This window comes from Coregonus clupeaformis, unplaced genomic scaffold (genome assembly GCF_020615455.1).
Source record: "Coregonus clupeaformis isolate EN_2021a unplaced genomic scaffold, ASM2061545v1 scaf0111, whole genome shotgun sequence".
NCBI classification, from domain to species: Eukaryota; Metazoa; Chordata; class Actinopteri; order Salmoniformes; family Salmonidae; genus Coregonus; species Coregonus clupeaformis.
In genome coordinates, this window is record NW_025533566.1 from 144,372 (window position 1) to 216,460 (window position 72,089).

General features: G+C 43.6%; 2 protein-coding genes across 2 annotated transcripts; both read right to left on the bottom strand.

Moving 5' to 3' along the window:
• Nucleotides 1-10,504: 10,504 nt before the first annotated feature.
• On the bottom strand, nucleotides 10,505-48,599 carry LOC123483440 (polymeric immunoglobulin receptor-like). Its single transcript, XM_045213424.1, has 9 exons — nucleotides 48,580-48,599; nucleotides 45,797-45,891; nucleotides 45,305-45,604; nucleotides 15,001-15,327; nucleotides 14,656-14,695; nucleotides 14,106-14,200; nucleotides 13,705-13,745; nucleotides 12,450-12,533; nucleotides 10,505-10,603 (listed from the first exon to the last, which is right to left on the bottom strand). The coding sequence occupies exons 1-9, from the start codon at nucleotides 48,597-48,599 to the stop codon at nucleotides 10,505-10,507; spliced, it is 1,101 nt and encodes a 366-aa protein (XP_045069359.1).
• Nucleotides 48,600-51,478: 2,879 nt separating this feature from the next.
• On the bottom strand, nucleotides 51,479-59,929 carry LOC123483441 (polymeric immunoglobulin receptor-like). The gene is made up of 7 exons (XM_045213425.1): nucleotides 59,806-59,929; nucleotides 59,426-59,486; nucleotides 57,161-57,168; nucleotides 56,583-56,915; nucleotides 52,057-52,485; nucleotides 51,778-51,841; nucleotides 51,479-51,581 (listed from the first exon to the last, which is right to left on the bottom strand). Exons 1-7 carry the CDS (start codon nucleotides 59,927-59,929, stop codon nucleotides 51,479-51,481), a joined length of 1,122 nt encoding a protein of 373 aa, XP_045069360.1.
• Between the last annotated feature and the right edge of the window lie 12,160 nt (nucleotides 59,930-72,089).

Below are 72,089 nucleotides of genomic sequence, written 5' to 3' on the forward strand. Positions count from 1 at the left end.
AAAAGCTCAATTTTAGTCTCATCTGACCAGAGTACTTTTGCAAGGCACTGTGGTCCTCTGTAGCTCAGCTGGTAGAGCACGGCGCTTGTTATGCCAAGGTAGTGGGTTTGATCCCCGGGACCACCCATACACAAAAAAAATGTATGCACGCATGACTGTAAGTCGCTTTGGATAAAAGCGTCTGCTAAATGGCATATTATTATTATTATTATTATTATTATTATTATTATTACCTTCTTCCATATGTTTTGGGAGTCTCCCACATGCCTTTTGGCGAACACCAAATGTATTTGCTTATTTTTTTCTTTAAGCAATGGCTTTTTTCTGGCCACTCTTCTGTAAAGCCCAGCTTTGTGGAGTGTACGGTTTAAAGTGGCCCTATGGACAGATATTCCAATCTCCGCTGTGGAGCTTTACAGCTCCTTCAGGGTTATCTTTGGTCTCTTTGTTGCCTCTCTGATTAATGCCCTCCTTGCCTGGTCCGTGAGTTTTGGTGGGCGGCCCTCTCTTGGCAGGTTTGTTGTGGTGCCATATTCTTTCCATTGTTTAATAATGGATTTAATGGTGCTCCGTGGGATGTTCAAAGTTTCTGATATTTTTTTTATAACCCAACCCTGATCTGTACTTCTCCACAACTTTGTCCCTGACCTGTTTGGAGAGCTCCTTTGTCTTCATGGTGCCGCTTGTTTGGTGGTGCCCCATGCTTAGTGGTGTTACAGACTCTGGGGCCTTTCAGAACAGGTGTATATATACTGAGATCGTGTGACACTTAGATTGCACACAGGTTTACTTTATTTAACGAATTATGTGACTTCTGAAGGTAATTGGTTGCACCAGATCTTATTTAGGGACTTCATAGCAAAGGGGGTGAATACATATGAACTCACCACTTTTCCGTTATTTATTTGTTAGAATTTTTTGAAACAAGTAACTTTTTCATTTCACTTCACCAATTTGGACTATTGTGTGTATGCCCATTACATGAAATCCAAATAAAAATCAATTTAAATTACAGGTTGTAATGCAACAAAATTAATATTTTGAATACTTTTGCAAGGCACTGTATTAAACAGTGTTTACAGTGAATTGACACAATGGACTTCAGCCTTTATAGAAACATGTTACACATACCTGCTGAGACTCTGCAGAGGATGAGGATGAGGAAGAGGAGGAGGAGGAGGAGGAGGGAGAGATGAAGAGCCATGTGAAGGTTTCAGTCTGACTGTTATATTATATGGTACCTGAGCACAAGTGTGTGTCAACGACCAAGGCAACAGCAATAATTACTACTTGTTCACAGACCTCACTTTAACTCTCTTCCTGCTTCTGTTTGTGTGTACATTCCCCCCTCAGTGGCAGATAGCAACTATTGCATCATATGGACTAGTTTAACCCCAAAACTCATAGTCACTACGACGTATTTCAGCTTTCTCTAAGGGTTTTGGGACATAGAGTCACTACTGTCCTGCTGCTCTCTACTGGAACATAGTAGAAACAAAGATTCGATAATTGGGCGACATGCACCACATTTCCATTGACAAAAATCAACATTTCAGTATATAAGAAACTATATGGTAAATGTACTGCATATTCTAGAAATGTTTAGATTTGAGGGGTCATGTGCTACAGAGATGTAGTAATGGGTACTAGACCAAGACCTCCACAGACTCTCATTTTAAACCAGGTTCATGGTTCATGTCACGATCGTTCACGGAAGAGACGGACCAAGGCGCAGCGTGATAAGCGTACATTATTTATTAAGTACTTAACACACGAACCAAAACAACAAACAAACGATACGTGAAGTCCTGAGGTTAAAACAAACCTTTATGGAACAAGATCCCACACCGACTAGTGCCAAACAGGCTGCCTAAGTATGGACCCCAATCAGAGACAACGAGCTACAGCTGCCTCTGATTGGGAACCACCCTGGCCAACATAGATCAACACGATCTAGAACAAAAACATAGAAAACTAAACATAGAACCTACACACCCTGGCTCAACATTTAAGAGTCCCCAGAGCCAGGGCGTGACAGTTCAGGGTCCTCCGGACCACAACCCAGTCTGATATTATTTTACGTTCAACAAGAACGCTCTCTGTCTCTCTCCACCTTCGATACAGGAAATGTACAGCTCATAACAACAGATGTCCTCTAAGCAAAAGTGTGAAAGTTAGCTCAGAATGCTGCAAGTTTCAGCTAAAATCATTCCATGATGTCATGTTAAATACTGAGATATACATTCTGTTATTGGCTCCAACACAGCAAACTACTTCTGATACATCAGCATTTCACTCTCAAAATCACAGAGCACGGAGCTCACATCATGTTGTGCAAATGATCTTGAGAATAATAAAATGTCTTAAAAAATATTCATGACATTTGTTTTGATCGCTTTAATACTATTTTCACACGTATATGGTAACATTTCACAACTCTTAGTACAAAACTCAAAACAGATCATCAAGAAGGCTGTTTTTTCAAAACTTTAAGCACATTTTCAATTGACTAAGTAAACACACAAAATCACACCAACTTGTTCACCAAACATGATCAGTGTTTCATCTAAGAATACCTTTCATATGAAGTAATTGCCTTTCACAATGTAATAATCACAACACTTATCATATGATTCTCTTCTCATTTGTTTAAATACATTTGACCATCATGCAATCCAACGGTGCTTAATGGTTAATCACTTAACCGTTTGGTAAACCTATAGATTTTCAACTGGTTTGTCTGCTATATATGGATTTAGAGAATTACAGAAATACAATGTGTGTTTGTATAGTATAAACATTTAAATGACATGTATGATACATGTAACCATACAAAATGACCATTCATTATTACTAATTGATTTCACATAGCGTCAACCACTATTGGTCACCATATAAAAGGGTGTGTGTGAACACTTCCTGGCACCATCCCTACGGTGAAGAATGATGGTGACAGCATCATGCTGTGTTTTCTCTTTTTTTCATTGGCAAGGACTGGGAAACTAGTCATGATCGAGGCAAAGATGAATGGAGCAAAGTACAGAGAGATCCTTGATGAAAACCTGCTCCAGAGCAATCAGGACCTCAGACTGGGGCGAAGGTTCACCTTCCAACAGGACAGTGACCCTAAGCACACAGCCAAGACAACGCAGGAGTTTCTTCAGTACAAGTCTCTGAATGTCCTTGAGTGGCCCAGCCAGAGGCCGGACTTGAACCCGATCTAACATCTCTGGAGAAACCTGAAAATAGCTGTGCAGCAACTCTCCCAATCCAACCTGACAGAGCTTGAGAGGATCTGCAGAGAAGAATGGGAGAAATTCCCCAAATATAGGTGTGCCATGCTTGTAGCGTCATACGCACTGTATATACTTTATTACTTCACTATTTGATGCACATGCTACTTCACAATATCATATTGGAACAATACTGTATAAATAACATTTACATTTACATTTGGATCATTTAGCAGACGCTCTTATCCAGAGCGACTTACAGGTGCAATTAGGGTTAAGTGCCTTGCTCAAGGGCACATCGACAGATTTTTCACCTAGTCGGCTCGGGGATTAGAACCAGCGACCTTTCTGTTACTGGCACAACGCTCTTAACCATTAAGCTACCTAACCAAAATATATTTCAGAGGGTGATGGTGATTGATGCTGCTGTTAACCATCACAAGTATATCTTTGTTGATGAAGCGGGCTTCAACCTGGCCAAAACTCAGCGCCGTGGGTGGAATCTCATCGGCCAACCGGCGACCGTCCAAGTTCCTGGACAACGTGGGGGAAACATCTCCATGTGTGCAGCTACCTCTGAAGATGGTGGTGTAGGACGTAGGCCATTACTTGGATCCTATAAAGCTGCACACCTCATTGTGTTTCTCAATGAAATTGAGCAGGCCTGTCAAGGTGAAGGGGTCACCTATGTCATTGTGTGGGACAATGTCAGGTTCCACCATGCAGATGTGGTTCAGGCATGGTTTAGGGCCCATCCCCGATTCATGACCCTATACCTTCCCCCATACTCTCCTTTCCTCAACCTTATGGAGGATTTTCTTTCAGCATGGAGGTGGAAGGTGTACGATCAACATCCCCATGAGCGTGTCACCCTCCTTCTGGCCAAGGATGAGGCATACCACGACATCAATTCAGACCAATGTCTTCCTTAGATGTCTTCATTGATCACACCTTTGATTATACATTGGATAAATGTTATGGAAGTTATACATTTTCTGTCAATTCTGTTGGGTAATGTAAGTGTATTGCCTAATGTGAAAACAGTGTAATCTACTGTAATTGACAGTACTGTAGCATATTACTTTCAGCACTTCTAAGGGCGATTTTGAAACACATATCCTGCATTGTTTGCTATTGGATTAACTGGTAGTTAAAACTACTAAATTCATTATGTTGTGTTTTGGTGATTAAACCAATGTTCTCATTACATTTCACAATAAACTTATATTTTGAATCAATGGTTGTGTGATGATAGATGTTTATAATCCAAATGAATGCACAACGACAGGTTTGGAATGAAAGACTGGCTGCGTTACAGGTGTGACCAGTTTGGAGTTCTGTACTAAGAGTTGTGAAAATGTACCACATACTTGTGAAAATAGTACCATAGCGATAAAAAAAACTGCAGCAAAGCATTTATATTAAAGTTGGAGAAGGTAAAGACAGAATAGTAGTCCAAGGCTCTGATTCAACAAGGAGATGATTTGTTGCATGTGATTGTGTTTGTGTATGTGTGTGTGTGTGTGTGTGTGTGTGTGTGTGTGTGTGTGTGTGTGTGTGTGTGTGTGTGTGTGTGCGTGTGTGTTTTATTCACCCACCAGTGGAAAACATTTACAAATCTATTTTAAAAAATCAAAATCTTTCTTCTATCGCTCTGATATAGGACAGACACTTCAAAACATAATTCCTTTTAATGCATTTTTTGATTAGCTGATTCACCATTTATGAACACGTTATTCAATGTGTTTCAATGAGATAATAGCAGCAAGGCCAAATTTAATTTTTTATCAAAACATTTTGTTATACTTTTTTTAATACTTACAAATACATATTTTTGTCATGAGCCCTCTCACTCCACCGGGTTACCACCTTAATTGGTTTCCACTATCTTCCACTCTGCTCACCTCCCTCTCTCTACTCAGCCTAACTAGCTCCACCTGTCCCTGCTCTGCTCGGCTCTAATTACTCTGCCAGCTGCGCTGCATTCCCCACTAACCTCTCCCAGTATTTAAGGCCCTGTCTTTCAGCTCTCCGGTGTCAGATCGTCTGCAAAGCTCACACCCGGAACCTGTTTGCTCGCGCTTCTGGCTCACCCTGGTTTTGTGACCCCGGACCTGCCTGTTTATTGGATACTCTTCTGCCTCAGGAGATCCAGACCTGCTTCTGCCATTACGACTCCTGACTACTCTTCAATCCCGGTAACTCTGACCAGCCTTCTGCCTTGCTACTACGTATTTTGGATTTCCCTTGAACTGTACTTCTGCCTGTTTTCATCCGCCCCGTTGTGTCTGTGTTTCCTCCCCCCCCAGGACTTCTGGACCACCAACCACCGGCGTCATCGGACGCATCGCTGCCACTGGGGGGAGGCACAGACCCAGCACATCGGACGGGATAACCCCTGGAGCCTTCACTCACTCCCTACATCCCTTTCCCCTTAAGTTTAAATAAACTTTCTGGTGTGACGCAATTGTGGTCCTCTTGTCGTCTGTCTGAACCGTGACAGTACGATCTGACCATCATGGACCCAGCGCACACTTCCCCCGACATGGAAACCGAAGAACCTGAGCAACCCACCGCCATGCTACGCCTGGAACACACTGAGAGAGAGCTAGGCCGCATGAGCGGCGTCATCTCCTCTCTGCTTCAGGTCGGCCACCAACAGCTTCAGCAGTTCCAGCAGCACCAGCAGCAGTCCCAGCAGCAGCAACAACAACTCGCCATGATCATTCAACTCCTCACCAACCTGACCCCAGCCAGTCTGCCCACCAGCCCTGCCCCCGAGTTACCTGCCCCGGTCATTGCAGCCGCTGCTCCGGAACCCAAGATTGGAAACCCCGAGCGGTTCAACGGCGATTCAACCCAGGTCCGGCCATTCCTGACTAGCTGCCGACTTCAGTTCTCCTTGCAGCCAAGGACCTTCGCCACGGAGGGGGCTAAAGTTGGGTATGCCATCACTCACCTGACGGGCCGAGCTCGACTCTGGGGAACAGCAGAGTTCGAACGTCAAACCCCCGCATGTGCAACCTTCGACCTGTTTGCTGAGGAGATGCTGAAGGTGTTTGACCTGGATTCCCCAACCGCAGAGGCGTCTCGTGAACTGTTCAGTATTCGACAAGGCAGACGTACAGTCGCAGACCATTCCATCGACTTCCGAACCCTGGCTAGACGAAGTTCTTGGAACACACCATCGTTGGTGGACGCGTTCTTCCATAGTTTGGCTGACTATATCAAGGGACGAGTTGGTCTCCCATGAACTGCCTTCCACTCTTGATGAAGCCATCGCACTGACTGTCAGGATCGACAGTAGGATACAGACCCGTCGTGCGTGGAGGGGGCGCCAAGGTCCACCTACTACCGGCATTCGGAGAGATCCGACTGGGCCCCTGTCATCTACTGCCACTCACCCAGGTCAGCTTGATCAGTCTGAGCCTATGGAGATTGGGCGAGCCTCTCTCACTCCTGCAGAGCGCCAGCGACGCTTCACCTCAAACCTCTGCCTCTATTGTGGAGGTGATGGACATCGTGTGGGAACCTGCCCTTTAAAGGGCCGAAGCTCACCGGGCATAGGGGGAGTCCGGTTGAGTTCAATGACCATCCAGTCCTCCGACCGCAAACCCCTGCTGCAAGTTCACCTCCGCCTCCCTGACTCAACTCACACCCTGGCTGCTCTGGTGGATTCTGGCGCCGAAGCCAACATAATGGACATCAAGCTGGCACGCCAACTGGGACTGGAGAACCTCCGTTTGACACCTCCTATTCCTGCCCGGGCACTGGACGGACACTTACTCGGATCGGTCACTCATGTCACGGCCCCGGTCTCGATGGGTCTGTCCGGAAACCATCAAGAAACTATCCAGTTTCACCTGCTCCCCCTCTCCAGGCCAACCCCTCATCCTGGGTTACCCATGGCTCCGCCGGCACAACCCTCAGCTCGACTGGGTGACCGGGGTGATCAGGGGAGTGGGGAGAGGACTGCCACCGAACCTGCCTGCTTGCCGCCGCACTACCCCTCGGCCAGTACCTACTAACTCCGCTCCTGACCCCTCCAAGGACCCGGTGTCGATTCTGCCAAGTCCCTGCATCGTTGCAGCTCTGACCTGGGCTGTTGAGGAACAGGTGCTGGAGGCTCTCCGTAACCAGCCAGGTCCCAGCACTTGCCCAGCTGACCGCCTTTTTGTCCCCGAAGACCTGAGGTCCCAGGTCGTTCAGTGGGGACATGACTCCCGCCTAGCTTGTCACCCTGGCTCCACCCGCACTTACAACCTGCTCGCCCAGAGGTTCTGGTGGCCCTCTCTGAGGAAGGATGTACGGGAATTCGTCCCAAGCCTGCCCCATCTGCAACCAACACAAGTCGTCCTGCCAGCCCCCAGCCGGATTGCTGCAGCCCCTGCCTGTGCCCAGGAGTCCGCTGGTCCCTGCTGCGCCTTGTCCTCCTCCTCCACGGCTCGTCGAAGGTGGTCTGGTTTACACCGTCCGCCGCCTGCTTCGGTCCAGACGGAGGGGTAGGGGTCTCCAGTACCTCATTGACTGGGAGGGCTATGGACCTGAGGAAAGGACCTGGGTGCCAGCTAGTCGGATTGTGGATAGGACTCTCATCACCGCTTTCCACCAACGGCATCCTGATCAACCTGCAATCCGTAGGGGCCGCCCCAGAGGGGTCCCTAACCGTCCGGCCCGCTCGGCTTCCTGTCCTGTGCCTGACCCTGTCTCGGGACCTGTCCCATCTCCCGACCACGGCCCTCCGGCTTCCTCCGAGGATGAGGACGTTCACTCGGACCGTTCGGAGGAGTTCTAGCCCTCCTCCGGCTCCCCTCCTCCCGCCCGGCGTGGTGTTGCTCTTGGGACTTCTGGGGCCGTCCCTTGGGGGGTTCTGTCATGAGCCCTCTCACTCCACCGGGTTACCACCTTAATTGGTTTCCACTATCTTCCACTCTGCTCACCTCCCTCTCTCTACTCAGCCTAACTAGCTCCACCTGTCCCTGCTCTGCTCGGCTCTAATTACTCTGCCAGCTGCGCTGCATTCCCCACTAACCTCTCCCAGTATTTAAGGCCCTGTCTTTCAGCTCTCCGGTGTCAGATCGTCTGCAAAGCTCACACCCGGAACCTGTTTGCTCGCGCTTCTGGCTCACCCTGGTTTTGTGACCCCGGACCTGCCTGTTTATTGGATACTCTTCTGCCTCAGGAGATCCAGACCTGCTTCTGCCATTACGACTCCTGACTACTCTTCAATCCCGGTAACTCTGACCAGCCTTCTGCCTTGCTACTACGTATTTTGGATTTCCCTTGAACTGTACTTCTGCCTGTTTTCATCCGCCCCGTTGTGTCTGTGTTTCCTCCCCCCCCCCAGGACTTCTGGACCACCAACCACCGGCGTCATCGGACGCATCGCTGCCACTGGGGGGAGGCACAGACCCAGCACATCGGACGGGATAACCCCTGGAGCCTTCACTCACTCCCTACATCCCTTTCCCCTTAAGTTTAAATAAACTTTCTGGTGTGACGCAATTGTGGTCCTCTTGTCGTCTGTCTGAACCGTGACAATTTTGTTATGTTACAGCATTATTCTAACAATTATTACATTGTTTTTCCCCCCTCATCAATCTACACACAATACCCAAAACTGACAAAGCAAAACCAGGTTATAAATTGTTGCAAATCTATAAAAAATTTAAAACTGAAATATTACATTTACATAAGTATTCAGACCCTTTTCTCAGTACTTGGTTGAAGCACCTTTGGCAGCGATTACAGCCTCGAGTCTTCTTGGGTATGACGCTACAAGTTTTGGACACCTGTACTTGGGGAGTATCTCACATTCTTCTCTGCAGATCCTCTCAAGCTCTGTCAGGTTGGATGGGAGCGTCACTGCACAGCTATTTTCAGGTGTCTCCAGAGATGTTAGATCGGGTTCAAGTCCGGGCTCTGATTGGGCCACTCAAGACTTGTCCCGAAGCCACTCCTGCATTGTCTTTGCTGTGTGCTTAGGGTCGCTGTCCTGTTGGAAGGTGAACCTTCGCCCCAGTCTGAGGCCTCTGTACTTTGCTCCGTTCATCTTTACCTCAATCCTGACTAGTCTCCCAGTCCCTGCCGCTGAAAAACATCCCCAGAGCATGATGCTGCCACCACCATGCTTCACCATAGCGATGGTGCCAAGTTTCCTCCAGATGTGACACTTGGCATTCAGGCCAAAGAGTTAAATCTTGGTTTCATCAGACCAGATAATCTTGTTTCTCATGGTCTGAGAGTCCATTAGGTGCCTTTTGGCAAACTCCAAGCGGGCTGTCATGTGCCTTTTACTGAGGAGTGGCTTCCGTCTGGCCACTCTACCAAAAAGGCCTGATTGGTGGAGTGCTGCAGAGATGGTTGTCCTTCTGGGAGGTTCTCCCATCTCCACAGAGGAACTCTGGAGCTCTGTCAGAGTGACCATCATGTTCTTGGTCACCTCCTTGACAAAGGCCCTTCTCACCCGATTGCTCAGTTTGGACGTTATAAAAAATAAAAGAGCATAACTCTACGTCCTAATGTTCATAGATCTCACTGTTTTTAACTCTCTTCTTGCTTCTGTTTGAATGTACATAACCCCCTCAGTGGTAGAGAGCAGCTATGGTATTCTATGGTCTAGTTTTAACCTAAAACATATTCATTTCAACACATTTTGTATTCAGCATCATCATCATATTTATTTTGTTACACAGCTTGTACATTTAATTTACACTCTTGATCATGATTAGTTACTGGTGTTGTACATTTGACTAGATACATGAGAGAAATAAGATGAACATGTAAAAAACAAGTGACAAGGGTAAAAGGTGGGTGACACATAACTACTATAACAGATAGTGTATGTGGTGACAATGAAAACTAACACAGCAGACTGTCTTCAGTAGTTTATGGACACAAAAGGATAGAGGGGTCTTTCTGGGGTGGGTTAAGAGGTATGACAGAAGCATATTGGAGGCAGATAGATGTTGAGACCCAGGAGAGGGGAGTGGACTGTCCTTCCAGGATAAGGACTCCACCAAGGTCACTGTCAGTCACTGCTGTGCTGCTGCTGCCCTCTACTGGAGAGGTGTGAAACATTCAGTCACAATCACAACACTGTCATCTCATGGATAGACAATGATAACAATAAGGTAAGTTTCTCAGAAAGTGGTGATACAGGATTAAGTGCAGCAAACTAAAAAGACTAAGAAAGATGTGTGTGGTTAAAGAGTGACGTTTACTACACATAGCAATGTGGTGGTGTCTGTATCTTTGTTGAGAGATCAGCATCATCTGGTACAACAGACAGAGGAGACACCAACACTGACCTGTGTGGTCACCTGTAGAGCTAGTGAGCTGTAGACCACATTATCATCTGGTTCTGCTGCCTACAGAGGAGGAACAGGTAGAGAGGTGAACAGGGACATTTCTATTATAATGGAGAGTACAGTTTAAAACACAGTTCTCTGTGAAAGACAGTTGTAATTGTGATATGTGACATAAAGGTGATATATTATGCCTATAGGTATAATGGTGACATAACCATGACTATATTAACACTGAGGAAACAATCACCTACTGTTGTTTCTGATATATATGACATATATACACATATACACACATATATATATATATATATATATATATATATATATATAAAACATGGGGGATTGGAAGTGATGCAGACAATTACATTGATGGAAGTTACAATCTATCTGTAATATTAAGCTAATCTACCCCCGAAACAAAAAAACTATACCTACCTCGGCCTAAACATCAGCGCCACAGGTAACTTCCACAAAGCTGTGAACGATCTGAGAGACAAGGCAAGAAGGGCCTTCTATGCCATCAAAAGGAACATAAAATTCGACATACCAATTAGGATCTGGCTAAAAATACTTGAATCAGTTATAGAACCCCCATTGCCCTTTATGGTTGTGAGGTCTGGGGTCCGCTCACCAACCAAGAATTCACAAAAGGGGACAGACACCATATTGAGACTCTGCATGAAGAATTCTGCGAAATTATCCTCTGTGTACAACGTAAAACACCAAACAATGCATGCAGAATAGAATTAGGCCGATACCCGCTAATTATCAAAATCCAGAAAACAGCCGTTAAATTCTACAGCCACCTAAAAGGAAGCGATTCCCAAACCTTCCATAACAAAGCCATCACCTTCGGCGGCCTTTCTCAGTAGCAAGGCTATGCTCAATGAGTCTGTACATAGTCAAAGCTTTCCTTACCTCCTGCCAAATGTATGACCATGTTAGAGACACATATTCCCCTCAGATTACACAGACCCACAAAGAATTCGAAAACAAATCCAATTTTGATTAACTCCCATATCTTTTGGGTGAAATACAACATTGTGCCATCACAGCAGCAATATTTGTGACATGTTGCCACAAGAAAATGGCAACCAGTGAAGAACAAACACCATTGTAAATACAACCCATATTTATGTTGATTTATTTTCTATTTTGTACTTTAACTATTTGCACATCATTACAAAACTGTAAATATACATAATATGACCCTTGAAATGTCTTTATTCTTTTGGAACTTTTGTGAGTGTAATGTTTACTGTTAATTTTTTATTGTTTATTTCACTTTTGTTTTTTATGTATTTCACTTGCTTTGGCAATGTTAACATATGTTTCCATTAACAATAAAGCCCTTAAATTGAAATAGATGTTGTGACACAGGAGCGGAAAGTGGGCTGTCCTTCAAAGATTCCACCAAGGTCACTCAGTCAGTCACTGCTGTTCTGCTGTTGCCCTCTGCTGGAGAGGAAGAGAAACATTCAGTCACAATCACAACACTGTCATCTCATGGATAGACAATGATAACGGTATCTGGTAAAACTTACGGATAGACAATGATAACGGTATCTGGTAAAACAGACAGAGGAGACACCAACACTGACCTGTGTGGTCACCTGTAGAGCTAGTGACCTGTAGACCACATTATCATCTGGTTCTGCTGCCTACAGAGGAGGAACAGGTAGAGAGGTGAACAGGGACAGTTCTGTTATAATGGAGAGTACAGTTTGAAACACAGTTCTCTGTGAAAGACAGTTGTAATTGTGATATGTGACATAAAGGTGATATATTATGCCTATAGGTATAATGGTGACATAACCATGACTATATTAACACTGAGGAAACAATCACCTACTGTTGTTTCTGATAACATAATACTAGCTGTGGCTAATCAGCAGAGCAGCTTTACCTTGGCCTGTACTTTTAGTTGGGCCTTGTGCTGGAGGATGACAGTGCTGTATGTGACATCATCATCATCTTCAGGAAATGGGGCCTGCTGGTAGAGAGAGACCCAGATAACAAAAATGTATTGTTATATTGTCATAGTGTACATTTACCTATTGCTTGTTCCAAGACAGAAAATTATACTGTAAATACAATTGTTTTCTAAAACAGAAGCAAACAGCCATAATGTTGTCTAAGACCAACGACGCATGTAGACATATGTTGACCTTCTGTTCTGTCCTGAACTGATCAGGAATCACAGTGCTGTACATCACGTCATGGTGGCTGTCTGGGTTTGGGCTCTGAGAAATGGACAGGACAGAAGGTAAACATATGGCTACATGCATAGGAAGACAGAGTATTGGAACTTCAGATACTCAGCTCAACACTGCAGGGATTGAGGATAGAGAGAGAGAGAGAGAGAGAGAGAGAGAGAGAGAGAGAGAGAGAGAGAGAGAGAGAGAGAGAGAGAGAGAGAGAGAGAGAGAGAGAGAGAGAGAGAGAGAACCCAAGCTCACACTACATAGATAGAGGAGAGAGAAAGAGAGAGAGAACCTTAGCTCCATGCAGAGATGGAGTGATTGGTACTAGTCCAAGATCTCCACAGACCTAAACCAGGTTTATTCAGTTTGTACCTGCTGTGCTGTTTCTCTGGTGTATCTCACTGTGCTGTATGAAATGTCCTGCTCAGGGTCAGCAGACTGCAAAGAAATAAACAGCAAAGAGAAACAGGACTTGTCTATTTAACAACTAAACCACTGTTTGTTTCCATGATAAGCCTGACAAGAGGAGCTAAACTCCTTTACCACATAATAATATAATAATATGCCATTTAGCAGACGCTTTTATCCAAAGCGACTTACAGTCATGTGTGCACATTAAAATGTGGTATCACACATATTTTGCACACTGGGTGAATGTCAAGAATGCACAGAACTGGTTTAGAAATAGACATGAGCTGTAATGCTGTAAATGATAGGATGCAGTCAGAGGTATATTTAGTGAACTGACAATTTCCTGTTCTCTGTCTTTTAAACATCATTTGTCAACGTCTTGAGTGCTATAAGACCTTGGGTTCAGAATATGGGACCTTTTATGTCAACTCATTGATAACCAACTGAAGAGGTAACACTAGAGTCAAATGGTAGATGATCCCAAATCATGAAGAGAAAAGCAGATGGTTGAAAATAATATAATATAATAAATTAAGTGTATCCTACCACTGAGTTGTTAGTTGTCTGGTCCTTGGCCTTATTGTCCTCTGGAATAAATCAAATCAAATGTATTTGTCACATGCGCCGAATAGACCTTACCGTGAAATACTTACTTACAAGCCCTTAACCAACAATGCAGTTCAAGAAATAAGCACAGATGGTTAGGAGCCTGTAAAACGGCAGCCCCTCCAGTGCCATTATTCACAAAGAGAGGAAGATGTCAATTACTTCTGAGATTGTTATAGTACAATAATACCTCTGAATGGATTTCTTATAGACAATTCCTCTAAATACTTTCTGTCATTCAAGATAAATCACAGGCAAGCAATATACTGTTGGTCACAATGTCAATACATATTTTTCTTAACTATTCTCCTTTTTTATATTCACATAAAATGACTACTTACTATGCTTTGTCCATATCTTCCATGTGACTAGGATACCAGCTGTCACCACCACCAACATGCCCCAAGGAATCAGTAGGACTTTCACATCTATGGACCTGATGGATTACATAGAAGAACTTTAATTAAAAATACAATTAAAATAGATCATTATAAATTGATCATTTGTGAAAAGGTAATAACTTTTTGTTTACACTGTTCTGATAAACGGAACAATTATTTAGCTATTCACATGTGTGGAAGTTGACCATGCAATTGAAGAGATGATATTATTATTATTGAGATTATTACTATACAAATAATGTTTTCTTTTTTTAAAAGTGCAACTTGTCCTTGCAAATGAGTGAGAATAACACAAAAATTTCTGCTACTTCTGCAAAGAGATGTTCTACCCAAGAGGAAGTGCTAACAGTCTCTATATGCATTTAGGGAGGGTGTTTGGTTATCTTCAGCTGTTGTAGTGTATGATGGAATTGTAACATTTCTTTGTGTTCATATTATCAAACAATTGCCATAATATGTGGGATATTACAGCTGAATGAGTGATAATAACCTCGGGTGGACTTCCTCCATGTTCCCCTCAGCTTGGGTTGCTGTGAGGTAAAACAACAATGCCATCAATGAAATTACTGGTATACCAGATAGTCAGTTTGTATAGCAACATCACATTCATAGTCAATATTCCAATTTGTTTCAGACGATGAAACAAAGTGAATCTGCTGTCAAGGATTATGAAAACAGTAGCAGATTTTCACTGACTATCATCTATGTCAAGAAGTAAATGATGGAATAAATACATATTGTCATTGTGATACTAATGTAAGAAAATTACATAATTTTGATGTGAAGTAACTATGGATATTAAACTATTTTTGTGACCCAAACAGAAAGTACTTACTGATAGCAGTGATGTTTTGTGTTGCAGTATGTTGACTGACAGTGATGTGAACAGGCATCTCTAGTTCTCCCACTTCACACCAATACCAGTCAGTGTTCTCCATCTTCAGTCCACTCATAGTCACTGTTGAGACTGTTCTGTTGTTGGCCAGACTGATATCCTTTAATGTCACTGATGTTCCATGTAAAGTCCCAGAATACGACACACAATCACCACCCATCCTGCACCACTTCATATCTCCAGAGTTACTATAGTAACAACGGACAGTGACACTCCCTCCTTCAACTCCAGTCACTTCCTGTTGGTCCACATAAAGTTCTGGAGTACCTGAACACAGAGGTACAGACACCAAAGAAAGAACTCAGCAGCATAACTTTATTTCTAGTAAGTATTTTATTATTAATATTATTTTTAAAAATGTTTTAAAACCGACCACTGCAGAGTTTAAACAAAGTTTACACCACAATCTACATACAGAGAACATAAAGTATTCTTCAGGTCAACTTGAACCATAATGGTGATACCAGTTACCAGACAAGGAACCAGTTACCAGGAAATTAAATGAGAACACCAGTCATTTAGTTTGTGGAAGCAGGCTATATCTGATTGTCTCATCATTACTGAGAACTACCTATTCTACTTTACTGAATTGTAAGAGTTGCAGGGATCTTACCTGGAGTGACAGACAGGTAGAACCGTTGTATCATGATATCTGGTCCTTCATTGATCTCCACAACACACCTGTAAGTCTTAGAGTCCTCTGGCTCCAGATCAGTCATGGTCACAGTGAAGACTCTCTGGTTGATGTCATCAGAGATTGAGGCATTACCACTGCTCTTAGGATGGTCACTGCGTACTAGAGATGAGCAACGACTCCAATCATACCCTTTACACCAGTATTTCTCATGATTGATGTAATACTGATCATAGTGACATGGGATGGTGATGGAGCCTCCGGCCTGCACAGACACATACCTCACTGTGAACACATCAACACAAAACACATTTAGGTTGGAATTCAACAGAATCTGCACTGCAGAATAAAAATCCCATTGCTTATACACTATAAAACAGCTTGTTAATGATTGAGATTTATTACACCGTGTTTAGAGTGAATTGACCCACTGGACTTCAGCCCTTTATAGAAACATGTTACACATATCTGCTGATTTTTTTAAAATTATTATTTTTATTTAATTTTATTTTTTCACCTTTATTTAACCAGGTAAGCCAGTTGAGAACAGGTTCTCATTTACAACTGCGACCTGGCCAAGATAAAGCAAAGTAGTGCAATAAAAACAACACAGAGTTACATATGGGGTAAAAAACATAAAAGTCAGAAATACAACAGAAAATATATATACAGTGTGTGCAAATGTAGCAAGTTATGGAGGTAAGGCAATAAATAGGCTATAGTGCAGAATAATTACAATAGTATTAACACTGGAATGCTAGATGTGCAAGAGATTATGTGCAAATAGAGATACTGGGGTGCAAAAGAGCAAAATAAATAACAATATAGGGATGAGGTAGTTGAGTGGGCTAATTTCAGATGGGCTGTGTACAGGTGCAGTGATCGGTAAGGTGCTCTGACAACTGATGCTTAAAGTTATTGAGGGAGATAAGAGTCTCCAGCTTCAGAGATTTTTGCAATTCGTTCCAGTCATTGGCAGCAGAGAACTGGAAGGAATGGCGGACAAAAGAGGTGTTGGCTTTGGGAATGACCAGTGAGATATACCTGCTGGAGCACAGACTACGGGTGGGTGCTGCTATGGTGACCAATGAGCTAAGATAAGGCGGGGATTTGCCTAGCAGTGATTTAGCATGCCTAGCATGTGATACTCTGTAGAGGATGAGGAAGAGGAGGAGGAGGAGGAGGGAGAGATGAAGAGCCATGTGAAGGTTTCAGTCTGCCTGGTAAATTATATGGTACCTGAGCACAAATGTTTGTCAAGTACCAAGGTACCAGCCAGAATGACTCTACTTCCTAATGTTAGTAGACTTCACTGTCTGTAACTCTCTTCCTGCTTCTGTTTGTGTGTACATGGCCCCCTCAGTGGCAGATAGCAACTATTGCATTACGAAGACTAGTTCAACCCCAAAATCATAGTCACTAAAATATATTTCAGCTTTCTCTAAGGGTTTTGGGACCAAAAGTCACTACTATCCTGTTACCCTCTACTGAAAAATAGACTGCTAATGATTACAAGTATTCGATAATTGGGCGACATACACCACATTGGCAAATTCAATATTTCGGTATATAAGAAACAATATGATAAATGTACTCTATGTGCTAGACATTGATAGATTTGAGGGGTCATGTGCTACAGCGATGTAGTGATGGGTACTAGACCAAGACCTCCACAGACTCTCATTTTAAACCAGGTTCATGGTTCAGGGTCCTCCGGACCACAACCCAGTCTGATATTATTTTACGTTCAACAAGAACGCTCTCTGTCTCTCTCCCTTTTCTATACAGGAAATGTACAGCTCACAACCACAGATGTCCTCTAAGCATAAGTGTGAAAGTTAGCTCAGAATGCTGCAAGTTTAAGCTAAACTCATTCCATAATGTCATGTTAAATACTGAGCTATTCATTCTGTTGTTGGCTCCAATACAGCAAACTACTTCAGATACATCAGAATGTCACTCTCAAAATCACAAATGATCTTGAGAAGAATCAAATGTCTTAAAAAATATTCATGACATTTTTTTTGATCGCTTTCATACTAATTTCACATGTATGTGGTAACATTTCACAACTCTTAGTACAAAACTCAAAACAGATCATCAAAAAGGCTGTTTTTTCTAAACTTTAAGCACATTTTCAATTGACTAAGTACAACACACAAAATCACACAAACCTTTTCACCAAACATGATCAGTGTTTCATCTAGAAATACCTTTCATATAAAGTAATTGCCTTTAACAATGTAATAATCACAATACTTTTCATATGATTCTCTTCACATTTGTTTAAATAGATTTGACCATCATGCAATCCAACGGCGCTTAATGGTTAGTCACTTAACCGTTGGTAAACCCATTGATTTTTGACTGGTTTGTCTACTATATATGTATTTAGAGAACTACAGAAATACAATGTGTGTTTGTATAGTATAAACATCTAAATGACATGTATGATACATGATAACCATACATAATGAATATTAATTATTACTAATTGATTTCACATAGTCCCCTGTAGCTCAGTTGGTAGAGCATGGCGCTTGCAACGCCAGGGTTGTGGGTTCGTTTCCCACGGGGGGCCAGTATGAAAATGTATGCAATCACTAACTGTAAGTCGCTCTGGATAAGAGCGTCTGCTAAATGACTAAAATGTAAAACATAGTGCAACCACTATTGGTCACCATATAAAAGGGTGTGTGTGAACACTTGCAATTTCTTTAACAAGGAGCAGGATAGACAGCAAGGGGGAGGGAGAAATCAAAGAGCTGGTGGACAAGGGGCCGTCAGAGAGGTGGGCATGGGCCCCATCAAAGAGGTGGGCATGGGCCCCATCATAGAGGTCAAAGAGGTGGGCATGGGCCCCATCATAGAGGTCAAAGAGGTGGGCATGGGCCCCATCATAGAGGTCAAAGAGGTGGGCATGGGCCCCATCAAAGAGGTCAAAGAGGTGGGCATTAGACCCATCAAAGAGGTCAAAGAGGTGGGCATGGGCCCCATCATAGAGGTGAAAGAGGTGGGCATGGGCCCCATGAAAGAGGTCAAAGAGGTGGGGAGTCGTGAAGGTTTGAGTCTGTGTGTGTGACACAGTATCTGTGTACTAATATGTAGATCAGTCAAGGACAAAGGCACCAGTCGAGAATGACTCTACTTCCCAATGTTCACAGACCTCACTTTAACTCTTCCTGCTTCTGTTTGTGTGTACATGCCCCCCTCAGTGGCAGATACCAACTATTGCATTATATAGACTAGTTTAACCCAAACTCATAGCCACTACAACGTTGTTCAAGCCCCCATGCAGTTTCATTTTATTTTTAAATCACTGTCTGTGTTCATTTCATGAAAACAAATCAAAAATACATTTTTCATGATTTATTTTCCTGAGCCTCCTTTTGACATTGAAATGCTCTGTGTGATCATATGTGCGTGTTGATACAAATTTAAATATATTTAAATACAGAGCCCTGATTGGCGGAGAGGATTGTGTAGACTAGAGCCTACCCAGTTTACCCCTTCAAAGTAGGAGGATAAATATTCAAATAAAACAGAATCAGAATAATCATTTCAGATTGTGATGTCATCCTGTGGGTCAAAACTCCATCCCACTAGAACATCTGAAAATCCTGTCGTTTTTTTCTTCAAAAAGCTCTTACACTAAAAGGGCATTATCCAAATGTGTTACAATTTCACAGTATTATTTCAACCTCATTGTGTGGAAATATAATTTAAAAACAAACAAGAAACTCACATCTTTGACTGCACTGCCCCTTTCAGGAAGGGCTCTTTGGGAGCAATAGTCACGATTATCCTGTTACCTTCTGCTGGAAAATAGGTCACACATTGCCTCCTGGCTAACCACCTGTTCGTCAAGGCTTAGAAGTGCCAATTTCATCAGAAGGCTGTCTCCTTCTTAGGCTACCAAATCAGCCCGCAGGGAGTGAGGATGGACGACAAGAAGGTAGATGCAGTCAGGTTATGGCCAGTCCCGACCACCACAAAGGGGTTACAATGGTTTTTGGGGTTTGCCAACTTCTACCGCAGTTTCATCAGGAACTTCAACTTCGTCGCCGCCCCTCTCACCTCTCTCCTCAAGGGTGGTCCCCGTAGGTTGGTATGGAGCCCAGCAGCCGACGAGGCCTTCCGTCTACTCAAGGGATGTTTCACCTCCGCCCCATTGCTCAAACACTCAGATCCAACGATATCCTTTGTGGTGGAGGTGGACGCTTCAGAGGTGGGCGTGGGGGCAGTTCTGTCTCAACGACAGGGTAATCCACAGAAATTGTGTCCGTGTGCATATATCTCTTAGAAACTGACACCTGCAGAGAGGAATTAGGACGTCGGTGATCGAGAGCTCCTGGTGTTGAAGTTGGCATTAGAGGAGTGGAGACACTGGCTGGAGGGCACCAAGGTACCATTCGTCATCCTCACCAACCATTGGAACCTGGAGTACATACGGACAGCGAGGAGGCTGAATCCTAGCTAAGCAAGGTGGGCCCTTTTCTTCACAAGGTTCGACTTCACGCTGACCTATTGCCCAGGTTCAAAGAACACCAAGGCCAATGCCCTGACCCGTCTCTACGATTCGGGAGAGGGTCCTGTCCTAAGTGCATCCTCCCGAGTCGTAGCTCCTGTGGTCTGGGATGTAGATGTTGCCAGGCTCTGGAGAGGGACCCGCGACCACTAACTGTCCTCCCGAGCGCATCTATGTTCCCACGGGAATAAGGGATTGGCTGCTGACCTTGGCACACACAGCTGTCGTCGCTGGACATCCAGGTATTTCTCGCACTACCCAATCCATCTCTGAGAAGTACTGGTGGCCCACCTTGGCGCAGGGCATCATTCGCTACATCAACTCCTGTTCCGTATGTGCCCAAACCAAATCCCCCCAGAACGCTCCAGCAGGGAAACTCCTTCCCGTGCCTCAGCGTCCCTGGTCCCATCTATCCACTGACTTAGTTACTGGTCTCCCCTCCTCTGAGGGTTTCACCACCATTTTGGTGGTTGTGGATAGATTTTCTAAATCCTGTCATTTAATCCCTCTTTCTGGCCTCCCTACCGCTCTCCAGGTCGCTGAGGCACTATTCCAGCAGGTCTTCCGGCATTATGGCCTTCCAGACGACATTGTCTCCGACAGTGGCCCCCAATTCACATCATGGGTATGGAGAGCCTTTATGACAGTCTGCCTCATTTCCGGGTATAGGCCCCAGTCCAACGGGCAGGTAGCGAGGATGAACCAGGAGCTGGGGAGGTTCCTGAGGAGTCACTGTCAGGACCGGCAGGGAGAGCGGGCTCGACTCCTTCCATGGGCGGAGTACGCCCAGAACTCGCTACGTCACTCCTCCACTGGGTTGACCCCCTTCCAGTGTGTTCTGGGTTTTCAGCCGGCCCTGGCTCCGTGGAACCCGGGCCAGACCGAAACTCCTGCGGTTGAGTGGTTCAGCCGCACAGAAGAAGTGTGGAGCGATGACCACATGAGACTCCAGCTCGCCGTCCACCGTCAAAAGGAGCAGGCAGACCGCCACCGCAGTGCGACCCCTGTGTACCACCCTGGGGATTGTGTCTGGCTCTCTACCAGGAACCTCCCACTCCACCCTGCAAGAAGCTGAGTCCCTGGTTTCTGGGGCCATTCAATGTTCTCTGGAGGGTCAACGAGGTGACATATAGGTTACAGCTTCCCAGTGACTACCGTATCTCACCTTCTTTTCATGTCTCCCTTCTCAGGCCGGTGGTTCCTGGTCCCCTAGCTTATGCTGTCCCCCACGACACTCCTTCGCCCCCCCCCCTCGACATCGAGGGGGGTCCTGCTTATGCTGTCAGATCTCTACTGGACACCCGACGTCGGGGGGTCGGCTCCAGTACCTGGTGGACTGGGAGGGTATGGCCCAGAGGAGCGGTGTTGGGTTCCGGTGGAGGACATTCTGGATCCCAACATCATCCGTGATTTCCACCTTCGCCGCCCGGACCGGCCCGCTCCTCGTCCTCGGGGCTGCCCCGCTGGTCGGCGTTGTCCTGCGGCTGGAGCCGCGCTTCGGTGGGGGGAGTGGTACTGTCACGTCTACTCCCGCTCCACCCCTTCGGCATTCGACGTCGCCAGTATACTAACCCCAGGTTCTGGGATCCATCATTACGCACACCTGCACGTCATCATGGGGCACACCTGGACTCCATTACCTCACTTGTTACCTCCCCTATATCTGGCACTCCCTTAGGTTCTTTCCCCAGTCAGTATTATTCCTGTGGTTATGCGTAGACACTACTGTTATGTTGTCTTGTTCCATATTTTATTAAACGTTTCACCTGCACCTGCTTCTCGACTCACAGCGTCTTCGTTACATTACATTATGAAGCTTACATAATTTAGTTCCCCAGAACAGTTGAGCCTGTCAACTGTTTGTTTGTAAATAGCACAACAGGAGAAAGCGGGAGCAGGTGAGTCCAGCTGTGTATTGACAGGGGTCGCATTTTATACTGAAAGTCAACAGTGTATTTTCACTTCAATAGAGTGATCAGGGACGTGCAACTATAGTTTTCCTTCACAGAAAACACATTAGTGCAACACATTTGGCAGAAAATAGCTTAATTTCCATCAGATGACAACAGAATTGCAACACTATTTGGATGGCAGCCACACAAGTAAATGATCTTACAATGAAAGCACAGCACAAACACTACAGTTAATACTATAGTATACTAGAGTCATGTCCACAAACACTACAGTAAACACTATAGAATACTACATTTATGTCTGCAAAAACACTAAAGTTAATACTACAGTAAAGTCCGCAAAAACACTACAGTGAATACAGGGTTGGGTAGGTTACTTTCTAAATGTAATCTGTTACAGTTACTAGTTACCTATCCAAATTTGTAATCAGTACTGTAATCTAGATTACATTCCTCTTAAGAGGTGCAGGTTAGTAGCTGGCACAGCCACAAAGTCATAACATCTGCTTTTATACCTAACTCTAACCTTAACCACACTGCTAACCCTAATGCCTAACCTTAAATTCAGACCAAAAAGCTAGTTTTTGTTTTTATACATTTTTACAATAAGCTACAGACAATTTTGACTTTGAAGCTGGCCCATCTAGCGGAAATCGCTCAGTTCTGCCTCAAGGACAAGACTAATCACAATAAAGGTCAACCTGCTTAATTAGAAGAAGACACAAATATCTTGAACAACATCTATTGCATAGCTTGCCATAAATGTATGTTGCATTTTACTTTATGGGTTGGTTATATAGGCTTCTTCTAACCCATTGCTTTCTACTACAGATAATAATATGATTAAGGCTATATATTTGCATTTACAAAACAGTCTGTCAGATATTTTGTCATTCCAATTAATTTAATACTCCTTGATCTTCAACAATAGGTCGTGGAAATATAAATTAGTCAAATTGTTTTTCCTGAGCATAACCTAAAAACTAAGGACTATTAGCCTACACTGTTGTTTCTGATGTTGTTGTCATGGAGGACTGAGTGGGCTCATTGCTTCAAGTTGAAAAATAAAAGCTGCTCTCGGAATGGCATGCTTTGAGCACTACCAAAAAGTGATATTTGCATGTGAAAAATGTATTCCATATGCTGCATTTGCTATGGGTCTATTGTTTACGTTTTTGTTGGTGACACTTTGATATCTCGATAAGTCTATCAAAAGTGCGTGAGTTTGAGCATGCCATTTTTTTTCCCAGCACTAATTAAATTGAGCAATAAAAGCCCCACTTTTGAAGCACAATACCATGGGGGGGTTTAACTCAAACTTTTATTCCATACACTATGCAGCTGTTGCAAGAGTGCATATTTCACTTGCTGTCCACTGGGGCGTATTCATTGTGCCGATTATGTTGCAAAATGTTGCAAAAAAAGCCAATGGAACGAAACGGGGAGGGACCTACCTGACTTTGTCTGACAGAAACTCTTGTCACAGAGATTCTAAACCCAGAGGCGCAACATTGCGAGACTACCGGGACTACCTTTAGGGTACCTGTCTGGCATCTGTGCTGGTAAGGGAACAGATGCCAGACAGGTAGGATTCCAGTTGAGGTGGTTTAATAACGCTGAAGATGGACAGGCACGGAACAGCACCGCACAGTGTATGTAGTATGGATGGGCTAAGGCACTTAGTTGTCTGGCAAATTTCAACAAGGACGCACACTGGTCTTGGCTAACACAATGAAAGCTACCTGGTGGGAAAACACAAGGATGGCTGGAACTTTCTCTCACTTGACTTCTCTCGAGCTGATCTTCTCTGAGCTGGAGATCGCCCAGCATGCTCTGCTCCACTTCACCGGTGGGCGAAGCTACAGCTCTGATATGATGGACTAATTACTGATATGATTAACTACAAATACTTCACAGCCTTTAGTAGTCACAACTTTGTCTTACCGCTCGTGGTAACGTTAGCCATTACACGACTCATTAGCTAGTGTCGTATCGGGTGAATGGTGGCCATTATTGCTGTCAACAAAGAGTCCGTCTATGCTGCATCGTGTTAGAGGCTTTTATTAAAATCACGAGGTTACAGCATAAATGACAGGTGACATGACACCCGGGGAACGACGCCTCCGAATGGCTGCTCGTTCTGACGTTCTTCTTCGTTTTCCCCCCTATTTATAAACAATGATGCTCCCTCTTCTGGCCAATCCCCAGTCTCCCCTGTCTACACACACACTTCCGGTCTGTTGGATATGGCGTTACACCTAAAACATTCCCTCTTGATACTAACATAAACACATTCCATTTCTTCATGAAAAACATTTAACAAAGGCATAATCTTCAGATACGATACTAGCAAAGTAAACATTCAGAACGTTCATTTAGCGCCAAGTAGTTAGCTAGCATCACGATACATCAAGATACTGAGATATTAAGTAGCTGAGATAGTCTGATCTCCACACAGCTTGATCCATATACAGAACATTCATAAGGCACTTTATTCAGCTAGACTAGACTTGTATGAGGATTATGACATGGTATATCACAAAAAAGAGCGGAGCTCAACTTTCTACATACCTTCTTCGCCATAATGGAAAGGGAACTCAAATATGGCGGCAACGGTGAACTTGACACCAGACCAATACCATTTTATGCCAGGAGAGGGCATAAGAACGATGCATAAGAGCTTGAATAGAGACAACATCTTGGAATTGATTCCCTTTAGAATGAGAATCTAATATTTTGACGAACTTCATACAAATACATGCAAGTGAAAACTGCTCCTGTTACATACAGTATACACCCCAGGAAGAATATGACACCTTCCAAAAAAATTATAGAGCACTTAAATATTATGGTCATTTTGTCATTTTCATAAATTCATAGAATGTTTGGGAATGAGGTATACTAAAGCATTTGTGATAATTCAATAGCAATAAAGAGTGGGAAAGCGGTCTTGCGTTTGAACAATTAATAGACACTGCAGTAAATAAAACCTAATAAAAACACATGCTCATCTAGGACCGAGTCTACGCAGACCGGTGCGCCATAGTTATTCAGATCTACAGCAGGCCTATATGCAAATAAGCCATTTTTCACATGGGCCTGCCATTATTCAGTTTGAAAGGTGTATTTACAGGCAGTAGCAACAGTGTGACTTTAGATCATTAGAATGCATTGGCCAAAAGGCACAAAATACACCTGAATGGATTTCTGGAAATATGTAAATACCACGGGAGTCCTCTTACATTTGGGAACTTCACAGTCCTATTGATCAAACAACTGTGAAAAGGTAGGGTCTCTCGCTCTCAGTTGCCTATGCACATCATAACTAAAGCTAGCCAGAGCAAGATGAGAAAAAATCTAAGGAGAGAATATTAGATAAACCCTCAAACCTTTTCAGCTAGTTGGCCGTCAAAAACGCACTGATAAACAATGGGGAATAGTAGCCTGCTAGTCCATTCTGCAGCTTGCCTGCCAATGCATGCTTGTCCCAACCCACGTTGACAAAATTGGAACTTGCCTATTTGATCGATGCCAAATAGATTTGTTTGACAACTAAGAGATATGCTAACTGTGGATAACAGTCATTCATGTTCAGCATAGCTAGCTAGCAAAGCAGATTCACATTTCTTGCTAGCTAACCAAATGACACGGGTATGTGTAGCTGTAGCCACTGAAAAGCGATGAAGGGAAAAAGTCTGTCACTCACCCACGCCTCCAATGACATGAAATCCTCCCAGCAGCTAGCTAGCTAACGTTAGGCTCCGTGTTTTTAGATTGCTAAATAAATATCTACATAAATAGATACGCTAGCCTATTAGCCATGTTACGACTGACTTTGATTGTATTGACATTCCCAGCCTTAGTTACAGTCCTCCGTTTTTGTTCAAAATATTGAGTCATTGAAACTGAAAGACTGCATCCTGAATGGGTGGAGGCAGCAAACCATGTTAGGTCAGCTGTGATTTACAACCTGATAGCAATATTTTTTTGGACTACCAATAAATGTATTGGTGAATTATATCATGCATTGAACTGCATCCATCTATTCTGCCAACAATGTCTTACTGTACGTCATGGAATTTTTAGTCAAATAGAATCCATTTTTAAAACCTCTTATGAAGTTGGTTTTGTAGCATAAACTGGGAATTTGATATTTCTGACTGATATTATGATTGTCTGTTTGTTTCATGTCTGCAAAGTAGTTAAAACGCTGTCAGTTCCACTTTAAACTTGGCCTTTTTTCAATGCTGACTTGAATGTCATTGAGAAAACAGAAAGGTATCAACAATAAAAAATTCACAAACATATTTTCTGAATTTAAAAGTAATCCTTGAAGTAATCATTTCTTTGTAGTTTTCCAAAAGTATCTGTAATCTGATTACAATATTTTAGCTGGTAACCTAACGGATTACAGAAAAGAAAAAAAATGGTAATTCGTTACTCCCAAACCCTTAGTGAATAATACTATACTATACGACAGCCATGTCTGCAAAAACACTAGTCCGCAATACTATAGTATATAACTATAGTAATACTACAGTATTTAGACCAGGGGCGGTGTGTTCATTAGGGCGATATGGGCGACGCACTGCCAAACGGGTAAAGGAAGGGATTTTTTTTCTAATCAATTATATCACGGCAACAGTAGTTATCAGTGTTCTAATCTAGACGTCTGATCTGCCACTAAATGTCCAATCAGGCTAAAGTCGTGCTTCAAATGCCCCCCCCCCCCCTTTTGGGGCGATTTCAGTCAGGTTGAAAATCGCCCAGAAGTCTCTCATAGACTCCCATGTAAAATCTATTTTTTCAAATATCAGAGCTTTCAATACAATCTCTATGGGTTTCTGAGGGCTTGCACTTACGCGCTTTCGTCATACGTAACATAACCATGAACGTAACTAAGAAAAGAGCGGGTAGCAGCGTCAATCAATTCACGTACTACTATCAACATGGCTATAGCGTTCAGTGCAACTCGATTGTCTCTTTGAAATAAGTTACTTTTTGTCGGCAAACAAATCAAGATAAATTGGCAATGAAACAATTAGGACCTCCCAGACCAAATTTAATAATTCAACAGGTTTCTACTAAAGGCGGAAAGTCCTACACCCGAGGATTTTCAAAAAATTGGTACGAACGAAAAACCTGGCTAGCAGGCTGCGATGTAGCTAATGCAGTCTTCTGCTACCCCCTGCTTACTCTTTCACCCTGAAGGCGGCACGGCAGACAGCACCGCTAGGACAGCGACTGGTGTGTAACGGACATGCACCATCTTTCAGGAAAGATTAAGAAACATGAGCTGTCAAAAACCCACATGGATAGCTGTTTGAGATTGTCTGCTTTGGGGAGAGTGAACATTGCCACAACTGGATGAGGGATACAGGCTAGCTGTCCGCCGCCACAACGATGAGGTTAGTGTTGATAATCACAAGTTTACTGGAGAACTGAAACTGACAAGGCTGACAAGATAGGACCCTTTTGTCCATTGTTATTGGATAGGAACAGAACTTATAACCAGCTCCTGACCTAAATAGATCTTAGCACAACATTTTACTCAACATATCATATTCCATATTCACTATAACAAATATATTTACTACGACATTAGCAAGAACCGCCACATCCTCAGCCGGCTAATCCAGTGTGTGAAGTTTTGCGGAGTGTTTGAGTTAGCTTTGCGAGGCAAAGATGAAACTGAGGGCTCCACCAACCCTGGTAAGCCAACACTTTTGAGATCAGTCAATAAATGCTTCTGGTATTGACTTATACGCTGCCCCTGTCTTCATGTTGTTGCTGGACATATCTTTTTTAAAATGTGTGTAGGTCACCTAAATCATCAGAAAAATTGCCCCCCCTGAGAATTTTTTCAGGAGCCGCCACTGATTTAGACCATAGTATACTTTAGTATTTATTAATGTGGGTAAGCTGTAAATGTGTAATATATTTGAAGTTTGAACTAGGATCACAATGGAAATAAATGTCAAAGGTTTTTTGTGTTATTCTCGACAAATTTCTAAATGCATTGTATCCACATTTGTGGTTGTATTGTTTTTTTAAGTAGTCAGATAAAATCTTTCAATCAAGGGATACTACAGTGTGGAGTATAGTATTCTACAGTATATTGCAACATTCTATAGTAAGCGCTACATGATCGAGGGGGAACCTCAGTGGAAATCCCCGGCATCAGCTCCCCAAGGACAGCTCGTTCAAATCAAAAGAGCATCGACAAAGCTAGCAGCTAGCAATAAAGCTAGCTAGCAGTCCAATCCATCTACAAATTCTAAAGTAAGTACTACATGATTGAGGAATACTACAGTGTGTAGAATATAATTATCCAGTATACTACAAAATTCTATTGTAAGCACTACACAATCGAGGTACACTACATTGTGGAGTATAGAATTCTACAGTATACTACAGCTTACTATAGTATTCTATAGTAAACTGTAATATTGTTTTATGTAGGAGGTTACACATACCTGCTGAGAGTCTGGGGAAGATGAGGAAGAGGAGGATGAGGCGGGCGAGATTGGGAGCCATGTACTGATGTGTGTGTCAAGGACAAAGTCAACAGCGAGAAATACTCTACTTCCTTATGTTCACAGACCTCACTTTCTTTAACTCTCTTCCTGTGTCTGTGTACATTCCCCCCACAGTGGCAGATAGCAACTATTGCGTTAAATTGGCTAGTTTAACCCAAAAGTCATAGTCACTACAATGTACATGTATTTCAGCTTTCTCTAAGGCCTTTTATGCACCAAGAGACACTACTATCCTGTTACCCTCTGATGGAAAACAGGCCACTAATGATACAAAGACTGGATGCAGGAGCATCATGCACCACATTTTCAATGGCCAAATTCAATATTTCTGAAGAAGGCCATTAAAGGCTGAAACGTCAGTCTTTTAAACTTGCTTAATAAAACAAATACTTTTTATGGTGAGCGAGCGTTGCACCTTTTCTTTTCTAAATTCAATATTTCTGAATTAATTCTGTATAAAATAAACTATATCATACATTTATGTCAAAGAAATTGATAGAATTCAGGTGTGCTGCATAGATGAAGTGATGGGAACTAGACCTCCACAGACTCTCACTTTAAGCCAGGTCAGGGTTCAGGGTCCTTCAGGGGCCAACTCAAAACCACAGATAATATCTTCATAGTGTCAAAATTAGCTCAGGTCAGGAAGTTGCAGTAACACAAGGCTGCAAGTCTTGGGTAAACTCATTCCACGACGTCATGTTAAATACTGAGCTACAGTGCATTTGGAAAGTAATCAGACCCCTTGACTTTTTCCACATTTTGTTAAATTACAGCCTTATTCTAAAATGGATTCAATTGTTTTTCCCCCTCATCAATCTACACACAATACCACATAATGACAAAGCAAAAACAGTTATTTAGACATTTTAGCAACAACCCCCCCCCTGAAATATCACATTTATGTAAGTATTTTTTCCCTTTCCTCAGTACTTTGTTGAAGCACCTTTGGCAGTGATCACAGCCTTGAGTCTCGGGGGGGGGGGGGTTTGTTGCTAAAATTTCTAAATAACTTTTTACTTTGTCATTATGTGGTATTGTGTGTAGATTGATGAGGGGGGAAAAACAATTGAATCATCAAGCTCTGTCAGGTTGGATGGGAACCATTGCTGCACAGCTATTTTCAGGTCTCTTCAGAGATGTTCGATCGGGTTCAAGTCCGGGCTCTGGCTGGGCCACTCAATGACATTCAGAGACTTGTCCCAAAGCCACTCCTACGGTGTCTTGGCTGTGTGCTTAGGGTCGTTGTCCTGTTGAAACGTAAACCTTTGCCCCAGTCTGAGGTCCTGAGCGCTCTGGACAGGTTTTCATCAAGGATCTCTCTGTACTTTGCTCCGTTCATCTTTACCACGATCCTGACTAGTCTCCCAGTCCCTGCTGCTGAAAAACATCCCCACAGCATGATGCTGCCACCACCATGCTTCACCGTAGAGATGGTGCCAGGTTTCCTCCAGACGTGACGCTTGGCATTCCAGCCAAAGAGTTCAATCTTGGTTTCATCAGACCAGAGAATCTTGTTTCTCATGGTCTGAGAATCTTTAGGTGCCTTTTGGCAAACTCCAAGCGGGCTGTCATGTGCCTTTTACTGAGGAGTGGCTTCCGTCTGGCCATTCTACCATAAAGGCCTGATTGGTGGAGTGATGCAGAGATGGTTGTCCTTCTGGAAAGTTATTCCATCTCCACAGAGGAACTCTAGAGCTCTGTCAGAGTGACCATTGGGTTCTTGGGCTCCTCCTTGACCAAGGCCCTTCTCCCCGATTTTTCAGTTTGGCCGGGAGGCCAGCTCTAGGAAGAGTCTTGGTGGTTCCAAACTTCTTCCATTTAAGAATGATGGATGCCACTGTGTTCTTGGGGACCTTCAATGCTGCAGAAATGTTTTGGTACCCTTCCCCAGATCTGTGCCTCGACACAATCCTGTCTCTGAGCTCTACGGACAATTCTTTCGACCTCATGGCTTGGTTTTTGCTCTGACATGCACTGTCAACTGTGGGACCTTATATAGACAGGTGTGTGAATTTACAAATCATGTCCAATCAATTGAATTTACCACAGGTGGACTCCAATCAAGTTGGAGTCCCCTGATTAAATAAAAGTGAATAAATGATAATAACATATGATGTGGTTTGCTGATATGTAAAATACCAGGAGATCTGGTATGCATCAGCAACGTCTGAGCAGAGGAACACAACTCATATGTTATAGCAAGGACCGCACAGTCAATGACATGGAAGGCAACCATTGGTTGATGCATGCAACATCTGAGCAGGGGAACGATCCTTTATGTTGCGTTAGCCCCACCTACGGAGACAAACCAAAACAGTTAATCAATCAAAAAACAACACATTCAAAAGGACAAATAATATTGTCTATAAGATAAGGTAAGCTACCATAAATTAATCAACGTAAATGTTGACAGCGAACAACAGTTACAAAATGACCATTTAATAAAGTGCATGGATTATGTGAATAGCGCTCGACCACACGGTTAACAAACATGTAATCTGATGTGTGCCGCTATGATGTTACTGAGATATACATGAATGAAATGATTCTGGTGTGTGTAGGTGCTTCGGTAGCCTACTCTATAGGGCACAGCTTAGCCCCGTGACACAGCCTTCAGGCTTTGGCTAGCGACGCCTCCAACTTTGAGTTCTCCCCCCGGATCAGAAGGGTAAAACAACACTGGAAATAAAGGATTTGAGTCTTTGTCTGTGCAGCTGTTTAATGTAATAAAAAGTACATCTTTATAAGAGGCCACACAACTCTGGTCTCTCTTTTGGTACCAGCCACAGCATTACATAACAACCTCTCCCTCAACGTGATCAAGACAAAGGAGATGATTGTGGACTACAACAAAAGGAGGACCGAGCACGCCCCCATTCTCATCGACGGGGCTGTAGTGGAGCAGGTTGAGAGCTTCAAGTTCCTTGGTGTCCACATCACCAACAAACTATCATGGTCCTAACACAACAAGACAGTCTTGAAGAGGGCACGACAAAGCCTATTCCCCCTCAGGAGACTGAAAAGATTTAGCATGGGTCCTCAGATTCTCAAAAGGTTCTACAGCTGCACCGAGAGCATCCTGACTGGTTGCATCACCGCCTGGTATGGCAACTGCTCGGCCTCCGACCACGAGGCACTACAGAGGGTAGTGCGTACGGCCCAGTACATCGCTGGGGCCAAGCTTCCTCCCATCCAGGACCTCTATACCAGGCGGTGTCAGAGGAAGGCCCTAAAAATTGCCAAAGACTCCAGCCACCCTAGTCATAGACTGTTCTCTCTGCTACCGCACGGCAAGCGGTACCAGAGCGCTAAGTCAGTCCAAAAAGCTTCTACCCCCAAGCCATAAGACTCCTGAACAGCTAATCAAATGGCTACCCGGACTACTTGCACCCCCCCCCCCATCTATGCATAGTCACTTTACCTCTACCTACATGTACATATTACCTCAATTACCTCAACTAACATTTTTTTGACATTTTAGTCATTTAGCAGACACTCTTATCCAGAGCGACTTACAGGAGCAATTAGGGTTAAGTGCCTTGCTCAAGGGCACAGACAGATTTTTCACCTAGTCGGCACAATGCTCTTAACCACTAAGCTACCTGCCGCCCTGTGCCCCCGCACATTGTCTCTGTACCGGTACCCCCTGTATATAGCCTTGCTACTGTTATTTTACTGCTGCTCTTTAATTATTTGTTATTTTCTATTTATATTATTTTATTTCTTACTTATCTATTTTTTTACTTAACACTTTCTTAAAACTGCATTGTTGTTTAAGGGCTTGTAAATAAGCATTTCACTGTAAGGTAGGTTGTATTCGGCGCATGTGACAAATCAAATTTAATTTGATTTGATATAGAACTATTTAGCCTAATAGGATCTCTGTGGTCCCAGCAAACTCATTGTGTTCTGACTGCCATTTTATTCAGATTAGGCCTATCTTCATTCATAACTGTCCCAATAGGGTGTTTGACCCACTGAATACTAATGATTTCTATCTTCATCCAGCAGGTGTCAGTAGAGTTCCACCTGCGATGTGAAGCGATGAACCTACAGTAAGTGCAAAGTACAGCTACATTTAGGAAGGAGTCAAGGACATACAGCTGTTATTATTAATTTACACACATTTTTCAGAATGATTATTGATACAATTTACCCATTGATCTCGTCATAATACCGTTGTCAACTTCCATGAAACTGTAATAGACAAAATAAAAAAATCCAGAAAACATTCAACTACTACATGTTCACATTTAGGGAACCTTATAGAATTAATTTGCTTATTTATGATTGTGTACAACTAAAGTTTTGGCATATTGATCGTTTATTTCCTAACTTGGCATAGGCTAAAGTATTTATGAATATTCACGAAGAGGCGTGGTCACTTGTGACGGAGCGTCTACACACCTCTTGTCTGTCAGGTTATCACAGTTTGCTGCGGGCGAAAGTCCACTATAAATTACGGAATTGTTACACCAAACACCACATTCCGTCTCTTCAAGGAATCCCCGCATGGTTCAGGTAAAACCGAATTACTTTATCTCCGTGTAGGCTTACTACTGCTCTTTGTGACTGTATCATTTCTCTGCGTTTTGGATAGGCTACCTGTAGCCCAATAATGGACTGGAACCTAACCTTAGTCCTTAGTCCAAGGACCTTACATGTTCGGTTTAACCCCCTAGAGTTTAAGGGCCCGGGGCTGGGTTTCTAGTAAGCTAACATATTGATTTGTTTTATGATGTGCATACCAATGATCATTTAGCCACTAGATTTAGAATTTTAGGACCCTGTAGGTATAAAAAAAATATATATAAACATTATTTGATGAAATGTACTACTATTATCCCATAGAAGCACATTGAATAACAGATTAATGCATGGAAAAACAGATAGTCCCCCCCCAAAAATCCTATCTATATCGTAGATCTATATCTCTCGTGTTTGTGAGTCTCATCTTTCCATAGAGGGGTCATACTAGTTTGTAGCCCAAACCGTTCGGATGCTACAGATGTTTTCTGGAGAAGACCGAATTTCGTAATGTCTCCTGGTCTGACTAACACCTGCGTAGCTCTGCCACCTTCCTCCACAGATGTGGAAGGCCGCCATAGGCGGATGCGGTGGATTGAGACTTAGCCCATGCAAAAAAAACCATATATCTAGCTTAAACAGACATATTTTAATGGTGATTTTATTATTATTAGATTTCCGCATGGGCGCAGACATCGGCTCTATCTTTTCAATGCAAGGGTTGTTTTCCCTTTGTTAGCGCAGGATAACACTGCAACTGTTAACTCCTATGTTTGCCATGAGTCTAATAACTATGATCATGTTATTCCCCATTATTATGTATTTTTGTGATAATTGCCAACTGCTGTACCTTTGTAACCCCTCCCAACTGACGTAACGCAATGTATGACTGATAAACACTATTCAACTGGAAATCTGTCTCATGGTCCTTTCAGTCTATAGTTCAAGTCAGTGGTTAACCAGAGCAAACATCTAGCTCCACCAATATCTAGTCTAGACATATTTCACTAAATATTATGTTACATATGGATAGGCACGAAATACAATATGGATAGGTACGAACTACAATTTGGATAGGTACAAAATACAATTTGGATAGGGGTAAAGTGACTAGGCAACAGAATAGATAATAGACAGTAGCAACAGCATATGTGATGAGTGTGTGTGTGGCGAATGTGTGTACGTGTTATGTGAGTGTGTCTGTGTGTGTATGTAGAGTCCATTGTGTGTGTGTATAGAGTCAGAAATAGTAAAAGGGTCAATGCAGATAGTCCGGCTAGCTAGTTGGTTAACTATTTAGCAGTCTTATGGCTTGGGGGTAGAAGCTGTTCAGGAGCCTTTTGGTCCGCGCTCCGGTACCACGTGCTGTATGGTAGCAGAGAGAACAGTCTATGACTTGGGTGGCTGGGATGCTGGAGACGGTTGTAGACACAACATGGACCATAGCTGCAGCCACCTCTTCCAGTCAGCCACCTCTTCCAGTTCAGCTTGAGTTAGTGGTTTATTGAAAATATTGAAAAATACATTTTGAGAAACTGCCCTGTCAGTGGCTTATAAGTGTTGACATTCAACATTCATTAATTGGAGAGGGGTGAAATTTCCCCAGCCCCATCCCTCAGCTGTATAGCTGAACTAATGTTGTGAACTGTGATGCACATTGTCAAACGCCACACTGGTGTCCACTTCCTTTTCCACAAAGCTTAGAAAATTAGCTAAGCGAGATTTAATGCAGCCTATTGTTTGAGCAATTGCGATTCAGTAGACACTAAAACTAAGTTAGAATGTTGACGTTTTCTAGGAAGGAGACAATGTTTTTCTATATAATAAGAGGGTGAAGCCTTGACGATAGGATTAATCATGAAATGTGAATTGAATATTCTCAACATTCTGTTGTTCTCTTCTTTATGTCAGTCCTTCCTGTTTCTCCAATTAAAGTATCTGTTTCTTCTTTGAGTGTCTTTCCCGGATGTTTTTAGAATATTTTTGCACTTGTTCTGATGTTTCTATGACAATCAATGAAAAAAATTATTGCGAACAAGAGATGTAAATGCATTTTTATATGATTTGATTATTTCTATCAAATCGTAATTTTTATGAAAATCAAAGGTTGTAAAAGTAGGCCAGATGGTTTTAGAAATTGTTTCACTTGTTTGATGTTTCTATGGCAATCAATGAAAAGGTTGTTGTAAAAAAGAGATTTAAATGCATGTATATATGATTTGATTATTTCTATCAAATCAATACTTGATGTTTTATACAAATCAAAGGTTGTAAAAGTAGGCCAGACCTTTTTAGAATAATGTTCACTTGTTTTGATGTTTCTATCACAATCAATGAAAAGGTTGTTGTAAAAAAGAGATTTAAATGCATTTTTATATGATTTGATTATTTCTATCAAATCAACATTTGACTTTATCTGTCCACCCCTAACAAAAACATTAGCTCGTGAAAGATCCTTTCAAGTAATCAGAGAGAAATGGAAATGTATGTCAAACTTTAATTAGGCTAACGGTGAATGTCTGTTTAATGTCTGATATAAAACCTACTTTACCTCAGTCAGAGACCACTGGTTTTCTGTTCTACCTGATAGTTAAATGCACCACCCTGGTGTACCAGGTCTAAATCAGTCCCTGATCAGATGGGAACGATACAAAAATGCAGTGGAACTGGCTTCGAGGTCCAGAGTTGAGTTTGAGGGGCGTAAAAAATATGCTTTCCTATTATTGACGTCAGCGTAGCTTACTTTATATTGAACACCAGTGTATCATCATTTGTCCATTGTCTTGATTTTCTGTTCTAGTCCCTATCTTTTTCAGTATCTTCCATGGCTACTGTACATCAGCAGGTAACCTAGCCCCTGATCATGACTCTCAGTTCCAATACATTACACATGAGTCATTGGACCAGGGCATCTTCCATTGGGGGAAGTTTTGTTAAGTGCCGCGATGCTCGGTCTGAACACTAAATGAGTGGCCAGTAGCTGCAAATCAGGTTGTTATGGACGTGTACACATCTGCAGAATAGCTCTTCTGCAGATGTGTACATGTCCATAACAACCTGATTTTCAGCTACGTTAGGCCTATATCTGATAACAGCAAATTGTTATATTAATTAATTGCCTATGTAGCTAGCTAACCATGTAATGGAGATGGAGAACACAGTTTCTACTGCCGTGTCTTCTCATGTGTGTAAAGTAGCCTAAACGCACTTCATCCCATGTGAAGAGGTCTGGATCTTTATAGCACAAAGGGTAGTGACTTGCCCTCATATATAAATCATTGCTTGCCACCTACTACTGTATGTCACAACTGTACAATTGTTTTACCCATGTGGGAAGAGACACAATTGGGACTATGAATTTAAATGACCTTTGACTCATCAGACACGATGCCAGGTAGCATGTTAATGAGACCAGATTAACATAGATTTGTGTTTTATTCATCAGTGTTTAGGCTATGGATTACAATGACTTATGAGCATGGCTGTGACTACATATGAGGACACAGAGGTCAGGACCTCGTAATTTATTCTAATAAAGCTAATAATAAAACAAATATATACTTTGTACACAATAAACAAAATCAAATACGGGTCAACCTCTAGATATTGATCCCAGCGTTGATCAAAGCTCAGAACGCTTATAGACTTGATCTGACTGAGTTATTCGCGCCTGCCTCTTTGCAAAGTTAGGAACAAAAAAAAATTATACGTTAGGAACTTTAAAAAAGAATATGTTAGGAACGTAAAAAAAGAATAAGTTAGGAACATAAAAAAAGAATACGTTAGGAAATTTAAAAAAAATAATACGATAGGAACTTAAAACAATATGAACATCTCCACATGGCCTATCTTCCCTGTAGGCCGACATTAAAATGCAATCAACATGCAAACAATAGTTCTAAAAATGTCATAGGTTTCCATTTCGTCGCTGATGCTACGTGTCAGTGTGAATAATTTCTCATATTTCCCCCGTTTCAGGGGTATAACATTACAATTGTATACAGTGGGGAAAAAAAGTATTTAGTCAGCCACCAAATGTGCAAGTTCTCCGACTTAAAAAGATGAGAGAGGCCTGCAATTTTCATCATAGGTACACGTCAACTATGACAGATAAAATGAGGAGAAAAAATCCAGAAAATCACATTGTAGGATTTTTTATGAATGTATTTGCAAATTATGGTGGAAAATAAGTATTTGGTCAATAACAAAACTTTCTCAATACTTTGTTATATACCCGTTGTTGGCAATGACACAGGTCAAACGTTTTCTGTAAGTCTTCACAAGGTTTTCACACACTGTTGCTGGTATTTTGGCCCATTCCTCCATGCAGATCTCCTCTAGAGCAGTGATGTTTTGGGGCTGTCGCTGGGCAACACGGACTTTCAACTCCCTCCAAAGATTTTCTATGGGGTTGAGATCTGGAGACTGGCTAGGCGACTCCAGGACCTTGAAATGCTTCTTACGAAGCCACTCCTTCGTTGCCCGGGCGGTGTGTTTGGGATCATTGTCATGCTGAAAGACCCAGCCACGTTTCATCTTCAATGCCCTTGCTGATGGAAGGAGGTTTTCACTCAAAATCTCACGATACATGGCCCCATTCATTCTTTCCTTTACACGGATCAGTCGTCCTGGTCCCTTTGCAGAAAAACAGCCCCAAAGCATGATGTTTCCACCCCCAAGCTTCACAGTAGGTTGGTGTTCTTTGGATGCAACTCAGCATTCTTTGTCTTCCAAACACGACGAGTTGAGTTTTTACCAAAAAGTTATATTTTGGTTTCATCTGACATTCTCCCAATCCTCTTCTGGATCATCCAAATGCACTCTAGCAAACTTCAGACGGGCCTGGACATGTACTGGCTTAAGCAGGGGGACACGTCTGGCACTGCAGGATTTGAGTCCCTGACGGCGTAGTGTGTTACTGATGGTAGGCTTTGTTACTTTGGTCCCAGCTCTCTGCAGGTCATTCACTAGGTCCCCCCGTGTGGTTCTGGGATATTTGCTCACCGTTCTTGTGATCATTTTGACCCCACTGGGTGAGATCTTGCATGGAGCCCCAGATCGAGGGAGATTATCAGTGGTCTTGTATGTCTTCCATTTCCTAATAATTGCTCCCACAGTTGATTTCTTCAAACCAAGCTGCTTACCTATTGCAGATGCAGTCTTCCCAGCCTGGTGCAGGTCTACAATTTTGTTTCTGGTGTCCTTTGACAGCTCTTTGGTCTTGGCCATAGTGGAGTTTGGAGTGTGACTGTTTGAGGTTGTGGACAGGTGTCTTTTATACTGATAACAAGTTCAAACAGGTGCCATTAATACAGGTAACGAGTGGAGGACAGAGGAGCCTCTTAAAGAAGAAGTTACAGGTCTGTGAGAGCCAGAAATCTTGCCTGTTTGTACGTGACCAAATACTTATTTTCCACCATAATTTGCAAATAAATTCATAAAAAAATCCTACAATGTGATTTTCTGGAAAACATTTTCTCAATTTGTCTGTCATAGTTGACGTGTACCTATGATGAAAATTACAGGCCTCTCTCATCTTTTTAAGTGGGAGAACTTGCACAATTGGTGGCTGACTAAATATTTTTTTCCCCCACTGTATGTGTCTGTAGATGGACTGAGGTGAATGAACCTACAGTAGCCAAGGTGATAATGACTGGGATAATTTTGGCTTGTTTTGCTGTTCTCCAAACAGCATTTTAAAGTTGCATTGTATAGAAATGCAGAAAAATGAGCTTCAACATTCACAAAAATGTCCCCCCCCCTTCAGGACCTCTCTGAAACTCACTGATTACGGCCCTGCTTGTGAGTCATCACCAGCATAATGGGTATGGCTGTATCATAGATACCTGGTAGCATGGCAATCACATGAGAGCACCTGGGGCCATAAGTACGTATCGTAGTAAGAGTGCTGATTTAAGATACTTTTTGCCTTTTTAGATCACATTGAATCAGATTAAATGGACACGGAGGACCTGTTCCTAGATCAGCGCTGCTATTCTGAGACGCTTGATGCATTGGGCCACATACGGCCATCTAACATTAATGGACAGGCCCCAGATCTAACATTAAAGGACAGGCCCCAGATCTAACATTAAAGGACAGGCCCCAGATCTAACAATAAAGGATAGGTGACAACAAGGGACCACTTCAAATGCTTTCCCACCATCAAAGTCATAGCAGATCAATGATTACCTCAATGAAGGGAGGAGGAAAGGGTTCATGTTAGTATTGGAACATGTGCCACCATATCATCTAAAGACCCAGTGATGAGATTAGTAATGATCAGAGATTACTACCCTCTTCCATACTGAAGGGATGATTACTACCCCTTTCCATATTGAAGGGATGATTACTACCCTCTTCCATACTGAAGGGATGATTACTACCCCTTTCCATATTGAAGGGATGATTACTACCCCTTTCCATACTGAAGGGATGATTACTACCCCTTTCCATATTGAAGGGATGATTACTACCCCTTTCCATATTGAAGGGATGATTACTACCCTCTTCCATACTGAAGGGATGATTACTACCCCTTTCCATATTGAAGGGATGATTACTACCCTCTTCCATACTGAAGGGATGATTACTACCCTCTTCCATACTGAAGGGATGATTACTACCCTCTTCCATATTGAAGGGATGATTACTACCCTCTTCCATACTGAAGGGATGATTACTACCCTCTTCCATAATAAAGGGATGATTACTACCCTCTTCCATACTAAAGGGATGATTACTACCCTCTTCCATACTAAAGGGATGATTACTACCCTCTTCCATACTGAAGGGATGATTACTTCCATACCGAAGAGAGGACTACTTCCATACTGAAGGGATGATTACTACCCTCTTCCATACTGAAGGGATGATTACTTCCATACCGAAGAGAGGATTACTTCCATATTCCATACTGAAGGGATGATTACTACCCTCTTACATACTGAAGGGATGATTACTTCCATACTGAAGAGAGGATTACTTCCATATTCCATACTGAAGGGATGATTACTACCCTCTTCCATACTAAAGAGAGGATTACTACCCTCTTCCATACTGAAGGGATCAATGTCATCAAGAGGAATCAATGCTACAGTTTCCAACCTGATTGGAGAATGTGAAGATAATGATGTTGTGTCATGCGTCAATAAAGGGTTAAATCATGTATTGATTATAAGCAGTTCATATGTGGCCTTACGGTTATTATTGATCCATTCTAATGGAATAATACGTATTTCTCTCTCCTCCGCTGCGTTTCAATCACTTCCATTGATCATTCATCCTTCCTATCACTTCCATTGATCATTCATCCTTCCTATCACTTCCATTGATCATTCATCCTTCCCATCACTTCCATTGATCATTCATCCTTCCTATCACTTCCATTGATCATTCATCCTTCCTATCACTTCCATTGATCATTCATCCTTCCTATCACTCCAATTGATCATTCATCCTTCCTATCACTCCAATTGATCATTCATCCTTCCTATCACTTCCATTGATCATTCATCCTTCCTATCACTTCCATTGATCATTCATCCTTCCTATCACTTTCATTGATCATTCATCCTTCCTTTCACTTCCATTGATCATTCATCCTTCCTATCACTTCCATTGATCATTCAATCCTTCCTATCACTTCCATTGATCATTCATCCTTTCTTTCACTTCCATTGATCATTCATCCTTCCTATCACTTCCATTGATCATTCATCATTCCCATCACTTCCATTGATCATTCATCCTTCCTATAATTTCCACTGATCATTTGTCCTTCAAATCACTTCCATTGATCATTCATCCTTCCTATCACTTCCATTGATCATTCATCCTTCCTATCACTTCCATTGATCATTCATCCTTCCTATCACTTCCATTGATCATTCATCCTTCCCATCACTTCCATTGATCATTCATCCTTCCTATCACTTCCATTGATCATTCATCCTTCCTATCACTTCCATTGATCATTCATCCTTCCTATCACTTCCATTCATCATTCATCCTTCCTATCACTTCCATTGATCATTCATCCTTCCTATCACTTCCATTGATCATTCATCATTCCCATCACTTCCATTGATCATTCATCCTTCCTATAATTTCCACTGATCATTTGTCCTTCAAATCACTTCCATTGATCATTCATCCTTCCAAGTGCTTCCATTGATCATTCATCCTTCCAATCACTTCCATTGATCATTCATCCCTCCAAGCACTTCCATTGATAATTTGTCCTTTCAATCAATCCATTGATCATTCATTCTTCTTTATGTTGTCCTGTAGAGGTCAGAGTCACACACATTTGTTCTTACTCTATTTAATAAAGGGAAAGTATTGTTAGTCAATGATGTTATAGACTTGCACATTCCAGCTGGGGATTGTACTGTGTGAGAGAGAACATTTCACATTCATTAAATTGTTCCCATTTGTTTTCCTGTTAACAAAAACAGAAAAACACTGTCTCTCTCTATGGATGTTCAATGGCATCAACTGTCATATTTTTCACTAAGTGCAAACACACATGTGCGTGCACACACACACAAAGACTCATGATTGATGCCAAGCTGTGACAGGGCTCTGGAGATATCTGTAATTATGAGTTATCTTTCCATCGTTGGTCTCTATAAAGAGTTCATACATTCATAGAAAAAAAAGCTTTATATTGTGATGTGAATGGGGGAATCTTGGCTGTCTACCATTTCTTTATTAGACAGAGCTCATTGACACACAGTAATTGCCTAATACTGTAAATCAATTTTAGTGGATGTGTTCTAAGGAAACTCACAGTGGGTCGGAGTCGGGACCTAGATGATGTGTCCCGGAAACTTGGATTAGGACTGGGTGCTAGTAGCTATTATCCTCTGGATTAGGACTGGTTGCTAGTAGCTAATATCCTCTGGATTAGAACCGGGTGAGGACAGAGGACCCACTCTGACAACCACTGGATTAGAGAGAGGGCAAGAGGCCAATGTTTTGGATTGCCTCTGGATGGTGGGATTATCTTCTGTAGAAAATAGTCTCTCTCTCTCTCTCTCTCTCTCTCTCTCTCTCTCTCTCCCCTCTCTCTCTCTCTCTCTCTCTCTCTCTCTCTCTCTCTCTCTCTCTCTGATATTGTCTGAGGTTGCATCAATAAGGTTTATCACTTTCTTATGAAGTAGTTTACAGGTAGCTCAACATTATCATCCTGCTGTGTATGTGTGTGGGGGGGTATAACGTTTTTTCTTAAACTGGACGTTCAGTGGTCCATGTGTTGTCAAAACTAAGACAGTGTGTACTGTGTGAACACTTCTTTACACTACCCTGTCTGTCCGTCTGATGATCCTGGCACTGACAGCTCCCTCTACAGTGAGGAACTGATAAAGAGCTTTTCTCCTCCTCTGTCACGTCTTTAAGAGGGTCTTTAAGCAGCACTTTGTGATTGACTCAGACCTCCCTCTCTTAGGATGAGAGCTCCTCATCTCTGACAAGCTCTGATAGGATGCGAGCTCCTCACCTCTAAAAAACTGACGGATGGGAAACTTTAGAGAAATTATCATAATCAGACTCTCCCCGTGGCATTTAATGATGATCCTTGAGCACTGTTTAAGAACTGTAGCATATAGCTCTCCCTATGGAACTATGTGTCTGTTGTATTTGTATTCCATGTGCTCCTGCCTAACTGATCTATGTTGTCCCACTTCTACGTTCTGCACCTGTGTGATCCTGCTCATTTCATCTGTGTTATACAATTTGTATGTGATGCACCTGTGTGCTGCCGTTGCGTTCCAGAGGTAGCTAGCTATGGCAAACGCAATCTGTTGTCATGGCAACACTGGGGAGCGTTGTGATGTTTTCAGAGACACTACAGGCGTCTACAGTGAGATTGCGCAGAGCCCCTCTCTGACGTGTGTGTTTCTTTAATGGAATGAGAGTGTGAACATTTCCACCAAAAAGATAGAGAGAACACTAAAAAGGCAGAGACTAAGGGTATTTATAATAGTGTGCTTGTGTGCTCGTGTGTGTGCGTTTTTCGTGCACCTATTTGTGAGAAAGTTTATAGTAGTGTGTGTGATGGTATGAGACACAGAATTAGAGATCAGAACCTTTCTAAATCAGATGAGACAGGGTGAGCCTTGCTCTACACAATGCATCCAACAGTGTTTTTACAGCATGTGAATCCTTATGACGTAAAACCATAGAACTGAAGAGAGCTCAAGGGGAACTAAAGGAAGCTAGAGACATGCAATATGTCATGCTACAAAAGAGAGGGAACTGAGGGGAAGCTAGAGACACTATGTCATGCTACAACAGAGAGGGAACTGAAGGGAAGCTAGAGACACTATGTCATGCTGCAACAGAGAGGGAACTGAGGGGAAGCTAGAGACACTATGTCATGCTGCAACAGAGAGGGAACTGAAGGGAAGCTAGAGACACTATGTCATGTTGCAACAGAGAGGGAACTGAAGGGAAGCTAGAGACACTATGACATGCTGCAACAGAGAGGGAACTGAAGGGAAGCTAGAGACACTGACATGCTACAACAGAGAGGGAACTGAAGGGAAGCTAGAGACACTGACATGCTACAACAGAGAGGGAACTGAAGGGAAGCTAGAGACACTATATCATGCTGCAACAGAGAGGGAACTGAAGGGAAGCTAGATACACTATGTCATGCTGCAACAGAGAGGGAACTGAAGGGAAGCTAGAGACACTATGTCATGCTGCAACAGAGAGGGAAATGAGGGGAAGCTGGAGACACTATGTCATGCTGCAACAGAGAGGGAACTGAAGGGAAGCTAGAGACACTGTGTCATGCTGCAACAGAGAGGGAACTGAAGAGAAGCTAGAGACACTATGTCATGCTGCAACAAAGAGGGAAGTGAGGGGAAGCTAGAGACCCTGTGTCATGCTGCAACAGAGAGGGAACTGAAGGGAAACTAGAGACACTATGTCATGCTGCAACAGAGAGGGAACTGAGGGGTAGCTAGAGACACTATGTCAAGCTGCAACAGAGAGGGAACTGAAGGGAAGCTAGAGACACTATGTCATGCTGCAACAGAGAGGGAACTGAGGGGAAGCTAGAGACACTATGTCATGCTGCAACATAGAGGGAACTGAGGGGAAGCTAGAGACACTATGTCATGCTGCAACAGAGAGGGAACTGAAGGGAAGCTAGAGACACTGACATGCTACAACAGAGAGGGAACTGAAGGGAAGCTAGAGACACTAGATCATGCTGCAACAGAGAGGGAACTGAAGGTAAGCTAGAGACACTATGTCATGCTGCAACAGAGAGGGAACTGAAGGGAAGCTAGAGACACTATGTCATGCTGCAACAGAGAGGGAAATGAGGGGAAGCTGGAGACACTATGTCATGCTGCAATAGAGAGGGAACTGAAGGGAAGCTAGAGACACTGTGTCATGCTGCAACAGAGAGGGAACTGAAGAGAAGCTAGAGACACTATGTCATGCTGCAACAAAGAGGGAAGTGAGGGGAAGCTAGAGACCCTGTGTCATGCTGCAACAGAGAGGGAACTGAGGGGAAGCTAGAGACACTATGTCATGCTGCAACAGAGAGGGAACTGAAGGGAAGCTGGAGACACTATGTCATGCTGCAACAGAGAGGGAACTGAAGGGAAGCTAGAGACACTATGTCATGTAATTGTAAACAAACGCTGTCCAGCTTCCAAACACGGTCAGTTCTTGCACCTACGTATACAGTATAGCTCTGTCTATGAATTTCAGACTGGTTACACATTTATCATTTCATTTGTTGTAAAAGGATATTTATAATTGGGTCATTATTTTGTATTTGACATTGCAGGTTTTATTATTAATATTATTTTGTTATATTAAATGTTTTAAAACCGACCACTGCAGAGTTTAAACAAAGTTTACACCACAATCTACATACAGAGAACATAAAGTATTCTTCAGGTCAACTTGAACCATAATGGTGATACCAGTTACCAGACAAGGAACCAGTTACCAGGAAATTAAATGAGAACACCAGTCATTTAGTTTGTGGAAGCAGGCTATATCTGATTGTCTCATCATTACTGAGAACTACCTATTCTACTTTACTGAATTGTAAGAGTTGCAGGGATCTTACCTGGAGTGACAATCAGGTAGAACCATTGTATCCTGATATCTGGTCCTCCATTGATCTCCACAACACACCTGTAATTCTCAGAGTCCTGTGACTTAGTCATGGTCATAGTGAAGATTCTCTTGTTGATGTCATCAGAGATTGAGGCATTACTACTGCTCTTAGGATGGTCAGTGCGTACCACATAAGAACACACTTCCCAACCTAATCCTTTACACCAGTATTTCACATGGTTGATGTGATTCAGATCATAGTGACATGGGATGGTGATGGAGCCTCCTGTATGCACAGACACATACCTCACTGTGGACACATCAACACAAAACACATTTAAATTAGAATTAACATTTAACAGAATCTGTGCAAAGGAAAAATACAAAATGAATCACATTGCTCCAACACACAGCTCGTTCATGATTGAGATTGATTATACAGTGTTTTAAGTGAATAGACCCAGGGGACTTCGCCCTTAATTCGTAGAAATAGTACCCTTACCTGCTGAGAGTACAAAGAGGATGAGGGTGAGGATGAGGAAGAGGAGGAGGAGGAAGAGGGAGAGATGAAGAGCCGTGTTTATGGTTTCAGTCTGCCTGGTGTATTATATGGTACCTGAGCACAAATGTTTGTCAAGGACCAAGGTACCAGCCAGAATGACTCTATTTCCTAATGTTAATAGACTTCACTGTCTGTAATTCTCTTCCTGCTTCTGTTTGTGTGTACATGGCCCCCTCAGTGGCAGATAGCAACTATTGCATCATATGGACTAGTTTAACCCAAACTCATAGTCACTAAAATATATTTCAGCTTTCTCTAAGGGTTTTGGGACCAAAAGTCACTACTATCCTGTTACCCTCTACTGGAACATAGGCCACTAATGATACAAATATTTGATAATTGGGTGACATGCACAATATTTCCATTGTCAAAAATCTATATTTCAGTATATAAGAAACGATATGATAAATGTACTCTATGTGCTAGACATTGATAGATTTGAGGGGTCATGTGCTACAGCGATGTAGTGATGGGTACTAGACCAAGACCTCCACAGACTCTCATTTTAAACCAGGTTCATGGTTCAGGGTCCTCCGGACCACAACCTAGTCTGATATTATTTTACGTTCAACAAGAACGCTCTCTGTCTCTCTCCCTTTTCTATACAGGAAATGTACAGCTCACAACCACAGATGTCCTCTAAGCATAAGTGTGAAAGTTAGCTCAGAATGCTGCAAGTTTAAGCTAAACTCATTCCATAATGTCATGTTAAATACTGAGCTATTCATTCTGTTGTTGGCTCCAATACAGCAAACTACTTCAGATACATCAGAATGTCACTCTCAAAATCACAAACGATCTTGAGAAGAATAAAATGTCTTTAAAAATATTCATGAATTTTTTTTTGATCGCTTTCATACTATTTTCACATGTATGTGGTAACATTTCACAACTCTTAGTACACAACTCAAAACAGATCATCAAAAGGCAGTTTTTTCAAAACTTTAAGCACATTTTCAATTGACTAAGTACAACACACAAAATCACACAAACCTTTTCACCAAACATGATCAGTGTTTCATCTAGAAATACCTTTCATATAAAGTAATTGCCTTTAACAATGTAATAATCACAATACTTTTCATATGATTCTCTTCACATTTGTTTAAATACATTTGACCATCATGCAATCGAACGGCACTTAATGGTTAGTCACTTAACCGTTGGTAAACCTATTGATTTTTGACTGGTTTGTCTACTATATATGTATTTAGAGAACTACATAAATACAATGTGTGTTTGTATTGTATAAACATCTAAATGACATGTATGATACATGATAACCATACATAATGAATATTCATTATTACTAATTGATTTCACATAGTCCCCTGTAGCTCAGTTGGTAGAGCATGGCGCTTGCAACGCCAGGGTTGTGGGTTCGTTTCCCACGGGGGGCCAGTATGAAAATGTATGCAATCACTAACTGTAAGTCGCTCTGGATAAGAGCGTCTGCTAAATGACTAAAATGTAAAACATAGTGCAACCACTATTGGTCACCATATAAAAGGGTGTGTGTGAACACTTGCAATTTCTTTAACAAGGAGCAGGATAGACAGCAAGGGGGAGGGAGAAATCAAAGAGCTGGTGGACAAGGGGCCGTCAGAGAGGTGGGCATGGGCCCCATCAAAGAGGTCAAAGAGGTGGGCATGGGCCCCATCAAAGAGGTCAAAGAGGTGGGCATTAGACCCATCAAAGAGGTCAAAGAGGTGGGCATGGGCCCCGTGAAAGAGGTGGGCATGGGCCCCATGAAAGAGGTCAAAGAGGTGGGGAGTCGTGAAGGTTTGAGTCTGTGTGTGTGACACAGTATCTGTGTACTAATGTGTAGATTAGTCAAGGACAAAGGCACCAGTCGAGAATTACTCTACTTCCCAATGTTCACAGACCTCACTTTAACTCTTCCTGCTTCTGTTTGTGTGTACATGCCCCCCTCAGTGGAAGATAGCAACTATTGCATTACAAAGACTAGTTTAACCCAAACTCATAGTCACTACAACATTGTTCAAGCCCCCATGCAGTTTCATTTTATTTTTAAATCACTGTCTGTGTTCATTTCATGAAAACAAATCAAAAATACATTTGTCATGATTTATTTTCCTGAGCCTCCTTTTGACATTGAAATGCTCTGTGTGATCATGTGTGCGTGTTGATACAAATTTAAATATATTTAAATACAGAGCCCTGATTGGCGGAGAGGATTGTATAGACTAGAGCCTACCCAGCTTACCCCTTCAAAGTAGGAGGATACATATGCAAATAAAACAGAATCAGAATAATCATTTCAGATTGTGATGTCATTCTGTGGGTCAAAACTCCATCCCACTTGAACAGTCTGAAAATCCTGTTGTTTATTTCTTCAAAAAGCTCTTACACTAAAAGGGCATTACCCAAATGTGTTACAATTTTACAGTATTATTTCAACCTCATAGTGTGGAAATATAATTTAAAAACAAACAAGAAACTCACATTTTTGATTGCACTGCCCCTTTCAGCAAGGGCTCTTTGGGAGCAATAGTCACAATTATCCTGTTACCTTCTGCTGGAAAATAGGTCACTAATGATTACACAAAGAAATGTATAGAATTGAGAGGGCAGGTGCTGCAGAGATGGAGTGATGGCTGCCTAAGGTACAGGAAATGAACCCTGGTCACAGTAGACACAACGCAAAACCTCAGATGTCCTCCAACCTAAAGTGTTAAAGTTATGTCAGGAAGTTGCAGTACCAGAAGGCTGCAGGTTCCATGACATGATGTTAACTACTGAGTTATAAATTCTATTGTTGGCTCCAACACAGCCAACTATTTCTGATACAACAATTTCACACCTAAACTCATGAGAGCACATAATATTGTAACAAATGATTTTGAGAACAGTATAATGTCTTTAAAAATGTTTATTAGCAAAGCATTTATATTTTCCATTAAAGCTGGAGAAGGTAAAGACAGAATAGTAGTCCAAGGCTCTGATTCAACAAGGAGAGGATTTGTTACAGTAAACCAGACGACCAAAAATCAACTACGAAACAACTCAAGAACTCAGGATTCATAAATCATGCTAAAAACAATAAATAATAATAATAATAAAATGTAACCTTGTTTTGTGTGTGTGTGTGTGTGTGTGTGTGTGTGTGTGTGTGTGTGTGTGTGTGTGTGTGTGTGTGTGTGTGTGGTTTAGTTCTACTATCCTTGTGGGGACCAGATGTCCTTACAATGACAGTAAAACAAGGACAAGTTGGGACAAGTGGGGACATTTCACTGGTCCCTACAAGGTAAAAGGCTATTTTAGGTTTAGGGGTTAGGTTTAGGGTTACGGTTAGGGTTTAGGTTAGAATTAGCATTAGGGTTAGGGAAAATAGGATTTTGAATGGGCATACTTTTTTGATCCTCACAAATACAGTAAAACAAACGTGTGTGTGTTTTATACTGAAGAAAGCTCAAAATATTTGTGTACATGCCCCCCTCAGTGAAAGATAGCAACTATTGCATTATATATACTAGTTTAACCCAAAACTCATAGTCACTACAATGTTTTCAGCTTCCAACATTCTCTAAGGGCTCTTTGGGACCAAGAGTCACTATTATCCTGTTACCCTCTGCTGGAAAATAGGTCACTAATGATTACACAAAGACATTTATAGAATTGAGAGGGCAGGTGCTGCAGAGATGGAGTGATGACTGCCTTCTACTTAGAGATGAAAGCTGGTCATAGACGCAGCTCAAAACCACAGATGTCCTCCAACCTAAAGTGTTAAAGTTAGCTAAAGAAGCTGCTGTACCACACGGCAGGTTTCTGGTAAACTAACTCATTCCATGACATCATGTTAAACACTGAGCTAAACGTTCTATTTTTGCCTCCAACACAGCAAATTACCTCCTACACAGTTCATTCGGAAAGTATTCAGACCCCTTGACTTTTTCCACATTTTGTTACGTTACAGCCTTATTCTAAAATGGATTAAATTGTTTTTAAACCTCATCAAACTACACACACTACCCCATAATGACAAAGCAAAAACTATTTTTTTGAAATTTGAGCAAATGTAAATTTATAAACAAATAAAAAAATGAAAGCTCAGTATTTTGTTGAAGCACCTTTGGCAGCGATTACAGCCTCAAGTCTTCTTGGGTATGACGCTAAAAGCTTGGCACACCTGTATTTGGGGAGTTTCTCCCATTCTTCTCTGCAGATCCTCCCAAGCTCTGTCAGGTTGGATGGGGAGCATTGCTGCAAAGCTATTTTCAGATCGCTCCAGAGATGTTCGATCAGGTTCAAGTCCTGGCCAAGGCAGGGCCACTCAAGGAAATTCAGAGACTTGTCCCGAAGCCACTCCTGCGTTGTCTTGGCTGTGTGCTTAGGGCCGTTGTCCTGTTGGAAGGTGAACCTTCGCCCCAGTCTGAGATCCTAAACACTCTGGAGCAGGTTTTCATCAAGGATTTCTCTGTACTTTGCTCTGTTCATCTTTACCTCAATCCTGACTAGTCTCCCAGTCCCTGCCATTGAAAAACATCCCCACAGCATGGCGCTGCCACTACCGTGCTTCACCGTAGGGATGGTGCCAGGTTTCCTCCTGATGTGACGCTTGGCATTCAGGCCAAAGAATTCAATCTTGGTTTCATCAGACCAGAGAATCTTGTTTCTCATGGTCTGAGAGTCTTTAGGTGCCTTTTGGCAAACTCCAAGAGGGTTGTCATGTGCCTTTTACTGAGGAGTAGCTTCCGTCTGGCCACTCTACCATAAAGGCCTGATTGGTGGAGTGCTGGAGAGATGCTTGTCCTTCTGGAAGGTTCTCCCATCTCCACAGAGAAACTCAAGAGCTCTGTCAGAGTGACCTTTGGGTTATTGGTCACCTCCCTGACCAAGACCCTTCTCCCCCATTTGCTTGGCCGAGCGGCCAGCTCTAGGAAGAGTCTTGGTGGTTCCAAACTTCATCCACTTAAGAATGATAGAGGCCACTGTATTCTTGGGGACCTTCAATGCTGCAGAAATATTTTGGTACCCTTCCCCAGATCTGTGCCTCGTCACAATCCTCTCTCCGAGCTCTATGGACCTCCATGCACTGTCAACTGTGGGACCTTATATAGACAGGTGTGTGACTTTCCAAATCATGTCCAATCAATTGAATTGACCATATTATTCTTTATTTGATTTACCACAGGTGGACTCCAATGAAGTTGTAGAACCATCTCAAGGATGATCAATGGAAACAGGATGCACATGAGCTCAATTTCGAGTCTCATATCAAAGGGTCAGAATACGTATGTAAATTAGGTATTTCTGGTTTTTATTTTTTATAAATTAGCAAACATTTCTAAAAAACATTATGGGGTATTGTGTGTAGATTGTTGAGGATTTTTATTTATTTAATCAATTTTAGAATAAGGCTGTAACGTAACAAAATGTGGAAAAAGTAAAGGGGTCTGAATACTTTCCGAAGGCACTGTAATTTCACAGAATTTCGTAACAGATGATCTTGAGAAGAGTAAAAAATGTTTATTATCAAAGAATTTAAATATACCAATAAAGCTAGAGAAGGAGAAGAAGGTGAAGAAGGTAAAGACATGTCCCTCAATGAAAAATGTGCAAATGCTAAATAAATCTAGTTTCTACTCAACCTGTTTGACCTCAGAGTCGGTTTGCCGTGAACTTCACCACAGCAATGATGGTGCACAGGAGGAAGAGCACTGCATTAACAGTTTTCGGAAGGTAGAAGAGTGTTCTTTCCCATCTGTAGAAGAACAACATTGCTTTGAGGACATGACACTATGCAAATTGCAACCAGACAGTGTTAGTTGAAGACTGAGGCATACAGAAGGCATTTATTTTTTTATTTTAAAACAACACAATTTATTCATCCAATAATTAAAATAAATGACCTTTTTGCTTATTGAGTACCGACTAAAGAGGTGGTAGTGTTCACCTACCCCTGGGCTCCATCGTGTGTGTTGTTGACTGGGGCCTGAGAGGTGGAAGAGGACACAGCAGGAACTACAGTTGTGGGTGAGGTCAGAGAGATGTCTTGAGGGGTCAACTTTTCTGTCAAGGTTCAACAGTTTCTGTATTTCATTTATTAGTGTTTAAGTGACACAATTTCAGCGTGATATATCAATGTATCATGTATGCAAAATGACTTAAGTTGAATTCTGTGAATTTGAAAGACTCATTTCACTATATTTGGTTAAAACTGGTCTCTCATTACTTACTGATGATGGTGTCAGTCTGCGTTGTGGTCAGTTGATCGACAGTGGAGATGGTGATGGTGGAAGTGGGGGTAGGGGTGGTGGTGGAGGCAGGTGTGATACTCTGCGTTGTGGTCAGTTGATTGACAGTGATGTGAACAGGCATCTGTAGGTCACCTGTGGAACACCAGTACCAGCCAGTATCCCCCATATTCAATCCATTCAGAGTCACTGTTAAAATGTGTCTGTTGTTGTTATCAATGGTCTGCTGTAATGTCACTGATGTTCCATCTAAAAGACCTGAATATCTACCCACCAAGGGGACATAGTAGAAACCCATCTTACACCACAACCACTTCTTAGCCACAGTGTTACTATAGTGACAACAGACAGTGACACTCCCTCCTTCAACTCCAGTCACCTCCTGTTGGTCCACATAGAGTCCTGGAGTACCTGAACACAGAGGTACAGACACAAATTCACCAAGGGAGAAGCAACGCATGTCATTTCATAGACAATGATGTACACTGAGTGTACAAAACATTAAGAACACCTGCTCTCTCCATGACATAGACTGACCAGGTGAATCCAGGTGAAAGCTAGTATCCTTTATTAATGTCACTTGTTAAATCCGCTTCAATCAGTGTAGATGAAGGAAAAGAGACAGGTTAAAGAAGGATTTTTAAGCCTTGAGCAAATTGAGACATGGATTGTGTATGTATGCCATGAAGAGGGTGAATGGGCAATAACAAATATTTAAGTGCCTTTGAACGGGGTATGGTAGTACGTGCAAGGCGCACCGGTTTGAGTGTGTCAAGAACTGCAACGCTGCTGGGTTTTTCACGCTCAACCGTTTCCCATGTGTATCAAGAATGGTCCACCACCCAAAGGATATCCAGCCAACTTCACACAACTGTGGGAAGCATTGGAGTCAACTGTCAGCGTCTGGGTGCAGTGGAGAAACGGAATCAGGCGCAGGACACAGAACTGAGAATAAATGGCTTTACTCGACTCCAAGTAAATATAGCAAACCCTCCACGCAGGGAAAGCAAAAACAACAGCTCTACAGACGACGTAACAAAGAACAATCACGCACACACTCAGGAGGGAAAACAGAGGTAATATAGGGAAACTAATAAGCCTAATGAGTAACAGGTGTGAACAATACAGACAGAACTAGTGAGACACAGAAACATCGATCGGTGGCAGCTAGTACTCCGGTGACGACGACCGCCGAAGCCTGCCCGAACGAGGAGGAGGGGCAGCCTCGGCCGTATCCGTGACATCAACATGGGCCAGCATCTCTGTGGAACACATTTGACACCTTGTAGAGTCCATGCCCTGACGAATTGAGGCTGTTCTGAGGTCAAAAGGGGGTGCAACTCAATATTAGGAAAGTGTTGCTAATGTTTTGTACACTCAGTGTATACAAACACTAGATTGCTGATGCTATGTATTGGCCAATGAGAGGCTTTGAAGCCACCGTCCACCATATTGGTACTCCTCAGAAGGAGCGGTCTTCAATAGGAAGAATGGAATTCTACAGTATTTCAATTTAATGTCTCAAAGATAATTAATAAATCTGCATTTGGTTGTGATTCTGATTTCATTATGCATGGCTTATGAATGTGTTATACGTTTACGTCATTTAGCAGACGCTCTTATCCAGAGCGACTTACAAATTGGTGCATTCACCTTATAGCCAGTGTGATAACCACTTTACAATGTTTTTTATTTTTTTATTTTTTTATTTTTTGGTGTTGGGGTGGGTTTGGGTAAGGGGGGGGTAGAAGGATTACTTTATCCTATCCCAGGTATTCCTTAAAGAGGTGGGGTTTCAAATGTCTCCGGAAGGTGGTGAGTGACTCCGCTGTCCTGGCGTCGTGAGGGAGCTTGTTCCACCATTGGGGTGCCAGAGCAGCGAACAGTTTCAGCAGGGAGGAGAAGGTGGCAAAGAGCTTCCTAGGGTTAGAGGCAGATGCTTGGAATGTAGAGTGGTAGAAAGTGGCCTTAGCAGCAGAAACAGATGAAGAAAATGTAGAGAGGAGGGAGTGAAAAGATGCCAGGTCCGCAGGGAGTCTAGTTTTCTTCCATTTCCGCTCAGCTGCCCGGAGCTCTATTCTGTGAGCTCGCAATGAGTAATCAAGCCACGGAGCTGGAGGGGAGGACCGAGCCGGCCGGGAGGATAGGGGACATAGAGAATCAAAGGATGCAGACATGGAGGAGAGGAGGGTTGAGGAGGCAGAATCAGGAGATTGGAGGGAGAAGGATTGAGCAGAGGGAAGAGATGATAGGATGGAAGAGGAGAGAGTAGCGGGAGAGAGAGAGCGAAGGTTGCGATGGCGCATTACCATCTGTGTAGGGGCAGAGTGAGTAGTGTTGGAGGAGAGCGAGAGAGAAAAGGATACAAAGTAGATGTCGGAAACATGGAGGGGAGTTGCAGTGAGATTAGTAGAAGAACAGCATCTAGTAAAGATGAGGTCAAGCGTATTGCCTGCCTTGTGAGTAGGGGGGGACGGTGAGAGGGTGAGGTCAAAAGAGGAGAGGAGTGGAAAGAAGGAGGCAGAGAGAAATGAGTCAAATGTAGACGTAGGGAGGTTGAAATCCCCCCGAACTGTGAGGGGTGAGCCATCCTCCGGAAAGGAACTTATCAAGGCGTCAAGCTCATTGATGAACTCTCCAAGGGAACCTGGAGGGCGATAGATGACAAGGATATTAAGCTTAAATGGGCTAGTGACTGTGACAGCATGGAATTCAAATGAGGAGATAGACAGATGGGTTAGGGGAAAAATTGAGAATGTCCACTTGGGAGAGATGAGGATTCCTGTGCCACCACCCCGCTGACCAGATGCTCTCGGGTATGTGAGAACACATGGTCAGACGAGGAGAGAGCAGTAGGAGTAGCAGTGTTTTCAGTGGTAATCCATGTTTCCGTCAGCGCCAAGAAGTCGAGGGACTGGAGGGTAGCATAGGCTGGGATGAACTCTGTCTTGTTGGCAGCAGAGAGGCAGTTCCAGAGGCTGCCTGAGACCTGGAACTCCAGGTGGGTGGTGCGTGCAGGGACCACCAGGTTAGAGAGGCAGCAGCCACGCGGTGTGAGGCGTTTGTGTAGCCTGTGCGGAGAGGAGAGAACAGGGATAGGCAGAGGCATAGTTGACAGGCTGCAGCAAATGGCTACAATAATGCAGAGGAGATCGGAATGAAATGAACTAAACATCTGGGAAAGGAGAGAGCGGGGCCTCCCTCAGCACAACTCCAAAATATAACTCTCCCAACTTCCACCTCAGAAACTATAATTGTTGTAAACTACAGCGGTTCAATGTTTCTAGGAATAGACTAACTCAGTTTATTCAGCTAGCTAACTAGGTGCAGTATTATTCCGTGAAAATCGTCCGGGCATCAAGTCATACGATGCCACAGCCAGCTAGCATGCCGGACTCCAGCAACATGGTTTAGCGCCCATACTCGGCCACAACAAACCACCAGTGTATCAACACGGAAGCAGATCGTTCGTGTCCAAGTCTAACGTTGTGGGTTAGTCCCGACAACTTGACCGCGTCCGTCGTCAACTTATTCAGCCAGTTAGTTAGCTAGAATAGTTAGCAAACCAGCTAGCCATTGCTTTCAGACAAAGAAGAACCCCTCCTTTCACGGCACGAACACACAGAGAGAGCCAAACTAACGTTAACTAGTCACCCATGTCCCAAATTCCTTGAACGACTCGGGCTATCAATATGTAAAAAACAAAACACAAATGTAGGTTATGACTTACCCCTAGCAGCTACTGTTAGCTAGCCAAGTGCAAAGCTAGCCACTGAATTGACTCAGCCAGTTTGCGTCTGTTTGCTCGGTCGTTCCAGCTATTGTTTACTAGTAGCTATCCAGGTAGCAACAAGCTAGCTAATATTTCAAGCACAGTAGCCACTTGCTACCTAACGTTAACGGTTCAGACAATGAGGTTAGAAAACAGCTGAATGGTAGGCAATTATTGTATGTAATTATTGTAGGCAGCCAGCTGGCGTAATTACAGGCACTCTCAGGCGTGAAATAACTATTCCGTTGCTAATAGCTACTCGCCAGCTAGTCCAGGTGGTGGGTTAGCTAGCTAGCTTTGTGCTACGCTGGGCACAGTCGAATGCAATACTAACCTACAATAATTACATACAACAACCCACAATAACTACCTACAATACCTAACTACAATCTAAATACATAGTTTAAGCCTTACTCGACAAAGCCCAAGCTATGTATAAAGCCAAGCTTACCCGACGCCAAGCTTACCCGACGACCTCCTCCTTCGACGCTACCTCGAATATGAAGTCCTTATGTATGTTCATAATAAAGTGTTTCTGTTCTCCACAGTATAACAATGTATACCCACAATGAAAACACACTCCATACATACATTGTATCTGCCTATATGTATAGCCATGTAAATACATTGTATTTAGAGCCTTAAAACATTCTTCCCCAAATCAATAGCTACATAGCTGTGTCATACTGAACAAATAAAAAAACTGTGTGATTGAGGAGAGGTATGGCGAGCTTACCTGTGGTAACTGACAGGTGCAAGTATGTATGTTGATCTCTTCCTGTAGTCTCCACAGCACACCAGTAATACCCAGAGTCCTCTGGCTGCAGATCAGTCATGGTAACAGAGAAGATTCTTCGGGTGACATCATCAGAGATTGACACCGTCCCAGATATCTTTGGTTGGTCTGTGCGTACTAGAGCAGAACAAGAATTCCAGTAATCTCCTTGACACCAGTATTTGACATATTCTATGTATCTCAGATTATAGCGACATGGGATGGTGATGGAGTTTCCTGTCTTCACAGACACCTTACTCACTGTGGACACACTGTACTCCCCTGCCTGGGTACCTGTAGACACAGCAACAGAAAACACATTTAGACTCAGTCCTTTCGGTCAACTGATAAGGTGGTCTACCAATTACCCATTCAGGTGGACAAGGACAACAGTCGGAGTGAGTAGTGCACAAAATGGCTGGCATGGCAGGGATGAGTGTGGGCTGAATATGTAGGCTAGCTAATATTTTGTCTGACTTCAAGCAGCAGCGCACTGAACCATGAGACTTTTTCACTTCATAAAAACATTTTACCCTTACCTGAGAGTCTGGAGAAGAGGAGGAGGAGGAGGAGGGAGAGATGAAGAGCCATGGGTGGTTTGTGTTTCTGTGTTATAGTACCTGTACACAAATGTATGTGTCAAGGACAGAGGCACCAAAGACAATGACTCCTATACACATCACTGTCTGTACCCCTCATTCTGCTTCTGTTAAAGTGAACATTCCCCTGATTGGCTGGTAACAATACATTCTGTGGAACAGTCATTACAATTGATATGATTTGATTTGTTCAAATTAATTGATTTCAATTCTTTATTTATGTACTTACTTGATGTATTTGTTCCCAATAAAGTTAGACCAATATCTCCACAGACCAGACCAAAAATCAGCTTCAAAGTAAACCCATGATTAGACTTCCAGTCTATGTGATTTTAAGGTGTTTTGCCAAAATCCAGATATGAACCCTCTCTGTCTTAAAAAGAATTAGACTAGAAAGGAATAGAAATAGAAACAATAAACGTTGTCCAGGAAATGAACCCTGGTCATAGACACAGCTCCAAATCACATTGTCCTGTAAGGTAGCGGATCAGCAGTAGCTCAGGAAGCTGCTGTACCACAAGACTACAGGTTTCAGGTTAACTCAATGCATTACATGTTGATAAAAGACTGCTTAGCTAAACTGTAGGGTTGGTTGGCAGTGGCTGGTATGGTGTCACCATTGGTTTATTTGACAAAAAGATTGTTGGAGTTCCAGAATCCAGTGAGGAATATTTGCAGTGCGGGACAAAAACAGGAAAACCACACCAAAAAATTACAAACTTGAAAAACACGAGACTAGACTTCAACTTGGTTTTCAGTCAATTCCCAAATGTCTTGGGCTCTAAACGCTACATGCTTCTGCATCAAAGGTTCATTGCCGCGTTCACGTGCTGTCGGATTTCTTTGAAATTCCTAGTCCTGACTGGGAATTTTCACATGAAAAACCCTCCAAGTCGGAATTACAAGGGGATTTGAGAAAATGTTGCCGCCTGAGTTGTTGAGTTGTCAAGTTTCACCACTGACCTTTTAAGCTTTTCAACCAAAGGATGACAACAAATACGTTTTTGACCACTACAGCCTCATCAATATGTATAATGTAGCTAGTTTGACCATATTGTCAATGTTAAGTAAGCTAGCTAAACTCATATTAGTTGAAGAATTGTTCTGACCAAATCACTAAAAAGCACATGAATGAAACAAAGTTGTATTTCCGACACCACAACTAGGAAATAGGAAGTTCTGATGAGCACGTGAATGCAGCATTTCATGGTCGTCACTAGCTTCCATAGCCACAAAGTCATAAACCCCGCCCATTTCTACAATTGATGTTCTTAAAATTCTATTTTAAACCTAACCTTAACCCTAACCTAACCACACTGCTAACCTTATGCCTAACCTTAAATAAAATGTTGACTTTGTGGCTGTGGAAACTGACTCGGTGGCTATGGAAGCTAGTGGAATCTGCTTATCATGGTCTGCCCGCGACTCCAGGTCCGGGACGAGCTCTACCCCAGCCTTTAAATTGCCATAGCCCCTCCTACGGAAACAAATAAATTCAATAAAGAAACTATACATTCAAAATTGCTAAAAATATTCTAAAAAACATAATAAAAGGTGCCATAAATTAATCAAAGTAAATGTTTACAGAAACCAACTTAAGGTACTTAAACAGTAACATTTGATAAATGCCCCACTGTTCATAAATTCCCCTGCCCTGTACTTTAACAGATTTGGTTTGAACCCCGGGAACTCCTCCACAATTGTCCTTTCACTCTCCACTCGGGTTAATAATTTATTTTGGGCAGACGGAGACCAGGACACGTGAATGTTCAATGGCGACCACAAACAGTTCTGATTTTGTATATAGGTTCAGAACCTTTATGAAACAGCAGAGTTGAAAAATATATAGCAAATATAAATCAAAACTGGAGGGTCTTCAGAGATAGATAGGATGGGTTGAGGGTAGCTGAAGGATGGGACTAAAAACAAACAAAAGAGAGCTATTGTAAAATATACTGTGTCCGTAAAATGTATATAGTTTGTATAAGCTGGAAGTAGAAGCTTAAGTGTTGTTGTCCATTAGTTTACTGGAAAGAGGAGACAGAGGGCTGTGAGACAGATGTTTAATCCTTGATACATGAAAAGAGGGATGTATACGGAGGGTGCGGGGCTAAGAATCTTAGAGATGGGGAAAGGGCCGATATAACGGGGGGATAGTTTGCGGAACTCCACCCGGAGGGGCAGATCCCGAGTGGTCCGCCATACCCTCTGCCCGACACGACAATGGGGAGCCGGAGTCCGATGGCGGTCCTCCTGTCGTCCATACCTGGAGGTGGTCTTGAGAAGAGCATACCGGGCTCTCTTCCAGGTACGGCGACAGTGGCGGACGGACATCTGGGCCGAGGGTATGCTGACCTTGTCCTCTTGCTCAGGGAAGAGCGGGGGCTGATATCCCATCGAACACCCGAAAGGCGAGAGACCAGTGACTGAGGAGGGAAGGGTGTTGCGGGCATATTCCACCCACACGAGTTGCTGGCTCCAGGAGGTGGGGTTGGCAGAGACGAGGCAACGAAAAGTCGTCTCCAGGTCCTGATTGGCTCCCTCCGACTGGCCGTTAGATTGGGGGTGAAAACCGGAGGACAGACTGGCCGATGCCCCAATGAGGGTGCAGAACGCCTTCCAGAACCAGAACGAAAACAGAGGACCGCGATCGGAGACCACCGGAGGTCCATGGATCCGGAAGACGTGCTGCACCATGAGCTGGGCCATTTCCTTGGCTAAGGGTGACTTGGGAAGGGGAATGAAGTTGGTGGCTTTGGAAAACCTATCCACCAACGTGAGGATAGTGGTATTGCCATCTGATGGAGGGAGACCCTTGACGAAGTCCAGGGATATATGGGACCTGGTGCGGTGAGGAACGGGAAGAGGTTGAAGGTGGCCAGCCGGAGCTTGCCTTAGAATTTTATTCTGAGTACACACAGTGCAGGCGGTGATGAACATGGAGACGTCATGAACCAAGGTGGGCCACCAAAAAAGTAGTCGTACAAAGGTCAGGGTCCGACGGGAGCCAGGATGGCTGGCCAGTCGGGAGGAATGAGCCCATTCCAGAACTGGGGAACAGGCAGAGTCCGGGACAAACATCTGGGTAACCAGGCCCCCTCCCCGGGTTCCGTCTGGGAACACTGCGCCTCACGGACCTGGTTCTCTATACCCCAGACGAATGCAGCCGCGAGACAAGAGTTAGGGTAGGGCGGTCTCAGGGTCCGTTGGTGTAGCAGAGGGGCTATAGAGGCGTGAAAGCTCATCCGGCTTCACATTCTTGGATCCCGGGCTGAAGGAGATGGTGAAGTTGAACCGAGTGAATAGCAGGGCCTGTCGAGATTGGCTGGAGTTGAGGCGCTTGGCGGTGTGGAGATATTCCAGGTTCTTGTGATCCATCCACACTATGAAAGGGTGTTCCTTCCTCTCTAACCAGTGCCTCCACTCCTCTAACGACATCTTAACCGTGAAGAGTTCTCGGTTACCCGCGTCATAATTCCTTTCAGTGGTGTTGAGACGATGGGAGAGGAAAGTGCAGGGATGCAACATTTGGTCTTGGGCCGAACGCTGGAACAGGACAGACCCCAATCTGATGTCCAAGGCGTCGACCTCCAACACGAACTGCCAGGACTGATCCGGATGGATTAGGATGGGGGCGGTTGTGAATCGGTGCTTGAGGTCCAAGAACGCCCGGTCTGCAGCTGGAGACCACGTGAACGGGACCTTTGGAGAGGTGAGTGCTGAAAAACATGGAGGACATGTTCTTGAGCCAAGCGGGAAAAAACAAGAATGTCATTGAGGTAGACGAACACGAACCGTTTCAACATGTCACGGAGAACATTGTTAACCAGGGCCTGGAACACTGCAGGAGCGTTGGTCAGTCCGAATGGCATAACAAGGTATTCGTAGTGCCTGCTAGCCGTGTTAAAGGATGTCTTCTACTTGTCCCCTTCCCGTATCCGTACCAGATGGTAGGCGTTCAGGAGGTCCAACTTGGAGAAGATGGTAGCCCCCTGGAGAGACTCAAAAGCAGAGGCGATGAGGTGAAGTGGGTAACGGTTTTTAACCGTGATGTCATTCAGGCCCCGGTAGTCGGGCCTTGCTGAAAACCTCCCGGACGTCCTGGTATTCCACGGGAATGGCGAAGAGGTCCGAGACTTTACCCAAGCCTGCAGGAAGACAGGCATTGAGCATGGCAGAATGCGCTCCAAACCTTGATCGAACCCACAGTCCAGTCCACAAGGGGATTGTGTCTTTGGAACCATGAAAACCCCAACACAACGGGTACCTGAGGGGATTTGATAAGTAAAAACTGGATCGTCTCACTGTGGTGGCCTGACACTCGCAGGTTGATAGGAACCATGTTGTGGGTGACTCTGCCAATAGAACGCTCATCCAGCGCTCCGACTTCCATGGGAATGGAGAGGGTTTGAGTGGGGATTCCCAACTCTGACACCAGGGTAGCGTCCATAAAACTCTTGTCGGCCCCAGAGTCAATGAGTACCGGGAGAGAGTTGGACCGGTCACCGCACAGCAGGATGGCATGGAGAGGGGTATGAGTAATGGGAGACTGGACATTCTCCGTAATGGCCACCAGTGTACTCATACCTCCTGATGAGCCGGGTCTTTTTACAGGACAGGTAGAAATATAATGACAGCCCTATGTGTTCAGTCTGTGTAACCATTCGGCAGGAGACAATCTAGCTCTGCCAAGTTGCATAGGCTCCGGAGGAGGCGAGTCGGCAACCCTCTGTGATTTCTGAGAGAACTCGGGTGACATCGGATTCACTCGGAAGTGAAGACTTCGGGGATTTCCGGGATTCCTTGGAGGCGAGGTGGAAATTGAGGACGTGCGAGGGCAACCGGAACAGAAGATGAGGGAGTACTGGGAGAGAAAAGCCTGGCAGGTTCCAGAATCTCCAGCATAGCGCTCCGGAGGTAAGCAAGGTTCTCGGGACACCGTGGTAGGCTGGGAAGAAGTGCCGCTGGTGGCGGGGTTGCTGATAGTCTGGGGGATTAAAGTAGTGGCTGCTGCCTAATAGACAATCCGCTGACTTTCTCCGGCAATGTATGGAAAGCACAGCCGTGGCGTTCAGCCAAGGTCTGGAATCCTTCCATAAGGTTGTGAAGTAACTCCTCGTGTCTTGCAATGGTGGCTCAGTGGGAGGAGACGGCGTCGCAGAGCTTGTCCGAGTCTGCTGGGTCAGCCAGTTTGTACAATCAGGAATCAGGATAAGACCCATATGCAAACAGTTCAAATCATAGATGTTTATTACAAAACAGTGGGCAGGCAAACGACAGGTCAAGGGCAGGCAGAGGTCAGTATTCCAGGGCAGAGTCAATAAGGTAGAGAACGGCAGGCAGGCTCAGGGTCAGGTCAGGCAGAGGTTTGTAAACCAGGTCAGAGTCAGATATGTCACGGACAGCAGGCACGCTCGGAGTCAGGACAGGTAGAATAGGTCAGAACCGGGAGAACTAGAAAACAGGGACTAGAGAGAATAGAAGTACGGGAAAAACACGCTGGTAGACTTGACGAAACAAGACAAACTGGCAACAGACAAACAGAAAACACAGGTAGAAATGCACAGGGGATACTGGGAAATGACTTTATTAAAGTTTTCAACAAAGCCGATACCAGTCTGCAGGGGGGCACACATCCTTAAGGTCTCCCTCCATCTTATATAGTCCTCTTCAGTTGTCCCGCTCTTTTATTGCTCCGCCCACTTCCTTTGTCCCTGAGGACGGCTGAACTATTACTCCAACCAATCAACCGCTCCCCTGTCTTGCACACACACTCATGTTTAGTTTAAACATGACAAGGCCCTAAATTACACAAACCTCACCCCCTCATGCTGTAATCAATCAAGAAGATACCAAGGAGACAAAGGTCTAGCCCAAACTTTATTTAACCCTGGTGCTGCTCCCTTCACTGTGTTTGAAGAGAGAGAAAAAAACAAACGGCCCAATTCAGTTAGCCACAAAGAATGTTAACTATATGTTCATGATTAACTAAATTTTATCGGATAATCCATTAAAAATACACATCAGGTGTGACAGATGTCCATTGTGCAATATAGACAGTATAGTACATTTTATTATCGCAGTACAGTATTTATTATACAAAGTAGCTACTATACTATACTATCTATACTTTTGATCATGATTAGTTACAGGCATAGAACAATTAATTAGGTGAGAGATATAAGATGATGATGTAAAAAACAAGTGACAAGGGGAAAGGTGGATGGAAAATAACTAATAACAGATATGTGGTAACAATGAAAACTAACACAGCAGACTGTCTTCAGTAGTTTATGGACACAAAAGGATAGAGGGGTGTTTCTGGCGTGGGTTAAGAGGTATGACAGAAGCATATTGGAGGCAGATAGATGTTGAGACCCAGGAGAGGGGAGTGGGCTGTCCTTCCAGGATAAGGACTCCACCAAGGTCACTCAGTCAGTCACTGCTGTGCTGCTGCTGCCCTCTGCTGGAGAGAACGTGTAACATTCAGTCACATTCACTGTGGTGACATTTCCAAATACAAATTCCATCTAGACACCGTTGCCCTAGAGCACACAAAAAACTATACATACCTTGGCCTAAACATCAGCGCCACAGGTAACTTCCACATAGCTGTGAACGATCTGAGAGACAAGGCAAGAAGGGCCTTCTATGCCTTTAAAAGGAACATACAATTTGACATACCAATTAGGATCTGGCTAAAAATACTTGAATCAGTTATAGAACCCATTGCCCTTTATGGTTGTGAGGTCTGGGGTCCGCTTACCAACCAAGAATTCACAAAATGGGACAAACACCAAATTGAGACTCTGCATGCAGAATTCTGCAAAAACATCCTCTGTGTACAACGTAAAACACCAAATAATGCATACAGAGCAGAATTAGGCCAATACCCGCTATTTATCAAAATCCAGAAAAGAGCCGTTAAATTCTATAACCACTTAAAAGGAAGCGATTCCCAAAACTTCCTTACAAAGCCATCACCTACAGAGAGATGAACTTGGAGAAGAGTCCCCTAAGTAAGCTGGCCCTGGGGCTCTGTTCACAAACACAAACAGACCCCACAGAGCCCCAGGACAACAACAACAACAACACAATTAGACCCAACCAAATCATGAGAAAACAAAAAGAGAATTACTTGACACATTGGAAATAACAAACAAAAAAACAGAGCAAACTAGAATGCTATTTGGCCCTAAACAGAGAGTACACAGTGGCAGAATACCTGACCACTGTGACTGACCCAAACTTAAGGAAAGCTTTGACTATGTACAGACTCAGTGAGCATAGCCTTGCTATTGAGAAAGGCCACCGTAGGCAGACCTGGCTCTCAAGAGAAGACAGGCTATGTGCACACTGCCCACAAAATGAGGTGGAAACTGAGCTGCACTTCCAAACCTCCTGCCAAATGTATGACCATATTATAGACACATATTTCCCTCAGATTACAGCGATCCACAAAGAATTTGAAAACAAACCCAATTTTGATAAACTACCATATCTACTGGGTGAAAAACCACAGTGTGCCATCACAGATGCAAGATTTGTGACCTGTTGCCACATGAAAAGGGCAACCAGTGAAGAACAAACACCATTGTAAATACAACCCATATTTATGTTTATTTATTTTCCCATTTGTACTTTAACTATTTGCACATTGTTACAACACTGTATATATACATAATATGACATTTGAAATGTCTTTATTCTTTTGAAACTTCTGAGTGTAATGTTTACTGTTAATATTTATTGTTTATTTCACTTTGATTACTATCTACTTCACTTGCTTTGGCCATATTAACATACGTTTCCCATGCCAATAAAGCCCTTAAATTGAAAAATTGAATTGAATTGAATTAGAGAGAGAGAGAGAGAGAGAGAGAGAGAGAGAGAGAGAGAGAGAGAGAGAGAGAGAGAGAGAGAGAGAGAGAGTGAGAACCCAAGCTCACATTGCAGAAATGGAGGAGAGAGAAAGAGAGAGAGAGAACCTTAGCTCCATGCAGAGATGGAGTGATTGGTACTAGTCCAAGATCTCCACAGACCAAAACCAGGTTTATTCAGTTTGTACCTGCTGTGCTGTTTCTCTGGTGTGGCTCACTGTGCTGTATGTAATGTCCTGCTCAGGGTCGGCAGACTGCAAATAAATAAATAGCAAAGAGATACAGGACTTGTCTATTTACCAAGTAAACCACAGTTTGTTTCCATAATAGGATGCAGTCAGAGGTATATTTAGTGAACTGACAACTTCATGTTCTCTGTCTTTTAAACATCATTTGTCAACGTCTTGAGTGTTATAAGACCTTGGGTTCAGAATATGGGACCTTTTATGTCAACTCATTGATAACAAACTGAAGAGGTAACACTAGAGTCAAATGGTAGATGATCCCAAATCAAGAACAGAAAAGTAGATGGTTGAAAATAATAGAATATAATAAAATAAGTGTATTCTACCACTGAGTTGTTAGTTGTCTGGTCCTTGGCCTTATTGTCCTCTGGAATAAAGAGAGGGAGATGTCAATTACTTCTGAGTTTGTTATAGTACAATAATACCTCTGAATAGATTTCTTATAGACATTTCCTCTAAATACTTTTTGCCATTCAAGATCAATAACAGTTAAGCAATATACTGTTGTTCACAATGTCAACACATTTGGTATTTTTCTTAACTATTCTCCTTTTTTATATTCACATAAAATGACTACTTACTATGCTTTGTCCACATCTTCCATGTGACTAGGATACCAGCTGTCACCACCACCAACATGCCCCAAGGAATCAGTAGGACTTTCACATATATGGACCTGATGGATTACATAGAATTACATACATAGAATTACAATTAAAATAGATCATTATAAATTGATCATTTGTGAAAAAGTAATAACTTGTTGTTTACACTGTTGTGATAAATGGAACAATTATTTAGCTATTCACATGTGTGGAAGTTTACATTATTATTATTGAGATTATTACTATACAAATAACGTTGTTTTTTTAAAGTGTGCAACTTGTCCTTGCAAATGAGTGAGAATAACACAAAAATTGCTGCTACTTCTCCAAAGAAATGTTCCAACCAAGAGGAAGTGCTAACAGTCTCTATATGCTTTTAGGAAGGGAGTTTGGTTAGCTTTAACTGTTGTAGTGTATGATGGAATTGTAATGTTTCTTTTTGTTCATATTATCAAACAATTGCCATAATATGTGGGATAATACAGCTGAATGAGTGATAATAACCTCTGGTGGACTTCCTCCATGTTCCCCTCAGCTTGGGTTGCTGTGATGTGAAACAACAATGCCATTAATGAAATTACTGGTATACCAGATAGTCAGGTTGTATAGCAACATCACATTCATAGTCAATATTCCAATTTGTTTCAGACGATGAAACAAAGTGAATCTGCTGTCAAGGATTATGAAAACAGTAGCAGATTTTCACTGAATATCATCTATGTCAAGAAGTAAATCATGGAATAAATACATATTTTCATTGTGATACTAATGTAAGAAAATTACATAATTTTGATGTGAAGTAACTATGGATATTAAACTATTTTTGTGACCCAAACAGAATGTACTTACTGATAGCAGTGATGATTTGTGTTGCAGTATGTTGACTGACAGTGATGTGAACAGGCATCTCTAGTTCTCCCACTTCACACCAATACCAGTCAGTGTTCTCCATCTTCAGTCCACTCATAGTCACTGTTAAGACTGTTCTGTTGTTGGCCAGACTGATATCCTTTAATGTCACTGTTCCATGTAAAATCCCAGAATACGACACACAATCACCACCCATCCTGCACCACTTTATATCTCCAGAGTTACTATAGTAACAACGGACAGTGACACTCCCTCCTTCAACTGCAGTCACTTCCTGTTGGTCCACATAGAGTTCTTGTCATGAGCCCTCTCACTCCACCGGGTTACCACCTTAATGTGTTTCCACTATCTTCCACTCTGCTCATCTCTCTCTCTCTACTCAGCCTAACTAGCTCCACCTGTCCCTGCTCTGCTCGGCTCTAATTACTCTGCCAGCTGCGCTGCATTACCCACTAACCTCTCCCAGTATTTAAAGTCCTGTCTTTCAGCTCTCCTTTGTCAGATCGTCTGCAAAGCTCACACCCGGAACCTGTGTGCTCGCGCTTCTGGCTCACCCTTGTTTTGTGACCCCGGACCTGCCTGATTCTTGGATACTCTTCTGCCCCAGGAATACCAGACCGGCTTTCTGCCATTACGACTCCTGACTACTCTTCGACCCCCGGTAACTCTGACCAGCCTTCTGCCTTGCTACAACGTATTTGGATTTCCCTTGAACTGTACTTCTGCCTTGTTTCATCCGCCCCGTTGTGTCTGTGTTTCCTCCCCCCAGGACTTCTGGACCACCAACCACCGGCGTCATCGGACGCATCGCTGCCACTGGGGGGGCACAGACCCAGCACATTGGACGGGATAACCCCTGGAGCCTTCACTCACTCCCTACTTCCCTTTTCCCTTAAGTTTTAATAAACTTTCTGGTGTGACGCAATTGTGGTCCTCTTGTCGTCTGTCTGAACCGTGACAGTACGATCTGACCATCATGGACTCAGCGCACACTTCCCCCGACATGGAAACCGAAGAACCTGAGCAACCCACCGCCATGCTACGCCTGGAACACACTGAGAGAGAGCTAGGCCGCATGAGCGGCGACATCACCTCTCTGCTTCAGGTCGGCCACCAACAGCATCAGCAGTTCCAGCAGCACCAGCAGCAGTCCCAGCAGCAGCAACAACAACTCGCCAGGATCATCCAACTCCTCACCAACCTTACCCCAGCCAGTCTGCCCACCAGCCCTGCCTCCGAGTTACCTGCCCGGTCATTGCAGCCGCTGCCCCCGGAACCCAAGATTGGAAACCCCGAGCGGTTCAACGGCGATTCTACCCAGGTCCGGCCATTCCTGACTAGCTGCCGACTTCAGTTCTCCTTGCAGCCAAGGACCTTCGCCACGGAGGGGGCTAGGGTCGGGTATGCCATCACTCACCTGACGGGCCGAGCTCGACTCTGGGGAACAGCAGAGTTCGAACGTCAAACCCCCGCATGTGCAACCTTCGACCTGTTTGCTGAGGAGATGCTGAAGGTGTTTGACCTGGATTCACCAACCGCAGAGGCGTCTCGTGAACTGTTCAGTATTCGACAAGGCAGACGTACAGTCGCAGACCATTCCATTTCTCGTTTGGACCGATCATAAGAACTTGGAGTACATCCGCACGGCCAAACGGTTGAACTCCAGGCAGTCCCGCTGGGCCCTGTTCTTCACCAGGTTTAATTTCACTCTGTCATACCGGCCTGGATCACGCAACACCAAGCCAGACGCCCTCTCCCGTCAATTCCAGAAGGATGACAACCCCTCCAAGGATCCTGTGTCGATTCTGCCAAGTCCCTGCATCGTAGCAGCTCTGACCTGGGCTGTTGAGGAACAGGTGCTGGAAGCTCTCCGTAACCAGCCCGGTCCCAGCACTTGCCCAGCTGACCGCCTTTTGTCCCCGAAAACCTAAGGTCCCAGGTCGTTCAGTGGGGACATGACTCCCGCCTAGCTTGTCACCCTGGCTCCACCCGCACTTACAACCTGCTCGCCCAGAGGTTCTGGTGGCCCGCTCTGAGAAGGGATGTACGGGAATTCGTCCAAGCCTGCCCCATCTGCAACCAACACAAGTCGTCCTGCCAGCCCCCAGCCGGATTGCTGCAGCCCCTGCCTGTGCCCAGACGTCCCTGGTCTCACATCGCCCTTGACTTTGTCACGGGGCTGCCCCCTTCAAGGGGCAAGACCGTCATTCTCACCATAGTTGACCGATTCAGCAAGATGGCACACTTCATTCCCCTCCCCAAGCTCCCAACCGCCAAGGAGACCGCCCAGGTGGTCCTGGAACACGTCTTCCGGATCCACGGACTGCCAAAGGATGTAGTTTCTGACCGTGGTCCACAATTCTCCTCCGCTTTTGGAAGGAGTTCTGTCACCTGCTGGGAGCCACAGTCAGTCTGACTTCCGGATTCCATCCCCAATCCAATGGGCAGTCAGAGCGGGCAAATCAGGAGCTCGAGAAGGCACTGCGATGCATGACTTCACGCAACCCCCCACTCCTGGTCGCAGCAATTGACATGGGTGGAGTACGCACACAATTCTCTGACCTGCTCTGCCATCGGTATGTCCCCTTTCCAATGTGTTTATGGATACCAGCCTCCTCTATTTGCCAGTCAGGAAGGGGAGGTTACTTGCCCATCTGCACTTGCGTTTGCCCGTCGATGTCGCCGCACCTGGTCACAGGCCCGAGCCACACTTCTCAGATCCGTTGCCAGCTACACTACCGGGGCCAACCGTCGGAGAATCCCTGCTCCCACCTACCATGTTGGTCAAAGGGTGTGGTTGTCGTCAAGGAACCTGCCACTCAGGGTGGAGTCGCAGAAGTTGGCACCTCGGTTCATTGGCCCATTCCCTATCATAAGAGTGATTAGCCCAACTGCTGTCCGGCTCCAACTGCCTAATTCCATGAGGGTGCACCCCACTTTCCATGTGTCTAAGATTAAGCCCATTCATGAGAGTCCGCTGGTCCCTGCTGCGCCTTGTCCTCCTCCTCCACAGCTCGTCGATGGTGGTCTGGTTTACACCGTCCGCCGCCTGCTTCGGTCCAGACGGAGGGGTAGGGGTCTCCAGTACCTCATTGACTGGGAGGGCTATGGACCTGAGGAAAGGACCTGGGTGCCAGCTAGTCGGATTGTGGATAGGACTCTCATCACCGCCTTCCACCAACGGCATCCTGATCAACCTGCAATCCGTAGGGGCCGCCCCAGAGGGATCCCTAACCGTCCTGCCCGCTCGGCTTCCTGTCCTGTGCCTGATCCTGTCTCGGGACCTGTCCCATCTCCCGACCACGGCCCTCCGGCTTCCTCCGAGATGAGGGCGTTCGCTCGGACCGTTCGGAGGAGTTCTAGCCCTCCTCCGGCTCCCCTCCTCCCGCCCGGCGTGGTGTTGCTCTTGGGACTTCTGGGGCCGTCCCTTGGGGGGGTTCTGTCATGAGCCCTCTCACTCCACCGGGTTACCACCTTAATGTGTTTCCACTATCTTCCACTCTGCTCATCTCTCTCTCTCTACTCAGCCTAACTAGCTCCACCTGTCCCTGCTCTGCTCGGCTCTAATTACTCTGCCAGCTGCGCTGCATTACCCACTAACCTCTCCCAGTATTTAAAGTCCTGTCTTTCAGCTCTCCTTTGTCAGATCGTCTGCAAAGCTCACACCCGGAACCTGTGTGCTCGCGCTTCTGGCTCACCCTTGTTTTGTGACCCCGGACCTGCCTGATTCTTGGATACTCTTCTGCCCCAGGAATACCAGACCGGCTTTCTGCCATTACGACTCCTGACTACTCTTCGACCCCGGTAACTCTGACCAGCCTTCTGCCTTGCTACAACGTATTTGGATTTCCCTTGAACTGTACTTCTGCCTTGTTTCATCCGCCCCGTTGTGTCTGTGTTTCCTCCCCCCCCAGGACTTCTGGACCACCAACCACCGGCGTCATCGGACGCATCGCTGCCACTGGGGGGGGGCACAGACCCAGCACATTGGACGGGATAACCCCTGGAGCCTTCACTCACTCCCTACTTCCCTTTTCCCTTAAGTTTTAATAAACTTTCTGGTGTGACGCAATTGTGGTCCTCTTGTCGTCTGTCTGAACCGTGACAGTTCTGGAGTACCTGAACACAGAGGTACAGACACCAAAGAAAGAACTCAGCAGCAGAACTTTATTTCTAGTAAGTATTTTTACTTCCCAAATATCCTCATTAAAATCATCAATTGATAGAATCAGTATGACCTTTTTTCGCCAAGTACATTTACAAATAGTGTTACTTGGTGATATGGTGCTGCTAGTGATAGACAACATTGAGAGACAGAATACAGACAGCGGAGTTTAAACAAAGTTTACACCACTATCTACATATATAGAACATAAAGTATTCTTCAGGTCAACTTGATCAATAATGGTGATACCAGTTACCAGACAAGGAACCAGTTACCAGGAAATGAAATGAGAACACCAGTCATTTAGTTTGTGGAAGCAGGCTATATCTGATTGTCTCATCATTACTGAGAACTACCTATTCTACTTTACTGAATTGTAAGAGTTGCAGGGATCTTACCTGGAGTGACAGATAGGTAGAACCGTTGTATCATGATATCTGGTCCTCCATTGATCTCCACAACACACCTGTAAGTCTTAGAGTCCTCTAGCTCCAGATCAGTCATGGTCACAGTGAAGACTCTCTGGTTGATGTCATCAGAGATTGAGGCATTACCACTGCTCTTAGGATGGTCACTGCGTACTAGAGAGGAGCAACTTTTCCAATCATACCCTTTACACCAGTATTTCACATGATTTATGTAATACTGATCATAGTGACATGGGATGGTGATGGAGCCTCCTCACTGTGTTCACAGACACATACCTCACTGTGAACACATCAACACAAAACACATTTAGGTTGGAATTCAACATAATTTGCAATGCAGAATAAAAATCACATTGCTTATACACTATAAAACAGCTTGTTAATGATTGATATTTATTACACCGTGTTTACAGTGAATTGACCCACTGGAATTCAGCCCTTTATAGAAACATGTTACACATACCTGCTGATACTCTGTAGAGGATGAGGAAGAGGGGGAGGAGGAGGAGGGAGAGATGAAGAGCCATGTGAAGGTTTCAGTCTGCCTGGTATATTATATGGTACCTGAGCACAAGTGTGTGTCAAGTACCAAGGTACCAGCCAGAATGACTCTACTTCCTAATGTTAATAGACTTCACTGTCTGTAACTCTCTTCCTGCTTCTGTTTGTGTGTACA

Bases quoted from the DNA above. Each gene is read 5' to 3' on its own strand.
- LOC123483440 (XM_045213424.1), bottom strand. From the start codon at position 48,599: ATGGAACCTGCAGCCTTCTG. The intron at 14,696-15,000 runs GTAAGTACTTTC...TTTACCTCACAG, and splicing joins ACAAAACATCACTGCTATCA to CAACCCAAGCTGAGGGGAAC. The intron at 12,534-13,704 runs GTAGGATACACT...CTCTACCAGCAG, and splicing joins AGACAACTAACAACTCAGTG to GCCCCATTTCCTGAAGATGA.
- LOC123483441 (XM_045213425.1), bottom strand. From the start codon at position 59,929: ATGGCCCAGCTCATGGTGCAGCACGTCTTCCGGATCCATGGACCTCCG. The intron at 59,487-59,805 runs GTCTGTCCTCCG...GACCACCTCCAG, and splicing joins CCTCATTGGGGCATCGGCCA to GTATGGACGACAGGAGGACC. The intron at 51,842-52,056 runs GTAAGTAATGAG...CCACAACTGTAG, and splicing joins GCAGACTGACACCATCATCA to TTCCTGCTGTGTCCTCTTCC.